At 46.5% G+C, this 72089-nt stretch overlaps 1 protein-coding gene across 1 annotated transcript; it reads right to left on the bottom strand.

Moving 5' to 3' along the window:
• Window positions 1-13616: 13616 nt before the first annotated feature.
• LOC143962517 (NACHT, LRR and PYD domains-containing protein 3-like) lies at window positions 13617-63437 on the bottom strand. The gene is made up of 7 exons (XM_077471792.1): window positions 63321-63437; window positions 24696-24763; window positions 21592-21894; window positions 18853-18891; window positions 16175-17885; window positions 14065-14208; window positions 13617-13674 (listed from the first exon to the last, which is right to left on the bottom strand). The coding sequence occupies exons 2-7, from the start codon at window positions 24730-24732 to the stop codon at window positions 13617-13619; spliced, it is 2292 nt and encodes a 763-aa protein (XP_077327918.1). The 5' UTR covers window positions 24733-24763; window positions 63321-63437.
• Window positions 63438-72089: the final 8652 nt, after the last annotated feature.

Raw genomic sequence — 72089 nt, 5'->3', positions numbered from 1 at the left:
AGGTAACTGCACCCACTTCCGGGATAGCTCTCTGCGGAAAGGGGCGTAACTTACGCCCCTTTCCGCAAGTGCCCGCCCCTTCCCGCATGCGCAGTAGGGAACCGGGAAATGAAGCCGAAAGGCTCCATTTCCTGATTCCCATACCCAAGATGGCGGCGGAAGGACCCGACAGACGACCTAGCGATCGGCTTCGGGTGCCGACATCGCGGGCGCGCTGGACAGGTAAGTGTCACTATTTTAAAAGTCAGCAGCTGCAGTATTTGTAGCTGCTGGCTTTTAAAAAAAAAAAAAACGCGGAGTCCCGGTGGACTCCCGCTTTAAGTAGCAGTTGAGGTTTAGGGTGTGGGCAATTTGAGCGCTTTGATGATGCACTAAGTGGAGGGATTGAGATTTGTGTATCCATATAGATATATCAAGAAGAGTCCATCACGACCGGGAGTCCATCACATTTTTATTGACAGGAAATGAACGGAGGGGGGTAAGAAGACATACTACGTTTCCAATGAAACTGATACGACGTTTGAAGTACAAAACAAGTTGTGAGCTACTGGTCCCTGTATGCCTGTTGCTGCAGCGACCTCAATGGGTTTTTGTTTACAACCACCATTTGCGAAGAGTTCTGTTTAAGAAGTTACTTTTTCTTGCACATACTAAGGACGCTACCTCCGCAGAAAGCAGAAAGTACGCGACACTGCAGCCTACCTTATTGAAAGTTTTACAGACGACCGGACATTCATTACTAAGAGAACACTGTACTGTTCCCATGCGATATCGCCGTGTCCAGCGGCATCCACTGGAGGGGGTCATGGGGCGATCCCGAGGAGACTGGTATCGGATTTCTATGGTTCAATTTGCCATGCATAGTGCACGTGGTGGACTCGGAGGCTCACTTTGTGCCAGGCTGGGTTGGTGGGCAGCCGTGTCGGCCTGGGTACTGTACGGTACTTTTTCTGATAATGTGACGTGATGACTTGTATCCCAGTAGTGTGGAGACTGGGCGACCCCCTCAAGCGCTCCATGGTATTCGCATCTATTAGGAAACATTTCCCAGCTATATGTGTATTGCAGGAAACTCACCTGACACCAGACACGGTGTCGTGGCTGGGATTTGCGTGGGCGGGAAGGCAGTACCATTCTACCCACAATTCATATTCACGGGGGGAGTGAGCGTAATGGTGCATTGTACCCTGGATTTTCTGTATGCTGTATGAGCTGTATGAGTCGCGCATTGACCTAGAGGGTAGATATGTATTTTTACTCTGCAGAGTGTCACGGTTAACATTTATTCTTGCAGCGGTATATATACCTCCACCGTTTGCTCTGGGGGTGCTGCGTGAACTACTGGCATTTCAATTGGCTAACCCGGGGACCCCCCTAGTGTTGGTGGGGGATCTTAATGGCATCATAGATCCATGGTTAGATAGACACCCTCCACCAGTGGGAGGGGATACAAGACCTAAACCGGCCTTAGCTAAATTTATAGAGGCAGTGGGGTGGATAGACCCCTGGAGAAAGAGGAATCCCATGGAAAAACAATTCTCGTGTTTCTCTAAGACACATATGTCCCTATCCAGGATTGATGTATGCCTGTGTTCGGCCCCGGCCTTTCAGCATGTGGAGAAGGTGGTGTACCTTACTAGGAGTATCCCGGATCACTCTCCCCTGGTGACCCACCTGAAGGTTAGGCCGGCCTCTGAGCCCCATGGAAATTAAATGCCTTTTGGTTAAATCTTTTCCCTTCTCACGAAAAAATAGAAGCAGATTTAGCTGCCTACTGGCAGAGCCACTTAGCCCACGTACACACGGTCGGAGATTTTGGCAACCAAATCCGTCGGATTTTGCCCGTCGGATTTAGTCCGACGGATTGTGTCCGAAACTGTTGCATACACACGGTCGGGCCAAGTTGTCTGATTTCGCGTTTGCCAAGAACGCGGTGACGTAAGCCGTGTACAGCGGGACTAGAAAAAGGAAGTTCAGCACCACGTCCGGCACCCTTTGGGCTCCTTCTGCTGATCTCATGTTTTAGTAGAAGTTTGGTGAAAGATGATTCGCGCTTTTCAGATTAGTGATTCAGATTGCTACTGCTCTTCAGTTTGTGCTTGTCTTTGCGTATCTGATAATCAGTGCGTGCAGTCATTAAGTATTTGCTTCTCATTGTGGACTCTATCTTGGTATAGTACGCTTTGAAAGGCATTTTTTATTGTCTGCTTGCTTCTGCTATTCAGGTCGTCCTTTCAGGCCTTGCTGTTTAGCATTGCTTTCTGGTTTCCGTTCTGACCAGCCGACCGTTTTCCAAACATGTTTCGTCTACGTACTCATCGTACAGTTTGTGCTGTGCAGGGGTTCTTACTTTGACTTTGACACAAGCCAAAGGGCTTGTGTCAAAGTCAATGTAAGAACCCCTGCACAGCACAAACTGTACGATGAGTACGTAGATGAGTACGTAGATGAAACATGTTTGGACGACCAAGAATTGGTTGCGCCAGCATCACCAGTTCTCCCACATGCCTTTGCTCCGTGAGATCCGCGAGAATAATCCTGATCATTTCTCGTTTTTCACTGTCTGCTGGCTTTGCTGTCCCCTTATATAACCAGGCAGGATATCTGCATGCGGCAAGCCATCACTCCGGAGCAGAGGCTCATCTCCACGTTGCGCTACTTGGCGACCGGGAGAAGCCTTCAGGACCTCAAGTTCTCTACAGGCATCTCCCCCCAGGCTCTGGGGATCATTATTCCAGAGACCTGTTCTGCCATCATTCAGCTCCTGCAGGACTATATTATGCTAAGTTTTATCCTTAAACATCACATTCTATGTATTTCATGATTGCTAATGTCTTGCATTTCTTTCCTCATTCCCTAATTACCATCATTGCAATATGCTCTAATTTATATGCTCTGCCCCTTTATCCTCATGCAGATTTGCCTCACTAACTTCCCCACCATGCTCTTCTTGGCCCCTAAAACTATAGTCTAGTCACTTGACAATGTCTTTTGTCAGCTCCATAGTATTGTTTTCCCCTAAACACCCCCTAAAATCTCTACAAATGTTATGTGTGTGCTTCAATTCATGCAAAGTAACCTTTTTAGTGTTTTTTTGGAGTTGTGCCAAACTCATTAGGAACCCCCCTCCCCCCAACTGCTAGCTCAGCTGATAGCAATTTTCTATCTGATGACTTGACCAAACCCAATACACACTCTAAATACCTTTTTCATGATAACATTTATGGAACAATTCACCAAAGCATGTAGTGTAAGGGCCTGCCTCAATACTTTCAAATGCTATTTTGATTTTTTAACACATTAATTTTCTTTCTATGTAATAGCAGAATGTCAAAATGTCCTTCCATTTTGTTATTATGACACTTCTTACCTGTCCGGTGGGCTGGCAATAGTGTAACTAAGGAGGGGCTTCACAAAGTATCACACATTATTTAGGCATTCAGCTCTCAATCAAGTGGAGAGGGTTACCTCTCCTAAACATCCCCCCTCATTTTTTATCAAGGGCCCATCAGATGGGGGGGATGGGGGGGTTAGGACTCTCATAAGGGGACCTTACACTTTAGGCTTTAAATACTCATTTAATGTTATACTAATTTTGGCCAAAAATGTGGGTGTCTAATCTGCATGCAATGTTGATTTGTAAAATTACTATTTTTTTTTTCTTTTGTCACTACACAGTGTCCTTCAACGCAACAGGAATGGCAGACTGTGGCCTCCCACTTTGCCATTTTTATTATAGTTGTGCCTTTTTCAGCAACAGTGCAAACCCAAGTTCAGAGTGAGATGAGGGGACAGTCTCTTCATCAGATAATCTTATTATGTTGTGGGTCTGCTACACACACACACCTTCTTTTTGTTAACTAATGTGTAGTGCATTACTGATCTAAATCATGCTCATTTTCAGCACCATGGCAGGAAAATGGCATGATTGTCCAAATTTACACCTCACTGTGGGTGCTTTTTACTAAAGGCACATCCACTATGCACTACAAGTGCACTGCGAAAGTACACCTGAAATTGCACTTGGAGTGCAAAGTGGAGTTGCCTTTAGTAAATCACACTCCTTCTCAGCACAAACTCAAATTTCACTACAAATACATTTTAAGCCCAATGAAAAAGGAAGCCACACATTGTTGAGAATTGAACTTTTTAATACAAGCACATTCATATGTGCGTTTAGTAAAGGTTTTTACAACAAACCAAGAGATTTTGGGTATCCAAAACCGAGTTTAATCATATTTATTTTTTACTTGTTTTTTGTGTAAACAGGCATGTATCAAACCGTAAAATACAGAACACAGGAACTTACAAAGTTCAACTTGGAAAAGTGAAGACAATATCACACATGAGTATGTACAAACTGGGCTGATATTGCCTTCATCACATGGGGTGTGAGCCATGGAAAATACAAATTTGCAAGATACACACAGTGTGTCAACATGTGCTATCTCCCATCATGGGAGATCAATGTACATGCTTTGGGGCTGCAACCCCTTCATTTCAGACACTTTACACAAAACATGTACATTGATCCCCCATGATGGGAGATAGCGCATGTTTACACACTCTGTGCATCTTCCAAATTTTGAATTATGCAAAATACAACATTTTGTAATTAAAAAGCAAAAATAAAACCCTATCTAGTTTTTTTTGTTTTCACACTCTCCCCAAAACATCAATGATGTTCTTCATTTTATTTTTAACATCATTGATGTTTTGTTGTACAATTTCCAAATACCTATTGCACCCCATTATCTCCCCGATCAAGATCTGGGCACTTTCACTGGTAAAATGGGAATCTTCCTCCACATCACCTAGAAAAAAAAAAAAAAAAAAAACACACCATGTAATCCAAATATGGTGATATACATTGATGAGCTTACCGGAAGCTGGGTTCTCCGACACTCACCTGGTGTGGTGACAATTTGTCCAACCTCCACAATCTCTTTCTCCCTCCTCCTCCTGCTCCTCTGTTTCTTCTTTTGGAAGTTGCCCTTCTTTGGGAGGGGTGTGGTCCCTGGTGTCCTCATGGTCCCTGGTGTCCTCATACTTGCAGAGTCTTCTCTCCCCTATGAGAATGTAAACAAAGATTAATTAGCACACAGAGGGCAGAAATAGGAATACGAAACATTGCTTGGAAGTGTTGTACAACTGTGTTTTTGGGCCGAGTTATAAGGTGAGAACATTATTGGGGCCACTTTGTTAAGCTGAATACTTCCCTGCAGAACGATGTTTCATACGAACGAACGAAACCATGACCTTGAAAGTGGCCATTTTAAAATGCACAACATGAAATCAAAGCACATGGAGCATGTATGCAAGCAAGAATAATCATATGAACACACGATAACTACTTACTTTTTTTAAGAACACACTTGATCCTTAGGTACTGCTCGTGCTCCCTCAGTTTCAGGTCTGACCAGCGTTTTCTCAGTTGATCCCCAAAATTCTTCAGAAGACTCTTCCCAACTTTGTTCATGATCTTGGCCTTTCTGATATTTGGGTTTGGGTAAGGTCCATACTTCCCATCATAGTCGGTCCTGTTCAATATGTCGACCATCTCCAACATCTCTCCAAAAGACATATTTGAGGCCTTAAATATTCTCTTCCTGGATCGGGACGTTTCAGGCTCTGGGCTTTCCTCACCCTCCTCCTCGTTAGTGGAACTATTATTGCGCACCTGCGTTCTCTCCGCCATGTGCTCTCCCCACTGCGCGGGAAGCGAAGGGGCGGGGAATAGTCTGGAAAGAATGTCAGGGGCGGGCGGAGTTTCACGCATGTGCACTGTATATAAAGCGCCACACATGTGTATCGTCCGTACCATCTGGGAGGAGAGTGTGAGTCACGGACGCGGCGAATGTCGAAACGAAGGTAACATTTTTAACTTTGTGCTTCACTAGACTGCTTGTATCTAGGCCGCTGTTGGGACAAGATTAGGAGGGATTTTAACTGCATTATTAGTATTTGAGGGTTTGTCTTGTGTTGTGTCTTGCAGACCCATTCAGCAATCCCAACTTTATGGGGCTATTCCTCGAGCTCTACATGGAGATGCCCTGCCTGTGGCAGTTCCACAACAAGTTTTATTATGACAGATCAAAGAGGAACGCAGCACTGGAGAAACTGCTTGCTTTGGTGCAGATCAGGGTCCCCATGGCAGACATGACATATTTGAATTGCAAAATTGTGGCCATGAAGCTTACATATTTCAGGGAGAGAAAGAAGCACCTGGAGTCCTTGAGAGCAGGAGATCCAGATGCTGTTTATTACCCCAGGATGGTGCTGCATTTTCTGGTAGACCAGGGGGTACCCAGGCCACCACTCTCCAGGCTTCCTCCAAGGCATCCTTCACCCCCAGCTGAGGCTTCTGATGTACAACCTGGGCCTTCCAGGCAGCACCATGTGGTGGGGCCCAGCTTGAGACAGGTATTGCATTGTTGAACATATTTCTTGTGTTATATTTAATGATGTTAACTAGATGTTCTTATTGATCAGTAAGTTGAGAAGTGGTTTACATCTCATGAGACAGTAGTGACCAAAAATGATTGGGACGGGAAAGAAAAATGCTGGTGTCAGAATGATAGTCTGTTCTATTTGGTAACAGTCAAATAGCAAAAGCCAGGAGCACAAAATGTTGTGATTGATGATAAAAAAAATAAAACTATGTCCCCTTTTCATACACAAGAAGACCTCAGTCGGGGGGAGGCGGTGGCAAGTGGCAGCCAGGAGGTCCACCAACGCCCTCCTCCTCCTGCCCCAGCTACAGGAGCCCAGCCACAGCCTGGAAGGATGCCTGGTGGGAAGTCACAAAGGAAGACCAGAGAGTGATGGCCTGGGTTGAGTCTGGTGTGCCAGAAGATGCAGCCTCTTGAAGATCACCATCCTGGGGACAGAAATGGCATCTGAATTTCCTGCTCTCTAGGACTTCAGGAGCAGACTTCTCTCCCTGAGATATGTACTCCTCAGGCCAACAATTTTTTGATATCTCATTTAGTCATGTCTGCCCTGGGGGCCAAAGGCTGCACCAAAGTTTTGAAGTTTCTCCAGTGCTGCGTTCCTATTTTTATTTTCAAGCAAACTAAATAAATTTTATTTTTGTTTGATGAAATACTTGTGTAATGTGTTTTCCTTCAAAAAGTAGAGTTTATTTGTGAGCAGGCAGGTACATTTCCAAAATACAAAGTGAACTAAAGAACAAGGGGTACCAACACTAAACAACCTCCTGTAGATTAAAAAAGAAAAAATCTAAAAAATACAATAATGTTGTTGTTGTAAGTTTACACCCAAAAAAAAAAAAAGGAGGAGAAATGAGCAGTGTCTTTAAAGGAGATTTTTAGGGAATCCCCCCCCCCCAAAAAAAAAACATTGTGTAGATGTGACGCAAAATAAAATTGTATTGCTGAAATGGTTAAAAAAGAGTAATGAAATCCGTTCGGGAGAAGTGTGTGTGACTATGAGCATCAAAAGAAGTTGGTTCTTGCAGCATTGTAAAGAACAAGAGAATGCGCTTGATGAATGATTTTTTTAACATTGCAGCGTGACGAATGTGCTATATCGCTTACGAGCAGTAGTTTTACCTGAACGAGCGCTTCCGTGTCAGAATTTGAATGCGAGCATGCATGGCACTTGGTCCGATGAAAATACTCTACACATGATCGGATTAGGTCCGTCCGGCACAGTTGGTCAGGAAATATTTCCAACATGTTGGAAAATTGGGTCGGACGGAGATTCAGACGGAATCAGTCCGATGCATACCACACACAGTCGGATTATCTGACGACACGGTCCGATAAGACGCATTCCGACAGATTATCCGACCGTGTGTATAAGGGCTTAGACCGTCCTGATTTAAATATTGCCTGGGATGCTTTTAAAGCTTACATGAGGGGACTTTTTATATCTGAGGTCAACTCCATTAAACGTAATACATCCGAGCAGAGGGAACATGCGGACAGGATGGTGAGACGGCTAGAGGGGGAGTACATTGCTAAGGCATGGGGGAGGCATGGATAGCGGCTCAGGATGTGCTTCATAGAATTGATACCTCCAGGGCTGACCGAAAAAGGTTCTTTAATAAATTAGCATTCTATGAAGAAGGGAAACAGATGGGAAGACTTCTAGCTAAAATAGCGCATGCACAACAGTCGTCCCCTTCCACTGGGGCCCTACGCAATAAATCGGGGAAAGTAGTCAACAATCCTGATTTGGTCATGCAGGTGATGGTGGATTTCTACTCGGAACTGTACCAATCTACACAGACCTACTCCGTAGAGGAGGTCCGGGAGTTCTTGCATGGGATTGAGTTACCGTGTTTGACGGAGTCCCAGGCGGGAGATCTTGAGGCCCCCATCACAGTAGAGGAGATGCATATTGCTACCAACTCCTTTCCCAACTCCAAGGCCCCGAGGGATGATGGCATTCCCATTGAAGTGTGCAAACGGTATGGGGACATTATCCTACCGCAATTACTTCATACCCTTAACTTGGCTAAAGAGGCCCGGCATCTCCCAGATTCCATGAGACGGGCCAGTATAGTGCTGCTGCTCAAGCCTGGGAAAGACCCTATGGATCCAGGCTCGTATAGGCTGATATCGCTCTTACAGAGCGATATCAAAATACTCACTAAAGTACTGGCACTGAGACTGAATAAGGTGATATTGTCCATTATTTATCCGGATCAGTCTGGGTTAATCCCGGAAAGGTCCACAGCCATTAATCTCTGTCGCTTATTTCTTAATATGCAGACCCCGGCGGACAGCATGGGGGACAGGGCTTTGCTATCCCTGGACGCCCACAAAGTGTTTGATAGCATAAAGTGGCAGTACCTATGGGCAACTCTGACTAAATTTGGATTTGGACCAGGGTTCTTATCGTAGATACAACTTTTGTATAACTCCCCATCGGCGGTCATTAGAGAGGCAGGTTGGACATCCTCCCCTTTCTCGCTACACCGGGGGACTAGACAGGGGTGCCCCCTGTCTCCCTTACTGTTTGCCTTAGCCATAGAGCCGTTGGCCACGTTGGTGCGCTCTAACCCCCTAAAAACTGGCTTTAAATACAGACAGATGCATGAAAAACTGATGTTATATGCTGATGATACCATGCTACTGCTAGTAGATACGGGTGGATCCCTGGGTGAGGGCATGCGGGTGGTTAAAACGTTTGGGGTATTCTCCGGCCTGGAAATCAATTGGTCCAAATCGAACATCATGATGTTGGATTCCACTACCCCACAGGGACCCATGGTGCAAGACATCCCGGTTTCTACTAAATTTAAATATCTTGGGATATGGGTCACACTGCAGCAGGGTGAATACATCTCACTAAATCTTTTCCCGTTATTAGGCAGTATCAAGGACAAATCCAAAGTCTGGGCAAAATTAAAAATGTCCCTAGTGGGCAGAGTAAATCTTACCAAAATTATCTTCATGCCTCAATTACTTTATATCCTGCACAATACACCTATGGTAATTCCTCTAAAGTTTTTTAGAATAATTAACTCTTTAATTAGAGCCTTTATTTGGCTGAACAAGCCCCCTAGAATTAAACTGGAACAGCTGCAGAAACCTAAAGAGTCACGTGGACTTGCCCTTCCCAACCCCTGGCTATACGATTTAGCTTCTCAGCTTCAACGCATTGCCAGGCTGATGAATACGGAGGCAGGGAGGGGGGGGGGGGGGTGACACGGTTGATCCCACAACGATCCTTCTTAAGCATAACACGGGAACTGATAAGGTGGTAACTGGACTGGAGGCCTTAATGTTCGCCAAGTCCAACAGGCTCCTCCCCACATATGCCCTAATTCAGAAAATTTGGAACAAAACTCGCCAACTGCAGGATGTACTGGGCTTTATAGTCCAATATGGAACAACCATTATTATGGGAAGTTAGTTATTTTGACCTGTGCGGACTGGAGTCACTCACCTTGTCCATATTTTTACTGCTGGAAAGCTGCTCTCCTTTACAGAGCTGCAGGAAAAATTTGGTCTACCTCAATCAATGTACTACCCTGCAGCTAAGACATGCAGTCAAGGCGCCGGCAGGGAATAATCCATGGGTAGTGTCCCCGACCCCATGATGGAACTACACAGTTTTAAGGGCTTTATATCTAGTATGTACGCTGTTACTTACTGCATTTTTACCTGGCTTCCCTACGGGGGTGATTTCGGCATGGGAGAAAGATGTTGGAGTGTTTGAGGAGGATCAGTGGGCGGAGGCCTTAAAGGCAATACAAGGTTGTTCACTGAACACGGCACAGCGGCTGTCACAACTGTTAATAATCAGGAGGGTTCACCTCATGCCAGCTAGGCTACATAGGATGGGCTTTGGGGACAGCGGCACATGCACCAGGTGTGCTAGGGAACATGGGGACTTGATTCACCTGATGTGGCGGTGCCCCAAACTACATCGATACTGGACGGAGGTCACTAAAACTATATCTGATGTATTTATGGTTAAGATCCCTATTGACCCTAAAGTGTGTGTATTGGGTATCTTGGATGGCCTCCAGCTTGAGGATGGCACGAAGACAGCCATAGGTAGATCGCTTTTTCAGGCTCGTAAACTCATCCTGCACCACTGGAAGGCTAGTGAGCCCCCGGTGCTGCGGGAATGGATAGATCAGATGGGTGCTACATTACGATTGGAGAGGTACATTTACCACAGCACAGGTGCCTGAATAATGTCATTTACTGTGGGATTCATGGTTGAATACCCCAGGGCTATCCCCCCTGGATCTGGTTATGGATAGATTGCTGGGTTAGGAAATGTGTTAGTGGGCAGTAACTGTTGACATTGTTGATATGATGATATGTGAAGTGGAGGGGGACGACCGGTTGCTACTAATAACTATTGTACAATGTCTATGTAGTGGGCGGCAGCAACTACTGGACCTCATTACATGTTTTGTTGTTATTGCATGATTGTAACTCTTTGGTACTTTCATTTTTTTGTAAGATTTTGTATTTCATTGTGGATTACATCAATAAAATAAATGGTTTTTCTGAGAAAAAAAAAAAAAGATTGATTCAATTCATTAAATATAATAAATAAGTATTTTATTCAACCTTGGGGAAGTTATACATCAATTTTTCGAATTGTGTTTTCAATATGATTTTTATATATAGAAATTTTGTTCGAGTAAGGCCCCTTTCACACTGATCCGCCCCGTGATGATCCGCTCGCTCAGCGGGGATCGCTCCGTTGTCCCCGCTGAGCCGGCAGCGGACAGGGCGGTCTCCGCACACTGTGCAGGGACCGCCCTGTCAGATCTCCACTCTCCTCTATGGGGATCGGATGAGGACGGACCGTCTGTCCGTGTTCATTCGATCCGCTCTGCAGACGGATAGAAAAATAGGATTTTCCTCCGTCTGCAGAATCGGACAATAGCGGAGGCGGACAATAGCGGGTGTCTGCGGGTGTTCATCCGCAGACACCCGCTATCCCATAGGAATGCATGTATGTCCGTATTTCATCCACAAACGGATGGATAAAATACAGACATAATGTCCGCATGTGTGAAAGGGGCCCAAGGCTCCCCCACCCCGGAATTGTTTATATTTATTCTAATAATTCTAATAATTCCAACAAATTTAATATATGATGTTATGCATAATTTGTATGTATGGAATAATTTTCCTTAGATTCATTTGTTATATAATATATACATGTTACAAAAAAAAAAGAATATAAATATTTATAATTTTGTTGCTTATATTTTCAATAGCCACTACGCAATACTCCTGGGGAAGCTCTGTGGAGTGAAACATGTTGAGAAATTAGTAGTATTGATAATTTATGTGCAAAGCTTTTGAAAGTGCAAAAATTAATTATGTTAAATCTTTGTTTTTTGTTATGTCTTTTTAATGAATTTTGTAATATTGTAATATTATATATTGTTGTAATTTTGTAATAAAAAATTGTAAATGTAATCTATGGTGAATTTTTGTTCTAATGTGCTAGACACATAACCAAACACCTAAAAAGTCCAGAGGTCTATGACCTATAGTCCCTTCTGTTTCCAAATTGTTAAATTGGGATGTGGTGTTTTTTCAGTTTTGGCTTCCCCTCCTTTTCTCGCTTTTTGTCTGTATGTCTGTCCTTCCCAGATCACTGTACAATCCATGTTATTTATAGAGCTCAGTAGCTCAAGCTGTAATTTCCCTTCATAACAGAATTACACGGAGGAGGGGGGAGGGGAGAGGGAGCAGATTGCTGAAACCCACCGGAGGGACCTCACTGGATTTTGTGTGAAAATTGAGGATGAATTGATCCGTGGTGTCTGTAGCTACAGAGGTCAGTGAGGTGTTGGTCACACGTGTGTCAGTACCATGTGATTATGTGACATTTATTCAGCATTTCTAAAGCCTGATAACCACCTTCCATGCCTTCCATGAATATTACAATGGCAGCACACAGTGCTGGTCACACAGGAGCGGTAGCGTTGTGTCGTGTTATAAATGAAGCAGCATGTCGCTGTCATGAGACATCCACGCTTGTCAGTCGCCTCCATTCATTTCATGGTGATGTCCAATAATCACTGGGCATTGGAGGACAGACAGCGGAGGCTCCGGTATCCCAGAATGCACTGGGAAATAATAGAGAAGTAGGACAGAGCAGCTCCGGTCACTTCTGGTTGTACAGAACAGCCGTGTGGTAACTCCAATAGCTTCTATGTGCCGGCAAAATCACCAACCAGCCAGAAATACTGACAGTGCCAGGCAGGAAATGTGTCACTGCACAGCCAAAAACCTCTTCCAATTATATATACTAATCAGCTGAACACAGAAGGATTCATCCACAAAATCCAACACCAAATACATAGAAAGACAACTGTGCAGCACTACAAGTGAGACTCCCTAAACCTAAACAGGATTTTTATTTCAAATGTTTAAACAATCCACACGTGTTTCAGCACAATTATACAGGAATATTACAATGTTAAAAAAAACAATATAAGTAAGATATTGTCAAAGTGCTCAATATTGCAGCATGATGAGCGAGACCACACAAACTTTAGCATACTATGTACATGCAAAAAACCTACTTTGTGGTCGGCCACTTATGATTGCTGATGTGCATTGACACCTCCCTTACAGGAGAGATATAAAGATAGCTGTGCAGTGCTAGAAGTGAGACTCCCTAAACCTAAAAGTGTAAATATTTACATATTTTAAACAAACACAAATATACATGATGAAGCCCCGCCTAGGGCGTAACGTGTAAGGTGGAGATGCCAGCACGCCTGTCAGATACACTAGGAGAGCCGCTGCTATACTGTTATGAAGGAGAGGAGGGTCGCCGGGCGCTCTGTGCATTCTTACATGGATATATTGTGATTCTATGTGAGGATATATTACATGTTATTATTAATAAACTATTAATGACCCGAGTATCCCAGCTATTGTGACACATACAGATAAAACAGATCTGGTAACAAGTCACCAAGCGGGTATTATCCTCAGACGGGGAAATCTGTCCTCCAGGGGGCAGGAGAGCGATAGTGAGTATGATGACATGGCGGCTGGTTTTCATTCTATAGAATTATTGTAATATATCCGAAATCCACATATCAGAGGAGATCATTTCCTCTACATCACTTCCCCTTTAGGCTCCTCCCACTAGAAGAACAACCCCTCCCCCGGACATTTCTCCAGCATTCTTATAGTGTATTCAGAGCTTCATAAACACAATGAAGACACATGATAAAATGTCATAGAAGTGTTACTGAGCATTGCTTCCTTCTACATAATCATCAGATGTGTGAGCGAGTCCTAAGGGGGTCTATTCCATCCTATTCCTTGCTTGTTAGGAATATGGATGGTCATTCCATATGTACAGAGCCTGGTCACTGTTCTACTATAAGGGGAACCCCAAATCCCATGGATGAGATTACAAAGAGAAAGATTCCCTCAGAGAGAGGAGAAGACATGAGAAGAGGACAGGTGATGGAAGATTCTACATGGGTGAGGATGGAGGACACCCAGAGATAGAAGGAGACACTGAGAGACGGGAACAATCACAAGACGTCACATTTCCCCATCACTGCACATCACACATTTCTCTTACCATAATACCTGAAATTTACTCTCCGGGTTCACCAGAAAGGAAAGAGAATCAGACTTCCTTTCATCTTCTGAAGAGGTGGAATCTTCTTCTTCTGCTTTGTCCTCTCCCGGACAATCTGTACTGTAAATAGTACAACCATCAAATCTAAAAGCCAATAATGAGATAATAATTATCACCAAGAATGTATGACCTCTGACACCAAGAATAACAATGTAACCCCCAACATTTCCCTTCCACATGGCTGCCTTCCCTCAGTCTCTACAGCCTCATACTGGACCTGATGAGGACTTCTCATTGGTGGCTATGAGTGGTCTTTGAAGTCACACTCCAGACAAAACTTAAAGGAGGCCCCTGATATGCATACGGGGTCTCCGGCCTTCCTACACAGGGGTCTCCATTCAGCTTCTGGAAAATCCTGGAACACCACTTTGGTTCCAGATATAAAATGCAGTCCAGACATTCCCATCTCCGCCCACTTCTGCAGACAATTGGCCCCTTCAATGTTGGGATGATGATGTCACACCCCTGACATTATTTCCCTCCCCCAGATCTCTGAACACAAAGCTTTACCTCCAAATGTTCTGTGTGATAAATGGTATAATTGGGGGCAGGGAAAGGGTTAATCCGATGTAAATGATGTGATTGTTACCAGAAGTTGTGTAGAAGGTGATATGTGGGAACCACCATTTAGCTCTGGTTCACACAGCACAACATGAAAGTCGCAGCCACTTCCAGCTTGACTTTGCTCTACAACTTCCTGGCGACCAGGTGCGACTTCAAAGCGACTTTACTGAGAAGCATTCCTATGTGACTTTGATGGATCCGTGTTTATAGCGTGTTTTGTCACATGACAAAACATGTGTCTGCTAACCGTGATTGAGGCGTCATTAACAATCAGGCTGCATTTACATCTGCATGATTCTGAATGCACATCAACGGCACAGAAATTGTGTGCTTTGCTGCATGTTTCAGAAATGAGCTGCGACTGTGCGTCACGCTTGTACTACAAAAATGACAAAGCGAGCACCATGCATGTTTCCAAAACGTGTGGCAAAGTATGTATTTTCCTGCAGGTTGCTGGGCATTCAGAAACATGCAGACCATAGGCATGCACACAGGGTGTGCCGGGTGTGCCTGGGCACATCTTAATGTGTGTCCGGAGATCTTCTGTAAGATGCTATAAGAGACTGTATAGGGCGCTGCCTGTGAGACAGTTTCCCATTGAGCAGTCAAGGAGGCATGTAAGAGCCGCTTAGTGCTTTAAACTGTAATCTAATGTCACTGCTTGCAGATAGGAGCTGTCAAAACTCAGGGCTAATGTCGGGGGTGGGCTGGACCAAACAGCTAGCCTATCAAACACACTGATGTCGAGGGGTGGGCAGGCCACTCCGTGTATGTGACTCCACCCCCTTTCTATCTCTTACATGCCTAGCTGACTGCTCAATGGGAAACTTCCCCTCTCCTAGATGAGAAACACGCAGATATGAATGCTGGATAATTGTTAATGACGCCCCAATTACAGTTATCAGACGCATGTTTTGCTGCCAAGATGCATGACGCTCCATGACTGAGAAGATTCTTGAGCTACTTTGGGGTGTTTGTTGCATGTCGGGCAGAACATTCCAGTGAATGAGCTCCCTATACACAATGTGTGATTACACATGGAAAATACACAAATAATGGGAGTGGGAATGTGCGTTTCCGCTATGCTCAGATGTGACTGGGATGTGTTGGGAGGAAGATTTTAGGCAGCAAGGATGACCAGGGAGGAGAGGGGGGGGGGGGGGGGGGTAAAGAAGCCTCAGAAGTCGCAGCAAAGTCTTAAAGAGTCAGACAAATGTGCGACTTTCTGGTGATTTTACATTGAAGTCTATGGCAGTCTGTGGGAGTCTCTATGGGAGTCACCTGACCTGCGACTTTACATGTCATCAGAATGTCGCTGGAAAATTGCTGTAGTGTGAAGCAGGGCTTAGGGCTGAAGAAAGTGTGAGTTCCCAGGACTTCTAACAAGTGTGGTAGATGGAGAACATGTCTGATAATCACAGTTATACTGTATGCAGGTTCCTGCCCATTCTATGAATTCAGTTAGGATTTCCTCACACTCACTTACCTGACCTCCTGACTCCTGTGTAGGAATGGAGATAGAAGTTTCTGGCACTCTGGACCCACAGTGAGAAATAGAAAATATAAAGTCTGAAAACTTTCTCTCTTCAAAGCCTTCAAGCAATAGTTCAGCTGCTTGTAATAATTCCTGTTCATCCACAAGTGATCAGTATCTGAGCCCCACAGGTTCAAATCTGTACAGTCAGACATGACGCTCCTAATGAAGTCCTCATCCTGAGTCTCATACAGACAGAAGAGGGTCTGAGTATGGAAAGTCTGATTGATGTCCTCCATGGCCCATTCTATCATTGCAGGTTTGGCTCGGAGTGAGATGGAGATTCCTGTGACCTCTGAGAATGTCTTCACCTGATTTTCATTTAAGAGACCAAACAGGAATTGTACAGATAATACTAAATGTGAGTAAACTGAACGGAAGACACGGAGTGATTTCCCTTTACAGATCTCCGGGAGGGAAGTACCTTCCATAGACCCAGACCCATCATCCATCCCATAATAGAGAGCAGCAAGGAACTCCTGTACACTCAGGTGGATGAAGCTGTAGCAGGTCTGGCTGCGGACGTCCCAATGAAAGATGTTCTCATTCAGAAATACAGACTCCACCTCATCCAGAGAAAGTCCATGTCTTTCTAGATCTTTCTTCTCAAATAAGATTTGTTGGTTCAGAACTCCCTGATTGGCCAGAGCACACAGCTTCTTCAGACAGGTTTGTTTCCGATGTACAGACTGCTCCTTCTTGCTGTGATGGGTTAGTAAAACCTCCAGGTAGAGAAGGTAAATTGAAGTCGTTGTACGACACTGAATTACATCCAAATCTTTTCTTATTTCTTGTCTCATTACAGTGCAGACAATCCAGCATGTGATGGGGACGGCACACATGGTGTACACAACTTCATTGGCTTTTAGTATACTGAGAACCTTGTCTGCATCTTCTTTATTTCCATAGAATTTATGGACATATTCCTCTCGATCTTCCCTTGTAAATCCCTGGATTTCCACATTGTGAGAATCATCAATGAATGTGTTAAGTTTCTCCATGGACAGTGACCTTGTGGTGATGATCAGAGAAGATTCTGGGAGAACCTGTCCCCTGAGCAAGCTTTGGAGAATTATTTCTTTGTGGGTTTCCATAGAAATGTCAAGACAACCCTCAGATTTCTCCTTCAGAGTCCACCTCAGTTCATCAAACCCATCAACTATGGTGAGAAGTTTTCTCTGACTTCCAGGATCCTTCAGAACAGACACCAGGTCATCTGAACTCAGTCTGCAGGTTCTGGATAAAAGTCCCACAAGACTTATGTTTTCAGGGATGGTGTTGATTTCTCTACAGCTCAGATAAAACACAAAATCAAACGTGTCTTGGTAGAGATCCCCAGAGGCCCAGTCCAGCATGATCTTCTTGGAGGTCATTGTTTTTCCAATCCCAGCAGGTCCTTGTAACACCACAATCTTAGGAATGAACCCACATTTATCAGGGTCAAAGAGGGCCTGGATTGTGGTTGGGGGTCTTTTCTCCATGATCTGTAGATGTCTTCTGCCTGAACTCCTTATTTCGTCTTCTTTTCCCTCTTTATTCTGGGGTCCGTTTATCATCAATAAATTGGTGAATCTTTCCTGTAGATGAACAGCCTCTCTCTTACGGGAATTATATTCTTTAATCCTCTGGATCTTCTCAGAGTCTTTGTGTTTCTTACTGATGTCTTTATGAGAGAAAAGAGAATATTTTATTCCTTATACACACATGAAATAGAATACTCCCAACTCTGTCTTATAAATACTAACTATAAACCCGAAGAATGGAACCCTAAAAGAAGATATCACATGAAATACAGGAGGACTATGGAAGCATCCAAAATATGGACACACCATCCAGACCAGAGGCATAAATAGAACCTGCAGGGCTCCAGTGCAAGAAACCATGAAGGGTACCCCCTGACTGCTGGGGCCCTTTCCACCAGTCTCAGGCCCTTTCCCCTGGTCCCTTCCCTACAAGGTTGGGGCTCTTCTCTCTGAGGCAGGAAAGAGTTGCCATCTTATCCCTTTAAACCCGAACACATAGTGATTACACAGGTTCTGTGGATGATTAAGGTGGTAATTAAACTCACTTGGTGCCTAACCTGCACTAAATTAGTGTCAGAACCTGTGTAATTCATATATGTTCGGGTTTAAAGGGATGAGGTGGCAACCCTAAGGCAGAGGCCCTTTCTGCTTGTTCCTGTCATGGGCCCTTTATAAGCCATGGTTCAGAATGCTGCGACTTATGTGACTTTCAACACAAAGTCGCATGACAAGCCAAAATACATTCATTTCAATGGGTGCTATCCTAATAAATGTGACTAAAGTCTCAGCAACAAAGAAAAAGGCAATACTTTTCTATGGCGTTGGTGTGATTTGAGTGGCATAGACTGCAATGTCAAATCACAAAATTGCAAACAAGTCACAAGTAAATTACAAGCAAGTCGCACAACTTTGGGATCACAACAGTCTGAACTGAGCCCATGTTCTGCAGTGGGCCCCCTTCCTGCCATCTTGGGCCCCTACAGTGGCAGAACTCCAGGGCCCGGTCTTAAGTGCAACCTTTGCGACCCTGGTAGTTCCACCACTGATCTGCACTACAATAAAAACAAAATGTTCATCCAGAAGAGATTTCATATGAGTCCTACTAACCTGATAATCTGTTGTCATGTGTCATCTTCTTCAGTTTGGCTGGAAATAAGATTAGGGAAGTGATTAGTCCTGACAAACCTCTGAAATGTATAAAATAATAACTAAGAGAGTTATTAGTGTAGCAGATCCTCCCAGACACCATCATCCCACCAACCCTCTGTAGATTGGAGTCTCTCCTCCTCCAGGTGATGGGGAGAGTCTTTGTCTGCCTGGTAACATCTCAGCACATTGCAGTGACATGTGACCATGGTGGGGGGACCAGAAAAGCCCCCAATTCTCTATGCAGGGATTACAGGCACACACCTAGAATCTGGAGCCTTGACTGCTCTTTCTGATGGAGGTTCAAGTGGATGCATGGGGCACAAGGCTCAGAACCCCGAGCAACAATCATGAGGGTCTCCTAGGAATACAGCTATAAATATGGAGGTTCTGTATAATAGACAAGTGGCTGTGATTGTATTGCTCTGCTCGGCATGCTGAGTGATGTCATTGTGTTATGGTGACTGACTGCCGGCATCCTGGAGAAGTTTTACTCTGCTTCCCTCTTACATTGTTCCTGAACTCTGTAGCCTTTTCCTTCATCCACAATTTTATACCCAAATGCATTTTATTCTGTAAACTCCCTCAGTAAAGATTGTTAACCCCTTAGTGACTGAGGGGAAAACAAATGTTAATGCCTGAACACAATTTTACAACTGTGACCTGTGTTAGTAAATCTGTACATATCATCCCAACTACATTGTGTATCCAGGAGGATTATACCGTATTCATTTCAGGACAAATTGAGCTTCTTTTGGTAACACTGGCACCAACACTGTTAGTTGTGGTTTGTACCCGTAGTACGGCCTAAAACGCATTGCAGACATTCTGCTTTTTTATCCTACCTAAAAAAATCTGACACTGATACTAATTTAGAAAATGTTTAACCACTTCCTGACCGGCTCACACTGATATATGTCGGCACTTTGAAGAGGGATATTGCTGTTAGGACAGCAGCTACCATAACCCCGGTATCCTCTTCTTCAGTGAGCGGTCCGGTTTCTGATAAAAGTGGTCTCTGTGGTGGATTCACCGCAAGATCACTTTTATCGGTGGTGGGAGAGGGGCCCCCCTCACACTGCTCTCCGGTGCCCTCCACCGCTTACCGGAGCCGCAGTAGCGGCGGAGGTGATCATGTCCTTTCCCGTGTGTGGTATGGACCGAGTGAGGGGAAGATCCCCACCTGTCTCCATACTATTGCAGGGCGGAAGCGACGTCAAAACTTAATTTTTGTGTAAATATGAGATGTGAGGTCTTTTTGATTCCAGATCTCATATTTAGGAGGTCCTGTCATGCTTTTTTCTATTACAAGGGATGTTTACATTCCTTGTAATAGGAATAAAAGTGACACCTTTTTTTTTTTAAAAGAACAGTGTAAAAATAAAAATAATAAAAGGTAAAATAAATAAGAAAAAATGTAAACGCGCCCCATCCCACCGAGCTCGTGTGCAGAAGCAAACGCATATGTGAGCAGTGCCCGCATATGAAAACGGTGTTCAAACCACACATGTGAGGTATTGCCGTGATCGGTAGAGCTAAATCAATAATTCTAGCCCTAGACCTCCTCTGTACCTCAATACATGCAACCTGTAGAATTTTTTAAACCTCACCTAAGGAGATTTTTAAGGGTAAAAGTTTGTCGTCATTCCACGAGCGGGCACATCTTTGAAGCGTGACATGTTGGGTATCAATTTACTCGCCGTAACATTATCTTTCACAATAAGAAAAAAAAATGGTCTAACTTTACTGTTGTCTTATTTTTGTGTTTAAAAAAAAGTGTATTTTTTCCAAAAAAAGTGTGCTTGCAAGAAAATACGAGGTGACAGAAAGTATTTCACGACCGCCATTTTATTCTCTAGGGTGTTAGAAGAATATATATAATGTCTAAGTAATTTTCTAGCAAAAAAATTGTTTTTAACTTGTAAACATCAAATCTAAGAAAGAGGCTCAGTCCTTAAGTGGTTAAAAATAAAAATACCCAAAATACACCAACCCTGACCCTAAAACTAAATCTGGCACTGACCCGGATCAAACCTCGATCTAGCTATTTTTTTCTTTATTAGAAAGAACACAATGTATGATATAATATATCCTGTATGTATACAATGTATTATATAATGGATCCTGTATGTATACAATGTATTATATAATGGATCCTGTATGTATGCAATGTATTATATATTGTGTCCTGTATATATATATATATATAATGTATTATATATTGTGTTCTGTATGTATACAATGTATTCTATAATGGATCCTGTATGTATACAATATATTATATAATATATCCTGTATGTATACAATGTATCTTTCTCTCCATTTGGAAAAGAAAGAAAACACAGGGGTGAGCTGCACAGACACACATGATTGCCAGAGGATATCACAGCGATCATGTGACAGGGAACTGGGAGTCCTGGATTCTGATCATTAGTACAATCCCTGGGATCTTGGTGGGATCCTAGTCTCTGTGTAGCGCTCCCATAGCACAAAGGGAGGTACGCAGATATGTGGCCCCCAGAATAAAGCCCCCTTTTTTTGTGGGGACCCCATAAGTGCGTACTGTCAGTGGGAAGGGGTTTATCCAGTTAGAAGCTCCTGATTGGTCACTGGCTTTCCCTGGATGACATTCCTAGTTTTTCCTCACACACATATTGATCAGGAATTGGTAGGAAATGGTCATTATAGATGGGAACTCACCATGTTGTGCTCTCCTCTCCTGAAGGTCATTTGCGGGTCCCATCAGATTGATCAGTGTAAAGACATGAATGGTGACATCCAGAGCCCCTTCTTCTCCATATTTGTTTATCAGGAGGTCCTTGGTGGTGATCCAGTCTGCATTTTCTAGTTTTCCTCGGGGGATGGGAAGTTCATCTTTATAGGAGAAATCAGACAATTTGTTCCTAAATCTCTTGAAGTCACTTCCTTTCAGATCCTCCAGAGAATATATGATAAGATCCCCGGGGGTTTGTTTCCTCTTTCCCAGGACACCAGGAGCCGACCCTGCAGAGAGGACAATCAGCGACCATAAACATTCATCCTGATTGGAGGATTTCTGACACATGACAGCAGATAAGTCTGTACTGGCAGCCAGCAATGCTATAAAGAGCATATAGAAGGGAAAGGAAATGATCCCCCAATAGGTCTATATGTACATCATCCTATGGAGGGATTGGATTCCCTGTGGTAATCTTATATGATTGCCTCCATAGTGGTAAATTACCTCTCAGATGGATTAATATTGGATGCAAACACCTAAGGGGGCTATTTAAAAAAAAAAAAAAAAAACATCACCTTTGTGAATTATCTCTATAATGTGTCTAATATGTTTATTTTCTATGATCATCAGCTCCATCTAGTGGTCATAATGCCATATCTTACTGGTTGAGGAATTTCAAGAAAATAATGTATTATGAGCTGATGATCATAGGAAGTAAATCTATTAGACAAATTACGGGGATTATTAGTGATGACTGTACAAATGATACAAACTCATAGTAATTATTTTATATACAGACCTCCTAATGTATATGCATGGATGATCATTTTAAACATCATGTTTATTGATTGTTTCATAGTAAACTAAAAGAAAAATATAAAACTTTTAAAAAACCTCCCCCCTGAATAATGAGGAGTCTAATCAGTGTGAATTAAGAACTCTGATTACCCCCAAATCTCCCAGCAGTATGTGTCATGTGACATGGGGCTGTTTTCTCCTTAGGATTATAGACAAAGGATTCCCCCGACCACTACGCAAATAGCCCAAAAAATTGGGGTCCTCCAATCATTATGGATCACTGGACCATCTCAGAAAATCATTTCCATCAATGATAAATAAAATCTGAAGACTCGGGAATGTGATGGTGGAATTGATGAAAACTCCTGAACTCTTCTAATGGGTGAAAAGCAATAATGTAGCACTAATAGTAAGAACAGTACTGATATACTGTAAAAAATACAAACAATACAACAAATGTGTGCATACTAAAAACCGTGATATAGTGACTAACACCTAAACAAGTGCAATCCAAAAAGTCAGTGAAGACTAGGAATAAAAATAAATCAGTCCCAAGTATCAATAGATCAGATACAGTGATTCATATGGTAGATAGACAGAAGAGGATCCAAAGGGCATCTGAGGACAGTGACATCAGATGAATATACAAAAGGTGGATGCTCTTACCAGAACCAAGGAACCTGCGTGTGGGCAACACCAGGTCTACCGAGCATAATCACTCATGTGGATGTGGATGTCGATTGTTGCGCTCTTTGTCACAAGTCTGATGTTTTATCTCTCCCTCCTTTTGGTTAAGCCTCTGATTTTATGCAATGTGCATTTTCTGCCGTTTGTTGTGGCGCACGTGCGCACGTGTGGTTGGTGCAGTGCGATTTGCAGGGCCCTACTGTGATGCATGGCTTGCCGTGTGCCCCTTTTGATTTCCCTTCCGGATGCAGTGGTTTAGCCAAGCCTCGTTTCTGGGGCTTGGTTTTTCCGCATTGGGCTGTGACGCACGCGCGTGGTGAGTTGCGGATGGCCACGTGCGCTCATTTGCGTCATTTCCGGGTAGGATGGTCTAGTCAAGCCTAGTTTTCGAGGCGTATGCCATTTTTCTTTATTTCTATGTTGTATAGAACCCTCTCTTTATTGGCTATATTGGGCCCTACAGGGCCACTAATGTAGTCGGTGATTGGCTAATATTCACCATATGTCCGGAGGGCCCGTTTTTGCTGGCTTTTTGCCCATTTTTGCCTGCTTTTCGGAATGCCGATTACAGTGTGATCCCATCCCCACATTCCCAGTGTTCACGGCCATTGGTTAGGAGGTTTAGTACAGGATGAGTGATTGGTTTTCTCATTGTGGGGTGAGAGCATAGTCTACCATGTGATTAACTTCTTCCTATCAACAAATTCTTTGTTACTAATTATTGATTAAGGTTTTTGATTGGTGTTACATTTTCTATAGTTTATATATATATATATATATATGGGGGAGCAGTTATATGCCCCAGTAGAAGTCCATTGGGACAAAACGCGTAGGGAATGGTTTCTATGTTCCCTATATTGCTTTTATTATTGTGATCACTATTTTTATTCCTTCTTTTATTTTTGTATGCTGGTTTTATGCCAATAAACAGCCAAACTTGTTTTTTTTTTACCTACAGTATGGGAAGTTGTTGTCCCTTTTTGTTTTACATATGATCTGCTCTGTGAGCCCTTTTTTTTGATTCATTGCTTGGAGACTACCCTTTCACCGATGGATTCCCTTGAGAGAGGATTGGAGCTGCTGAGGTTATCGCGGATAGTTCCTTCATTGGCTGAAAGACCATCTGTGACCTGCCGTATTGTTCCTGAGAGATTGAGGATTCATCGGTTTATGTATCTGTGATCTATTGATCCTTGGGGCTGATTTATTTTTATTCCTTGTCTTCACTGACTTTTTGGATTGCACTTGTTTAGGTGTTAGTCACTCTATCATGGTTTTTAGTATGCACACATTTGTTGTATTGTTTGTATTTTTTACAGTATATCAGTACTGTTCTTACTATTAGCACTACAATATTGCTTTTCCTTTGTATATGAATTTTGTCACATTTGTGTGTAGCAGCTGTTCCATTTATTCTTTTCACAGGTTAGCGCAATCATTTTTTTATTGTGTTGCACTCTTCTAATGGGTGGACTGACCAGATGTCTACAGGAAATGCCCAGACTATGGAAACATAAGATGTCTATCATCTAATTCCAATCTCTGGAGATGTGAGATGGAGGAAAACATTGGAAAGGATTGTCAGGATCAGCAGTCATACCTTGTGAGGAGGAGGATGAGGAGGAAGAGGTCGCCATGACATCAGGAGATGATCCGAGATGACATCACCTGGAAGGACCACAAAGAATAATAAACTCATTTGTAGTGCGATGAATGGAACCAATGAGGAGAATTTGTTTCCTTCTGTGGATAACAAATGGCTTACTGGTTGTTCAATTAGAAAGTATTAGACTTGGATGGATTTCTGTCATTTACAACCTATATATGTGAGGGTCAATCAGAACCTTCTACTCTGCATTCATCTAGTTGGTATATCGGGGTCACAAAATAATCCTACCCTGTTTAGGGCCACAATTTATACAGACTTGTATTATTAGGTGTCACCTCCATAAATCTGTTTCATTCATAGCCAAGACTGGTACTAATCAGCTCCAAAGTATAAGCCAGTAAGATGTCTACAGAGAGGTCAGGTGATAAAAAGGAGAAGGCCCCAAAATGGAAGCTGTGTGTGGTCAGCAGAGACCTCCATTCACTAATAATATGCTTCCAAGAGGATTCTTCAGGAAGCTCGGTATTTATTCATCATAAAAACAGGTTAAAACATAAACACATTGTGTGGCTCTTTAGTGGCCACTTTGTCGGGGAAAGGTGTACAGTACACTTTAACTACTTCCGGACCGCCCACCAATGTTATACATTGGCTGTTTGAAGAGGAATATCATTGTTATGGCAGCAGCGAGCTAGCTTCCATAACCCTGGTATCCTCTTCTTCAGTGAGTGGTCGGGTTTAAGATAAAAGTGTGTTGTGAATTTATGAAGAAATAATAAATTTTGCTCCCAAAAGAACAATTCCCCTCCCATCAGAATTAGGTGACTTATTTATATGACCCATTGAAAAGCTGGGCTGCGACAAACAAAAGTCTCAGGATGACTCAGATTGAAGCCAGAAAAACGTTTAATTCAAGGAAGGCTTGGGTAAATAAACCTATTTATCAGAGAATGAATAGATATCTTAAAGTCAACCTCAGTATGGGCTCAGATGGTCTCAAAGACAATGACTAAGGCTGGGTTCACACCATAGCGATGCGGGAACGCCGCAAATCCGCGGCGTTTTCCCGCATCGCATGCCTCCCGCCGGCAGTTCACACTGCCCTATGCGAACTGCTGGGAGTGTCAATGATATGTTAATGACACCCCCAGATCAGTCCGCATATCGCAGTGCGATCTGCACACTCGCACAGGAATCGGATCGCATGGTGTGAACACCCATGCGATCCGATTCTGCTGCGGACCAAAAAAAGGGTCCCGTGCGAGTTTGCTGCGGGAGCGATGCGAATTCAGCCATACTATCTGTATGGCTGAACTCGCATCGCTACGGAGATCGGATGTGATTTGCACTGCAATGCGGTGCGAATCACATCCGGATCTCCCCCGCAGCAGTGTGAACCCAGCCTAAGATACGAAGTGAAGGTTTAACCCAACAGGACAAATAAGACACCTCTATTAGAAAAGTAAATAATGGAATTGTCTCCAAAATGTTCAGTTTGTTTGAGACGCTGTGAAGAAACATTGAAAACCTGTGTATATTTTGCATCATGAATACACATATATTAGAAGGAGGGATATCATATTTTACTATTAGTACAAAGGAAAAATTGTGTTTAGATACCCATCATGATTATAAGACAAGCTGTGACCGTATATACGAAAATCCACATATTACATGTGTTGTCTCAAGACAATTAGGTTGAAATGGGAAATACAGGAGTCACGTCGTTCATATAAACCTCAATTTTTGGGTAATTCTAATTAATCACATCTATAAATCAATGATTGTATTACACACCAATTACTAGGGATCCCTGAACCATATAGACATATATTGACATCCCCAAAATATAGATAAATACCATTATAATAAGAAATATATATATGAAAGTGTGATTATAAGTAGAAGTGTTTTAGCAATGAATTAGTATTATGAAAAACATAATTGTGATTATAACTGTATAAGAATTTACACATGTTTTTAGATAAACAAATATTCATTGGATGTACCCGAATTATACCTGTATCCAAATAGATAATCATTTTATAAGATATATATATATATATATATATATATATATATATATATATATATATATATTTTAGTGCCCCCTTGAACTTTTGAACCTTTTGCCACATTTCAGGCTTCAAACATAAAGATATAAAATTTTTATTTTTTGTGAAGAATCACCAACAAGTGGGACACAATTGTGAAGTGGAACGAAATCTATTGGATTTTTGAAACTTTAACTAATAAAAAAAATGAAAAGTGGGGCGTGCAAAATTATTCAACCCCCTTGCGTTAATACTTTGTAGAGCCACCTTTTGCTGCGATTACAGCTGCAAGTCGCTTGGGGTGTCTCTATCAGTCTTGCACATCAAGAGACTGAAATTCTTGCCCATTTTTCCTTGCAAAACAGCTGGAGCTCAGTGAGGTTGGATGGAGAGCGTTTGTGAACAGCAGTTTTCAGCTCTTTCCACAGATTCTCGATTGGATTCAGGTCTGGACCTTGACTTGGCCATTCTAACACCTGGATACGTTTATTTGTGAACCATTCCTTTGTAGATTTTTCTGTATGTTTGGGATCATTGTCTTGTTGGAAGATAAATCTCCATCCCAGTTTCAGGTCTTTTGCAGACTCCAACAGGTTTTCATCCAGAATGGTCCTGTATTTGGCTGCATCCATCTTCCCCTCAGTTTTAACCATCTTCCCCTCAATTTTAACCATCTTCCCTGTCCCTGCTGAAGAAAAGCAGGCCCAAACCATGATGCTGCCACCACCATGTGTGACAGTGGGGATGGTGTGTTGAGGGTGATGAGCTGTGTTGCTTTTACGCCAAACATATCGTTTTGCATTATGGGCAAAAAATTGGATTTTTATATACAGCTTACCTGTAAAATCCTTTTCTTGAGAGTACATCACGGGACACAGGAGCTTCATTACATAGTGGGTTATATAGGCACCTCTGGTGATTGGACACTGGTTGACCCTAATTAAGGAGAATTCCTCCCCTATATAACCCCTCCCATCCGGGAGGCACCTCAGTTTTGTAGCAAAGCAATAAGAACCACGTAAAACCCAAGAGGGGCGGGAGCCCTGTGTCCCGTGATGTACTCTCAAGAAAAGGATTTTACAGGTAAGCTGTATATAAAAATCCCATTTTCTTGATCATACATCACGGGACACAGGAGCTTCATTACATAGTGGGATGTCCCATAGCAATGCTCAGGTTGAGGGGAGGGAGACACAGATCATAAACATAGACCGCCAGGGACCTGAGGACCTAAACTGCAGCCTGCAGTACACTGTGCCCGAAGGCGATATCCTCTTGCCCTCTGACAGCCACCTGATAGAATCTGGTGAATGTGTGGATTGATGACCAAGTCGCAGCCTTACAGATCTGAGCCAGGGAGGCCTGGTGATGCACTGCCCAAGAAGCACTGACAGCCCTAGTAGAGTGCGCTTTCACCTGAAAGAGAGGAATCTTCCCCTTTAAGCTATAGGCCTGAGAAATAACCAGTCTGATCCACCTCGAGAGAGTGGGACTTTGACGCTGCCTGACCCCTTCTAGGGCCTTCTGGCAGAATAAATAAGCAGTCAGTTTTTCTTATCTGAGCAGTTGCTTGAAGATAAAGACTGATTGCTCTAACCACATCTAAGTGTGTAAGGACTCTTCCTCTATGGACTGAGGATTTGGAAAAAAGGATGGTAGGATTATATCCTGATTCAGATGAAAACCTGAAACCACCTTAGGTAGAAAGGACCTATTGGGACGCATAACCACCCGGTCCTTATGGATAATTAAATAGGGCTCTTTACAAGAAAGAGCTGCCAATTCTGATACCCTTCTAGCCGTGGATATGGCTACTAGGAAGACTAGCTTCTTTGTCAAGAGGACTAACGAAGCAAGATGCAAAGGTTCAAATGGTTGGGCTTCTAAGGCCGAGAGAACCAAATTCAGATCCCATGGGCATACCGGAGGTCTGACTGGCGGTCTTATCCGCATAGCCCCCTGGATAAAGGCCCGTACCAGGGAATGTGATGCAAGCGGTCTTTGAAAAAAGACCGACAGGGCCGAAATCTGCACCTTGATGGTACTTATGGCCAAATTCAATTCAAGGCCTGATTGGAGAAAGGCCAAGAATCTGCTAATGACATACCTTCTGGGATGCCATCTCCTGGGTTCACACCAGGAAACATATGCCCTCCAGATTTTGTAATAGATACGCCTGGAGGCCGGCTTTCTGGCATTGACCAGAGTGGAAAGGACTGGCCCCGAAAGACCACGGCCTTTTAAAATGTGGGTCTCAGCAGCCAGACCATCAAATTCAGACTGCGTAAAGCAGGATGGTAAATGGGGCCCTGCGAGAGCAGATCTGGCCGGAGAGGGAGGGTCCATGGCCTGCCCACTGCTAGCTTCATGATTTCTGCGAACCATGATCGCCTGGGCCAAGCCGAGGCCACTAGAAGGACCGACTTCGCCTCCCTCTTGACCCTTCCCAGGAACCGTGACAGTAGCGGGTTCGGGGGGAAGGCATAGATCAGATTGTACTGATTCCAGGGAACCGTCAGAGCATCTGACCCCTGAGCAAGTGCATCTCTTGTCCTTGACACAAAGTTGTCCAGTTTCCTGTTGAATCTGGACGCAAAAAGATCCACGTCTGGAGTGCCCCACTTGTAACATATGTCTCGAAATACATCGGGGTGCAGAGCCCATTCTCCTGGGCACAACTGCTGGCGGCTGAGATAATCCGCCTGCCAATTCTCCACTCCTGGGATGAAGACTGCAGAGAGGCACGGAACATGCTCTTCTGCCCAGACAAGTATGCGATTCACCTCCTTTTGGGCCACCAGACTTCTGGTACCGCCCTGGTGATTGATATAAGCCACCGCGGTGGCATTGTCGGACTGAATCCGAACCGGGAAACCTCGCAGTCTGTGAGACCACTCTCTGAGTGCCATGTAAACTGCCCGAATCTCCAGGATATTTATGGGCAGCAGACTTTCGGTCGCAGACCATCTTCCCTGCGAGCATGTTCCCTCTAATACGGCTCCCCAGCCTGTCAGGCTGGCATCCGTTGTGACAATCTTCCATGATAGGGGAAGAAAAGTTTTGCCTTTTAGCAAATTTCTGGTTTGTAACCACCAAACAAGACTCTTGCGTGCCCGGGGGGATAAACGCATAGGAAGATCCAGAGATTGGGGCTTCCTGTTCCAAATCGCAAGGATGCATCTTTGCAGGGGCCTTGAGTGGAACTGGGCAAATGGGACAGCCTCGAATGAGGCGACCATCTTTCCCAATAGTCTCATACATAGGCGAATAGAGGGAGATCTTCTGCCCAGAACTAGGCGCACCAGATCTCCAATGGCCAAGGCCTTTGGCCTTGGAAGGAACACCCTGCCCTGAGCGGTGTCGATAATGAGACCCAGGTAATCCAACCTGGTGGTCGGTTGCAGAGACGACTTTTCTAGGTTTATAATCCAACCTAGGCGGCCCAGATGTTCTAGCGTTTTGGTGACGCTGCGACTTAGGCTCGTTGTAGTTCTCTCTACGAGAAGCAAGTCGTCCAGGTAAGCCATGACGGCTATGCCCTGAACTCTTAAAGTTGCTAAGAGAGGGTCTAGAATCTTCGTGAAGACTCGGGGGGCCGTAGCTAGGCCGAACGGCAGGGCCACAAATCGAAAATGGCGCTGCTCTACCGCGAACCTTAGAAACTTCTGGTGTGCGGGAAATATTGGCACATGGAGATATGCATCTCTGATATCTATTGATGCCATGAATTCTCCTCCCTGCAGGGAGGAAACCACAGTGCGTATAGACTGCATCCGGAAGGTCTGGATGTGTAGAAACCGGTTTAAGTCTCTCAGATCCAAGATAGGTCTGACACTTCCGTTTGGTTTTGGAACGGTGAAGAGATTCGAATAAAAACCTGAACCCTGATCTTTCGGGCTCACCTCTACTATCACACCTTGGGATAGTAACTGATCTAAGGCCAGGAGTAGCGGTTTACGCTCTATCGGATCCTTGGGGATCCTTGACCTTAGAAAACGAGAGGGTGGAATCTTCTGAAATTCTAGCCTGTAGCCCAGAGATACCGAAGAGATCACCCATTTGTCCTGAATCTCCTCCCGCCAGGCGCCTGCAAACCGCAGGAGCCTTCCCCCCACTCGGCCGAGCGGGGGCGCCCCTTCACAGGGAGGTCTTGGAGGTTTGCTTGGCAGGCTTCCGCCCCCAAGTCCTCTTCTGTGCCTGGGCTCGGCCCTGAGGCTTTCTAGCAGCGGAGGGCTGGGAAGGCCGTCGCCACTGTTTAGAGCTTGACGCTTCGGGAGAAAGAGTACGCCTGAATGAGGGACGCTTACTCTTCTTGACTGGAAGGAGTGTAGATTTACCTCCTGAAATATTTTGGACGAATTTATCTAATTCTTCTCCAAACAAACGCTCCCCTTTAAATGGGAACCCAGCCAAATGCTTCTTGCATGACATCTCAGCGGCCCAATTTTTTAGCCATAGAGCCCTACGCATGTGTACCAACATGAGGGACAAACGTGATGCTTGTTGGACAGAATCCAAAATCGCATCAATTATGAAACATAGGATGTGAGGCATCTCTGCATATTTCTCTACTTCCTCGCTGGGGAGGAGTTCAAACATTTGTTTGACCTGTTCCTTAAGGAACTGGCACAACCCCACGGCTGCGACTGTAGGTTGCACCACAGCGCCGGCCATGGAAAAGGAGGCTTTTAACAAGGTTTCCAGCCTTTTGTCAGCTGGATCCTTAAATACCTGCGCATTATCCAAAGGACAAGTTAGGTTTTTATTCACACAAGAGATAGCCGCATCAACAGATGGGGCCCCCCATTTCTTGGTGAAACTTTCCTCCACGGGATAATTCATAGAAAACCTCTTGGGAGGAGTAAACAGTTTATCGGGATGTCCCCAGTCCTCATACATCAAGTCAGCCATTAAAGGATGAATTGGGAAGGAACAAGCAGTCTGTGGGGCTTTCCTGACTCCCAGGGAAGAGACAGAGGATGTAGCGACTTCAGCAGCCGGCATTCTGAACGTGGTACGCACCAATTCAGTGTAATACTGCACCTGCTTTCTGAGTGCCTGGGAGGAGGGGACTAACTCCTCATCCTCTGACTGATCCGACTGCTCATGATCCCTTTCTAAAGATAGGGATCTCTCCTCATTTTCAGAGCAACTGTCTGAGAGAGGGATTTCAGCAGAGGGAGGGGATCTACCCCTTTTTCTGCTATCTTTTAGGGAAGCAGAAATAAAATTCATTATCCTCCCTTCAAAACTCTCCAATGAAGCCCTAAGGGAGTCCTCAGTGACATAGACCGGGGCTGCGACATTAGGAGAGGCTGCAAAGCCTGAAAGGGGCACTGACTCGTCTTGAGATGCAGGCTCCACTCTTGCAGAGGGGGATGGTAATCTGCATGCACTTTTGGAACCCCTGGACCTAGGCGGTGATTTGCCAGTGCTTTTGTTACCTGCCCCTGAAACCCTCTTACGAGGAGACATAGTACTGAGCTACAAAGCAGAGTTACTAGTGTAAAATGCAATCACTTTGTTGTGCTTAAAGTCTCACAATAAATCAATATAAGCTTAACTGCACAATATGATGCCGAGTAGGTGTCTTAAGGTTCGCCTGGATCCAATCCCACGGATGCTTACAGCCCACAGCTCCTGTGTCTCACCTTACAGTCCCCTGATGCTCTGGGCTTTTAAAACGGCCGTTTTGGCGCCTGCACTGCAGCACTGAGCACCTGATTGTGCACAGCTGGCAACCACACCCCCCCCCCTTCCCCATTAGGCCGGGAGCGCGCCCGGTGCACGAGGACTGCGGGATCCGGGGGGGGGGGAGGAGAACCCAAAAGGAGTGACATGGGACCCCCTGATCTGCGTGGGACCCCTTTTTTACCTTTATTGTGGCAGGGACTGCAAGGAGACGTGAGTAGCTGGGAGAACCAGGCATTTCACTGAGCGTGTTTGTATTGAAAGGCATGTAAGTATGCATCAGGCTGCTCTTACTCCCTCAAGTGGTGGAAACCAGGTAAGACATACAACTACTCATAATGAAGAAATCCATTCATATATTAAATATATAGGATGACTTCCCATACCTGATCCCCGCCGCAGGAATTGCTGTGTTCAGACCAATTCCAGCCTTCACCCATCACGGCGGGTATTGTTAGCCAACCTTCAGGCGTATCTGGGGTTCTTACGAAAAGATCCTCCTACCTGGGCCTTGTAAAAAACTCTGCCAGAAACTTACGGGCGCCCTGAGTAAACAGTACCCCAAGTCTGGTTGTCCCAGAGTCCAGTCTTCCAATGGAGAGGACTTACAGGCAAAACCTTGTGTCTTCGGCAGACGAGGCCCGGGTACCATACCATCTTGGGAGTCAAATATCGGCCCGAGGTATGGATCCGGTTTGTTGTAGCCCTTCGGCCCTCGCCGGGACCCGCATAGAGCTAAGTTTTACGTGACCATCGACCAGACACTGGCGAAAAAACTGAGGTGCCTCCCGGATGGGAGGGGTTATACAGGGGAGGAATTCTCCTTAATTAGGGTCAACCAGTGTCCAATCACCAGAGGTGCCTATATAACCCACTATGTAATGAAGCTCCTGTGTCCCGTGATGTATGATCAAGAAAGTTTGATTTTGGTTTCATCTGACCAGAACACCTTCTTCCACATGTTTGGTGTGTCTCCCAGGTGGCTTGTGGCAAACTTTAGATGAGACTTTTTATGGATATCTTTGAGAAAGGGCTTTCTTCTTGCCACTCTTCCATAAAGGCCAGATTTGTACAGTGTATGACTGATTGTTGTCCTATGGACAGACTCTCCCACCTCAGCTGTAGTTCTCTGCAGTTCATCCAGAGTGATCATGGGCTGCATCTCTGATCAGTCTTCTCCTTGTCTGAGCTGAAAGTTTAGAGGGACGGCCAGGTCTTGGTAGATTTGTAGTGGTCTGATACTCCTTCCATTTCAAAATGATCACTTGCACAGTGCTCCTTGGGATGTTTAAAGCTTGGGAAATCTTTTTGTATCCAAATCCGGCTTTAAACTTCTCCACAACAGTATTACGGACCTGCCTGGTGAGTTCCTTGGTCTTCATGATGCTCTCTGCGCTTTCAACAGAACCCTGAGACTATCACAGAGCAGGTGCATTTATACAGAGACTTGATTACACACAGGTGGATTCTATTTATCACCATCAGTCATTTAGGACAACATTGGATCATTCAGAGATCCTCGCTGAACTTCTGGAGTGAGTTTGCTGCACTGAAAGTAAAGGGGCCGATTAATTTTACACGCACCACTTTTCAGTTTTTTATTTGCTAAAAAAGTTTAGATTTCGTTCCACTTCACAATTGTGTCCCACTTGTTGGTGATTTTTCACAAAAAATTAAAATTTTATATCTTTATGTTTGATGCCTGAAATGTGGCAAAAGGTTGAAAAGTTCAAGGGGGCCGAATACTTTCGCAAGGCACTGTGTATATATATATATATATATATATATATATATATATATATATATATATATATATATATATATATATATATATATATATATATATATATATATATATATATATAGACAGAGAGAGAGAGAGGGGGAGAGAGAGAGAGAGATCACTCAACATGTGTCTGTCATAGATAGACCAGTTTTTATAGATATACATCCTGCCACGCTCTCCACCACTTACTTGAGCTGTTGGCAGTGGCGGAGGCGATCAGGTCCTTCTTCTGACTTGACATGGAGACTAGTGAGGGCAAGATGGCCCCCTATCTCCATATCATTGCAGGGCGGAAGCGACGCCAAAACGTCACTTCTGCCCATAGCTATTAAGGGGCCTTTTTTTTTTTTTTTAAATGACATTTTTTTTATTGCATTTTACTGTAAATATGAGATCTCAGGTCTTTTTGACCCTCAGATCTCATATTTAAGGGGTCCTGCCATGTTTTTTTTTTCCCCATTACATTCCTTGTAATAGGAAAAAAAATTACACCATTTTTTTTTAAAAAGGTGTTGAAATGGGAAATACAGGAGTCACATCATTGTTCATATAAACCTCCATTTTTGGGTAATTCTAATTAATCACATCTATAAATCAATGATTGTATTACGCACCAATTACTAGGGATCCCTGAACCATATAGACATATATTCACATCCCCAAAATATAGATAAATACCATTATAATAAGAAAATATATATGAAAGTGTGTATAACATCGGTATAAAGAGGATTTATTTTTATATTAGATATTTATTAAAACCTTTTACAAGTCCAGCAAACAAAATACAAAAGAGTCCGGTAACAAAGTGTGGCATAAGAAGAAAGTCATGTAGGAGAAGGAAGAAGGAAAGCGTTCAGAACACGTCTCTTGTGTATCACTTCCATATTCACAAACCTCAATGAGAAGAAGATTATAAATGAAGGAATTACAGACAAACATGTTGTGATATATACTTAGCAGATTATCAGTAAGGGAAGTAATCAGGGTAACAAAGGAAAGAACATATCAAAGATTAACAGAGTAAGTAGTGAAATAAAAGAAAGTATAGAACAATAGAAGATTACACGGTATCCAATATTGACATGTAAAGGCGTAGAATGTCATAACAAATATATTATATTATTACAATTTGTTATTATTTCACCGATTGCTCCGGTTTTCCATTGTTTGTCAAACCATATATTTTTCTAATTGTAATAGACTGGAGCTTTTACAAGACTAATGCCACGTACAAATGATTGGCCTTTCCGGCAAACTACTACTTCCCGACGGACTTTTGGAGGAGTACCGATGGACTTTCAGAATGAACACACATGACTAAGTCCGGTCGAAAGTCCGTTCGTTTTGAACGTGATGATGGAAACAGAACAAATAGCCAATAGCTTTCCTTGCATCGTATTTGGTCCGTCGGACCAGCACACAGACAACCATTTTCCCTAGTTTTAGTCCGTCGGACTTGAGTCCGTCAGATAGATTTGAAACATGTTCTATTTCTAGGTCCGTCGGACTTCCCCCCCCAAAACGATCGGACTAGCCCACACACGATCGGATTGTGTGATGGACTAATCCAGTCGGACCTAGTTTACCGGAAAATCTGATCATGTGTACGCGGCATAAGGCTCAGGTCACATCTATGTGGTTGAGCTTGATGCAGTTTTCCGTTGCATTTTGCATTTCTGAACATGTGTTTTTGATGCATTTTTTATGTGTTTTTTGTTTGCATTTTGGCTGTTAAGGAGCAGGTGGGTGCCACGTCCTTAACAACCGATGACTCATCAGCTGTCAGCAGATTTCCCTGCTGACAGCTGAATGTAAACAAGACAATGACAGCATTAAAAAAAAACAAAAAAAAAAAACACACAACGGCGTGTTCCCCAATCCATACCAGACCCTTATCCAAGCATGCAGCCCAGCAGGTCAGGAAAGAGGAGGGACAAAGCGAGCAGGACCAGAAGGATTTGCCCCCTTAATAACAAGGCCATTATTTACGATACGGCACTGCGTTAATTGAACTGACAATTGCGTGAGCATATTCACACATACAGATGTTGGTGGAAGACCATTGACTGCAGAAACCTTTCCGTGGACACAGCAGATCTGTTTGCTCTTTTAAGGATGTTCGTTCATGCCTCCCCAAGAGACTCACCACTTCATGTTGACTGCATTAATGTTCCTATTAGGCAGATCTGCATACATGGGAACCATAGCATAACCATACAAAAATTATGGCCCATCGAGCCATGATAGTGTATGACTCATATCATTGGTAGCGGTGGGAATGTGCACATGATCGTATTCAGAGCCTTGTAGTTAGTGTTCAAATAGGGGGCTGGCCGCATGTCTCTCAACATGACCATCTGCAGACGTCATTACTGGAATTCTATTTGAATATATACATGTGTGTGATTGATTCTTTTGAAAGCATACACAAGTGTTTGGCTGATTCTGAAGCCGCCATCTTCCTTTGTTATTCATGTTTACAGTATAAATAAAGCAGTAGATCATTTTATTGCAGGATTCTGCTAAGCTCAATGTGATACCAGCGTCTGTCTGTGTTACTTGGAGATATTCAAGCACACTTTTCCAGGCATTATATAAAGGGAGCTGTATTTGTGCTTTTAAGCGCAAATAAATTATTTGCTTATAGAAGCTTAAAATTTCAAGGACAAGATCCCCATTCTGCCCTTCCTCACTGTGACCGCAGGTTGCCGGAGGACATCAAGTCCACCCAACCCACGGGCAGGCCGTAACAGCGCCTGCACGAGCCGATGAACAATGATGGCGGTTCACACAGGAGAGCCAACCTGCCACAGTGCAACTGCAGCGGGCAGTCTTTAAGTAGTTAAAACGAAACAAAAAGTCCCCCAGTGTAGATCCAGCATCAATCACACCATACGCTGCCACCACCATCCAATTCCTAAATACTTAAGGTGCAGGACCACCAAATGACATGACAGGGTGGCCTTATCCAATTTGTGACATCAACCCAGCATGACCCATTCGATGGGGCCCCAAACTTGACTATTATCCAAAATCTGGAAGTCAAAAACAAAACCTCCCCAGACGTTACTGTGGTCACTTGACTAAACTCCGTACTGAACTCAAAGGGTTGATGGTCCAGCAGCATGATAAATACCTTCCATCCCTAAAGATCCGCTATCTTGCACAAAACAACAAATCAGGGAAACTCCTGGCTACTAGGTACAAGACACGGGGCCCAATCCACTAAGCGATATGTTATCGCATTTGAGTATGCTGCAATATATCTCACAACGATAAAAATTCACAAAGATACTCTCATTATAAACTTGCATGCATTATATATTTTAAAATAATGCATGAAATCATGCGGTAAGTTACCACAAGCATGTTGGGGCGAACGGTTCACCTTTTCCTGAACACCTGAATTTGCAGGGTTTTCACCAAGTGTTATCCCTGCCAAGCACTCTTCAATTTACTGAGCGCTGTACAATGCAATCTGTGGGCAAAGCTTTGCTCAATCTGGGTGCAATGTAAGCTGGTTGTTAAGGAGAGGGACCAGGAAGCTGGCCGCTGCGTCCTTAACAACCGATGAGTCAGCTCTCTATGGTTTTCCCCCGCTGACAGCTGAAAAAAAACAGCCATCAATAGAAAAAAATAAAATAAAAGTGTACCAGGCCCTTATTTAGGCATGTAGCCTAGCAGGTCAGGAAAGGCAGGGGAGAGCAAGCAGACCCCCTTCTGAACCATACCAGGCCTCAACATGGGGGGGTGATTTGGGGAAGATGGGGCTCTGCCCGCCCACCCCAAAGCTCCTTGTCCCCATGTTGATGGGGACAAGGGTCTCTTCCCCACAACCGTGGGCTGTGGTGGTGGGGGACTGCAGGTTGTGAGGGTCCCTGGCAACATTACCTGGTGGCCCCACCCCTTGTGATGTAACTTGCCCAGCATGCACCAGTCCATGGCACCAGAAGGGGCGTGTCAGGGCTGGGCTCAGCCCTTCCTTCTCTGAGCTGGCTGCTCAGCTGTCGGCTAATTGCCAGCTCCTTTCTCTCCATAGTGACTCAGCTGTTGATGATTTGCTCATTAGTCCTGGCTACTTAAAGCCATCCAGCTAACTTTATCTCTGCCTTCACCTTTAGTCACATTTCAGAGACTCTCCTGCGTTCCTGTTGAAGACTTGCTCGGCTGATGTCCCTTCTGTCTCCTGATCCTGCTTGCTGTACTACTACGTTGATCTCTGGCTCTCTGACATTGGCATTGGCTGACTACCCCATCTGGTTAATGAACTCTGGCTATGTGTTGACTACGCTTACTCTACGCCTTTTTATTAGTATTAAACAAGTGTGATTAACTGTAATTCTGTCTCAGTCTGATTCATGGTTTCTGACAGTAGGCGAAGGCCATGAATTCAGAAGATGCAATCAGTCCACTTGTTGGTAATATTTTTTCCAGATTGGATGACCAGGATCATTGCATGGATCAGTTTGCCATGGCGTTACAAACGCTCCTGAATCGCACGGCTCACCTGGAATCTTCCACTATGGCTGCTCCGGTACAACCTGTGTTGCAGGACGTCCCTGCTGCTGCTCCAGTCTCTGTGCAGGAACTTGCCTCGAGTATTAACTTTATAAGAGGCATGTCTGGTTTCTCTCCACTTCCCCAAAGATTTGGCGGCGATCCAGTTCAATGCAGAGGGTTTCTCAACCAGGTTGAGATATCTACATTGAGATGCTTCCCCAGGCATTTCCCACAGACAGAAGCAAAGTAGGTTTCATGATATCTTTGCTTTGTGAAAAAGCCCTGGCAAACCCTCTATGGAAGACGCAAAAACCTGTGGTCCTGAGTTACCCAGAATTTGTGGCTTCCTTCAAAAGGATATTTGACATTCCCGCATGCTCCGCTTCTTCTGCTAAGAGCCTCATGTCCATCAAACAGAGTATGAGAACTGCGCCATTGAATTCCGTACTCTGGCAGCAGAGGTTGCTTGGAACTAGAGGTCGACCGATATGGGTTTTTCTCTGGCCGATGCCGATATTTAGAAATCATGGCGGCTGATAGCCGATATATGATGCCGATTTTTTTGGGCCGATATGTTAGGCCGATTTTATTTTATTTATTTATTTTTTTCCTTTTTTATTTATTTTTTTTTTTTTTAATCCCCCTTGATCTAACACACCTTTCCCACTGGGGTGTTTTTCAGGCGCTTTTGGGCTAAAAATAGCACCTGTAAAGTGCCTGCAAAATGGCTCCCCTGCAGTCTGTGTCAAAGACAGAGTGCTTTCACATGGAGGCGATGCGCTGGCAGGATCTTAAAAAAAAGTCCTGCAAGCAGCACGTTTGGAGTGGTGTATACCGCTCCTCCACCACTCCTGCCCATTGATATGAATGGGCACCACTGCCGAAGCGCATGCAATGCGATTTGGCAGCAGTGCTTCATGGGCGCATTTAACCTCTTCCTTGGCCGCTAGCTGGGTTAGATGTGCCCCACTAGCAGCCAAATAGCACCGCTTAAATGATGGTAAAGAGCCGCTAAAACTTGCGTTTTACCATCAACGCCTGCCCGCTCCAGTATGAAAGCAGTCTTCATAAGTGATACAGAAAATTTCTTACATTTAAACATTTATTAAACAAAACAAACCTCCAATCAGTTTACTTGTATGTATGATTTAGATTAAAAAAAAAAAAAACTATATATTAAATAAAAACAGGTAGTCAAAACTTTTGGACAAAAAAAAAAAAAAATGGGCTAACTTTACTGTTTTTATTTTATTTTTTAAATAGTGTATTTTTTTCCCCAAAAAATTCATTTGAAAGACCTCTGTGCAAATGCAGTGTGACATAAAATATTGCAACAACCGCTATTTTATTCCCTAGGATCTCTGCTAAAAAAATATATATAATTTTTAGGGGGGTCTAAGTGATTTTCTGGCAGAAAATACAGGATTTTTACTTGTAAGCAACAAGTGTCAGAAAAGATTTAGTCTTTAAATGGTTAAACTGAGAACTTCTACACACTGAGATAAGTTCATTCATTCATAAGTGTAAACATTGTATCATTTTGTTCTTTTCTTGGCAGCCCAGAGAGGAGGAAGACGTTTCTATGGCAACTTACACTGACTTCTATTACAGAAGTCATTTCAAAGTCCCGCTGCAGTTCTATATCGGCTTTTTACCAGCACAATCGGCCGATGCCGATTTAAAAAACGGCAAATATCGGCCGATATATCGGCCGGGCGATATATCGGTCGACCTCTACTTGGAACAATGAGGCCCTTGTGGCTGCCTTCTCTCGTGGTCTCTCGGATAACATCAAGGATGAGATAGCAGCCTGAGATATACCCACTGAGCTGGAGAGGTCGATCACATTTGCCATCCTCATTGACTCCAGACTCAGAGAAAGACTCATTTAAGGAGCGCTGGCGCAAGCCTCCTGTACATTTGTCTCCGAGCTTTGCAGTTCCACTTTTGCCTCCCTCACCTCCCATGCCTTCTGGTACCGAGTTGGTCTGTGAAGATGAACCCATTCACTTGGGCATCAAGCATCTGTCTGTGGATGAGAGAGCCCCTAGGAGGAGGGAGAGATTGTGCCTTTATTGTGGCCAGGCTGGTCACTATTTGAAATATTGTCCTACCCGTCCAGGGAACGCCCAAACCTTGAGGTCCTGTCACGGACAGAACATAGGTGGCATTTTGTCTCCAGTTTCCCAGAAAGATAAGCCCCTGGGGTTTAGGCTGAGTCATCCATCGACATACAGGCTCTAATAGACTCTGTGCCTGCAGGCCTGTTTATTGATGCTGCCTTTGTATCAAACCACTCGATTCCGCTGCAGCTGCGTGACATTCCACTTGCCATTGAGGGTCTTGACGGGAGACCTCTACACCATGAGATAATCCAATTCCAAGTTATTTTCCAAGTTTCCACTGGTTATTGGTTATCCTTGGTTACAGAGGCACAACCCTACTTTTGATTGGCTCTGTGCTGATGTTCTCTCCTGGTCATCACAATGCAGTAAGTCATGCTTCCAGAAGGTAGCCAAGGTCCTGTGCACCTCTTCACTCTTCTCCCTGCCGCAGGAGTAATGCAATTTTAGCAATGTCTTTGACAAAGGTCAAGCCGGTACTTTGCCTCCACACCAGTCGTATGATTGAGCAATTGACCTTCAACCTGGTGCCATACCCCCTCGTGGTTTACTCTTTGTTGGTCTTGGAGGATAAGGCCATGGAGGAGTATGTTGCAGACACACTTTCTCAAGCTTTCATCCGCAAATCCTCATCTCCTGATGGTGCTGGTTTATTTTTTGTGAAGAAGAATGGTGAACTGAGACCTTGTATCGATTATAGGGATATCAATTGTTTCATGATTAAGAATGCCTATCCCATCATTCTGTTGATTATGGAGTTATTTGACCACCTCAAGGGAGCAACGGTTTTCACGAAGCTTGATTTGAGAGGGGCATACAATCTGGTCAGGATTAAGGAGGGCGACGAGTTGAAAACTGTTTAATACCAGATCAGGTCATTATGACTATCTCGTAATACCTTTTGGCCTTTGTAATACTCTGGCAGTTTTCCAGGAGTTCATTAACGATGTCCTCCAAGATTTGTTGCAGTTATATGTGGTGGTTTATCCAGCTGATGAGTCCATAGTGGACCAGGACGTAGCTCCCGTCCTCTCCAGATACAGAAAGCTCCCCACTGACTATGGCGCCCTCTCCCACATCCACTGAATCTCTGCTGGGGAGATCGTTACCAGGGCTCCCCACAACCCCTATGCATGATCCTTTTTCAGGCTGGGAAGACTGTGTCAATGCTCCAGCCCCCACTGTCTTCCCATCTATGATAGCTGCCTTCTCACAGATGCTGTCCAGGGGTCTAGCACAGAATGCAGCCCATATCACCTCATGCATTCATGCGGAATTGCAGCAGCTGGGGCTGAGGATAAATGTCATAGAAAAAAAGGCTGATCAGTCTGTTGCTAGAATAAATCAAAATTCAGCCAGGATCCAAGACATACAGGACCAACTGAAAACTACCTTTTCAAAGATCGATGACCTGGAGAACAGGTCCAGATGGTACAATTTCAGGATACAGGGACTCCCTGAATCCGTGAAAGACATCAAGCAAGCAGTCAAGGCCCTCGTCACGGGCCTCATCCCAGACATTGCTGACAGCCACCTGGAAATGGACAGAGCTCATAGGGCATTACAGCCCCCCCGCTCCGACGGACGTCCCAGGGACATTATAGTCAAACCTCATTTTTATTTGGTGAAGGAGGTGATGAGGAAATCAAGAGGTTCTTCGGCTCTCACTTTACTGGGTCATGCGGTCCAGATATTTGCTGACCTCTCACCCTACACAATGCAAAAAAGAAGAAGATCGCTTAAACCACTACTCCAAGTCCTACAACAGAAGGAGATAGCGTACAGATGGTTGTTCCCTCTCTGCCTGAATTTTTCCTATCGCAATAAAGGATATGGCTTCTCATACTTTGTGAAGGGCAAATGCCTACTTCTTCACCTTGGCCTACTCTCGCAGGAACATCTTCCCTCTCCACCCAACAAGGGACCCTCCTCGTCATCATAAGGACCACCTCCTGTTAGCCCCCTGCATCCCAACTGGTTGTTGTAACACTACAAGAGGTCTAAGAACGCATTGCTGACATGACTGACTGGTCTGTCCACTTCCATAACCCAGGGCCCTGGCTTAGGGTTTCCCTTCTCCCTCGATCCAGGCTTTATCCCATACCCCTTGGAGATCCGCTCTTCCCTGGTGCACACCTCCTTAGAGTCTTAGTGGTCTCTCCTCCCTTATATTGGGCGGCAGAACGACAAGATAGATGCCTCTTCTGGGAGTAGGTCGGGGCAGTGGGGTCAAGTCAAGTAGCCCAGGAGTGAGACTTTAATTGTTCCTAGTTTCAGAGTTGCTTCTTGAATTAATTATATCTGTTTCTCCCATATTATATGCCATTCTCTCCAAAAACGTATGCAGAGCCTTGTAGTGTTCCCATCAAGATGTCGCTTGCCTCTGGCCACACATATTCTATTCAGCTCCTTCTCCATATCGGGCACTCTCAAGCTGGACCATAAGGTCGGGAGGGGGGGATCCCAAGGTGGGCTTTGAAGCAATTTATTTTCCCCATTCGGGACCGGTCTCTCCCAGGGTCTCCCGTTGACTACAGGCGATGCTTCGGGGGAACAGCCTGGGGTGGAGAGTCACGGTGTGGGATTTTGAATCACATATTACTCATTTCAAGGGTGTTTTGTTTATTTTGTAATGTCACTGTTTATTACTAGCGAAAGGACCGTGGTAGGTCAAGTGCACCTCTACTATTCTCAGAGGGCATATAGTTTGCCTCTCTGGGAGGAATAGGAGACTTGGACTCTGAGTGCTCCTGATCTTTCAGGTTATGAGGAGGGTGCTGGCAGGTCCGTATCCACCCCGGGGGGGGGGGGGGTGGAGAGGACCTGGGGGCCCCATGTTACCGTGCTTTTTCAGCCAATACCAATTGCTGAAATCCTTACGCTTAATCATTTTTCTTTTTCTTCTCTTTCTTTCCTTCTTCCTTTTCTACTTCCTTCGTTCTGCCTTCCAGGTGGACCCGGAATTTCCAAACTATCCAATCCAGGGCCAGGGCGTTGGTTCATCCTCTGGAATGGTCACTCCTTTCGGTATCATCAATGAGAGAAGGTAGGATCTATACCGGGCTTGAGATACTCTCCCCTTTGATCCATGGTTGACATACAACCCCCATCCACCATTTTCAAAAATTATCACTTACAACACGCAGGGTCTCATTTCCCTGATCAAACGCAGAAAAATATTCCAAATGTATCATGACATGAAGGCTGACATTCTCTTTTTACAAGAGACACACTTCCCTGCCACCTATAGACCCTCCTTTTTACACCAGCACTACTCACAATTCTTTTTGGCCTCCTCAGATAACAAGACTAAGGGCGTAGCCATTTGCTTCTCCAAACACATCAAATTATCCCAGACAAAGGTAGTCACAGATCCCCTAGGTCGATCCATCTTAGTTTTGGGCACCATAGATGGGGAAACCTATACCTTCATATCGTAGTACGCCCCCAACAAGGGCCAACAACCATTTTTTGACTCACTGCTTGGCAGACTTCCACTTACCAGACCAGTGAGTCCGCTTGGGCAGAGGGTGGTCTCCCGTACGTGTCGGGCTCACAACCCCTGGTAGAGTAGACAGGTGGCTGAGAGTACGGAGTGGTATGAGAGCCTATGAGGAGGGTCCAGGAGCTGGAAGTTGGATGAACCCCAAAGCAGCAGGTGCATAGGCTGAAACACAGGCAATTGGGTGCGGAGCAGAAGCTGAGCAGGCGGGTCCAGGTACAAGCAGGATTCGGCAATAGGCGGGCAGCAACAGTACAATAAAGGCTGACATTCTCTTCTTACAAGAGACACACTTCCCTGCCACCTTTAGACCCTCCTTTTTACACCAGCACTAGCCACAATTATTTTTGGCCTCCTCAGATAACAAGACTAAGGGCGTAGCCATTTGCTTCATCAAACACATCAAATTATCCCAGACAAAGGTAGTCACAGATCCCCGAGGTCGATCCATCCTAGTTTTGGGCGCCATAGATGGGGAAACCTATACCTTCATATCGTAGTACGCCCCCAACAACGGCCAACAACCATTTTTTGACTCACTGCTTGTCAGACTTCCACTTAGCAGACCGGTGAGTCCGCTTGGGCAGAGGGTAGTCTCCCGTACGTGTCCGACTCACAACCCCTGGTAGAGTAGACAGGTGGCTGAGAGTACGGAGTGGTATGAGAGCCTATGAGGAGGGCCCAGGAGCTGGAAGTTGGATGAACCCCCGAAGCAGCAGGTGCATAGGCTGAAACACAGGCAATTGGGTGCGGAGCAGGAGCTGAGCTGGCGGGTCCAGGTACAAGCAGGATTCGGCAATAGGCGGGCAGCAACAGTACAATAGGATCAGGCAGGAGCGAGGTCAGAACAGGGCGAGGTCAGGGGCAGATGAAGATCAGGGGTATCCAAAGAGCAAGCCGGGTCGTCAGGAGATCGGAGATACAGGAATGTAGATACAGGCAATGGAGCAAGAAACGGAGGAGCTGATGATCAGGCAGCACTTGAATGGAGTATGCGTCAGACCTAAATAGGCCGATTGGCGCCAAACACTGCGCACGGCAACATTCACAAGTGTGCGCATAAGGGAACACACCCTCACGCCAGCGCGCACACCAGTGCCACCAGGAGCACACACAACAGCGCTCACCTTCGCCAACAGGAGCGCGCGCGGGCGCACAACGGCACGCACCACAGCACGCACAGGAACATGTGCGCGAGCGTGCACCGTCGCACATCGACGCACACCAGCACAGCCAGCACCACGACCAATTAGGTAACCTCTCTGACACTGCTACACACTCTTCAAGGACATTTCAAGGGCACAGTGTCAGGTCACCTAGAGCCCAGGTGACAGATGCACCCCGTAGGGTTAGGGGTGCACCGCAAGGTTGTGGACCCTACGGCTGACTGCTGCAGACGGGGGACAAATCCCACTGGGGTTAGAGCGTGAGATTCCCTGGGGCGCGGAGTCTAAGAGCCAGCAGGTGTTCACCAGAGCCTCGAGTGGTGAGGATGGACTTGGCTGCAACTGGCTCCAGGTCGCGACCCCCAGCTCACACCCACAGTAGGCAACAGGAGGATAGGGATGATGAGGGACAAGCCAAGGTCGGGGCCGCAAGCAGGCAAGAATAGTTGGGTACACGCCAAAAGGTCAGGGTCACAGGCAAACAGGGATAGTCAAAACACGCCAAAGTCGGTAACGGAAAACAGTAGCAGAACACACGGCAGGAAACAGGAAGCTAACACACAAAGGTTGATCAGCAGGATAGGCTAGCAGTGCAAAGGTTAATATAGAGTTGTCTGATAGGAGCTAGGGTGGAGCCATGCCAGAGGAAGGATATAAAAGCAGTCAGGTGAAGCTCAGCTGGTCTCTAGAAATGAACACATGCAGACGGGTAAGCAGACGAACTCTATTGCATAACCATGACAGTACCCCCCCTCTTACGAGGCCTCCCCCTTCCCCGCCTGGGACCAGGTTTAGAGGGGAACTTCAAATGAAACTTCCTCAACAGACGAGGTGCAAAGACCTCGGAAGCCGAAATCCACGACCTCTCCTCAGGACCAAAACCTTTCCAGTGCACGATGTACTGGAGAATGCCTCTACAGAGTCGGGAATCCAAAATTTGGCTAACCTCGTACTCCTGATCATCCTCAGAGACCGGTGCTACGGTAGAGAGAGGACGGGAGAACTTATTGAGGACTAAAGGCTTTAGAAGGGCAACATGGAAGGAGTTAGAGATTTTGAGGCTTTTGGGAATCTGGAGCTTGAAACAAACCGGATTCAGTTTAGAAATTATGGTGTATGGACCAATGAATCTTGGGGCAAATTTAAGGGAAGGAACCCAGAGCTTGATGTTCCTGGTGGAGAGCCAGTCTCCTGGCTGAAGAGAAGGTGGCTTACGCCTGAGACGGTCAGCAAAACTCTTGAATTTGTTGGCAGCTTTCTGGAGGAAATCATGAACGTCAGCCCACATGGAATTGAATGATTCCTGAACAGTAGCCAAAGCTGGAGTGTCAGAAGAACAAGTCATAGGAAGAGGAAGCTGAGGATGTCTTCCATAAAACAGTGACAAAGGGTGATTTCTGAGAACTGACGTTAACATGATTATTGTGGGAGAACTCAGCCCACGGTAATAGTGATGCCCAATCATCATGATGGGCAGAGACCAAGGTACGGAGAAAGACCTCCAACTCCTGATTAACTCTCTCAGTCTGGCCATTGGATTGGGGATGATAAGAAGAGGTAAAATCCAAGGTAATGTCGAGGGATTTGCAAAAGGCTCTCCAAAAACGAGAAGTAAATTGCACACCCCTGTCCGAGACGACATGAGAAGGAACACCATGAAGGCGGAAAATCTCTCGTACAAAAATGGGAACCAAGGCAGAGGCAGAAGGAAGACCAGGAAGAGGAACAAAATGAGCCATCTTGGAGAACCGATCGATTACTACCTAAATGGCCGTATTATTCTCCGATAGTGGAAGATCAGTGATAAAATCCATGGCGATATGGGACCAGGGCTCCTTAGGAATGGGCAAGGGCATGAGAAGACCAGCAGGGGCTTGAGTGGAAGATTTAGACTGAGCACAGACGTGACAAGCCTTAACATAGTCGTTAACATCCAAGCGGAGATTAGGCCACCAGTAGTGACGACTGATAAGCAGGAAGGATCGGAGGAACCCAGCATGACCTGCCACCTTGGAATCATGTCCCCAACGAAGGATCTTAGTTCTTAGCTCCGTGGGAACAAAGGTCTTACCAGGAGGAATTTTTGATTCCAGGGTGGTAGAATGGGCAACAATGCAAGAGGTAGGAATGATCGGCTCAGGATCAGGGTTGGACTCCTCGTCCAAAGTGTCAAATGACCTAGAGAGCGCATCAGCTCGACCGTTGCAGGAACTAGGTTTGTACGTAATCGTGAATTTAAAACGAGAAAAGAAGAGACTCCACCTGGCCTGTCTGGGGTTCAGACGTTTAGCATTCTGTAGGTACTGTAGATTCTTATGATCAGTAAAGATCGTTATGGAGTGAGGGGAACCTTCCAAGAGATGATGCCACTCCTCCAACGCCAATTTAATTGCGAGAAGTTCCCGATCACCAATGGCATAATTTCTCTCTGCCTGAGAAAATTTTTTGGAGAAGAACGCACATGGTTGACGTTTCTTCTCAAAGTCCTGAAGAAGCACAGCTCTCACCCCCATCGAAGAAGCGTCTACTTCAATAAAAAATGGGTACTCAGGATTTGGTCTCCTCAAGAGGGGTCCAGAGACAAAGGCCTGTTTCAGATCGTGAAACGCAGAGACAGCCTCGGAAGGCCATTCTTTGGCATTCGCACCCTTCTTGGTCAAAGCGATAATAGGCGCAGCAATGGAAGAGTAATTCCTTATGAACTGCCTATAATAATTTGTGAAGCCAAGAAAGCGCTGTGTGGCCTTGAGGCTAGCGGGAAGGGGCCAGTTGGTAATGGCTGAGACCTTTCCGGGATCCATGTGAAGACCCACACTAGAAACTAGACATGTGCATTCGTTTTCGTCCGAATGCATTTTCGTCCGAATTTCAGCTATTTTCGTTTTCGTTTTGACAAACGATAACGAAAGCACAAAATCCGAAAAACGAAAGATCCGACATAAATAAATGCTTTATTTTCATTTTCATTGTTACAACAGTTCGATATAGAATAGGAGATTCGACATGACTCTGACAATAACAATCTGTCTATAGAACCTGTGGTCGAATGTGCCTAACCTTACCTCTATTAGTCCAAGATTATATAGAGAAAATATTCGACAGAGAAAAAAGATTTGACAGAGAGAAAAGATTCTGCAAGTTACTGTCCTAAAAAGTGTTTGGGGACCCGGGTCCTGCCCCAGGGGACATGTATCAATGCAAAAAAAAGTTTTAAAAACGGCCGTTTTTTCGGGAGCAGTGATTTTAATAATGATTAAAGTGAAACAATAAAAGTGTAATATTCCTTTAAATTTCGTAGGGGGGGTTGTCTATAGTATGCCTGTGAAGGGGCGCATGTTTCCCGTGCTTAGAACTGTCCCTGCACAAAGTGTCATTTATGCAGGAAAAAAAGTCCTTTAAAATCACTCGTGGCTATAATGAATTGTCGGCTCCGTAATACAGAGAACACTCATTGAAAGTCATTGATAAAAAAATAAATAAATAAATCAAAAAGCGTGGGGGTCCCCCAAATTCAATTACCAGGCCCTTCAGGTCTGGTATGTATATTAAGGGGAACCCTGCCTCAAATTTAAGAAAAAATTTGACGTGGGGTTCCCCCTAAAAATCCATACCAGACCCTTTATCCGAGCACGCAACCTGACAGGCCGCAGGAAAAGAGGGGGGGACGAGAGAGCGGCCTCCCCTCCCTCCTGAACCGTACCAGGCCACATACCCTCAACATTGGGAGGATGCTTTGGGGGTCTGTGACCCCTCAAAGCACCTTGTCCCCATGTTGATGAGGACAAGGGCCTCATCTCCACAACCCTGGCCGGTGGTTGTGGAGGTCTGTGGGCGGGGGGCTTATCAGAATCTGGAAGCCCCCTTTAACAAGGGGACCCCCAGATCCCGCCCCCCCCCCTGTTTGAAATGGTAAGGGGGTACAAAAGTACCCCTACCATTTCACAAAGAAAGTGTAAAAAATGGTTAAATAAAACAAACACACTTTTGAAAAATTCCTTTATTAAAAATAAAAAAATAAAAAAAAGATTCCAGCGGCGGTAATCCACTCTTGCTATCCAGCGACGGACGGTCATCTCTCCAGCGATGTCTCATGTCATCCAGCGCAGCGAATATACATCCTTCTCCTGTCTCCGTGAAGGAGACACTACAGACATTCCGGCGGCCTGACGTTTCTTATATACGGTGGGCGGGGCCATCCGTCACCTGACCCCGCCCCCCTCTGACGCAAGGGGAAACCCGGGGTTCCCCGTGACGTATGGGTGACCCCGCACCCCTCTGATGTAACACAGGCAGGTTTCCGTTACATCAGAGGGGGGCCCGCCCACCGTATATAAGAAACGTCAGGCCGCCGGAATGTCTGTAGTGTCTCCTTCACGGAGACAGGAGAAGGATGTATATTCGCTGCGCTGGATGACATGAGACATCGCTGGAGAGATGACCGTCCGTCGCTGGATAGCAAGAGTGGATTACCGCCGCTGGAATCTTTTTTTTTATTTTTTTATTTTTAATAAAGGAATTTTTCAAAAGTGTGTTTGTTTTATTTAACCATTTTTTACACTTTCTTTGTGAAATGGTAGGGGTACTTTTGTACCCCCTTACCATTTCAAACAGGGGGGGGGGCCGGGATCTGGGGGTCCCCTTGTTAAAGGGGGCTTCCAGATTCTGATAAGCCCCCCGCCCACAGACCTCCACAACCACCGGCCAGGGTTGTGGAGATGAGGCCCTTGTCCTCATCAACATGGGGACAAGGTGCTTTGAGGGGTCACAGACCCCCAAAGCATCCTCCCAATGTTGAGGGTATGTGGCCTGGTACGGTTCAGGAGGGAGGGGGGGCTGCTCTCTCGTCCCCCCCTCTTTTCCTGCGGCCTGCCAGGTTGCGTGCTCGGATAAAGGGTCTGGTATGGATTTTTAGGGGGAACCCCACGTCAATTTTTTTCTTAAATTTGAGGCAGGGTTCCCCTTAATATCCATACCAGACCTGAAGGGCCTGGTAATTGAATTTGGGGGACCCCCACGCTTTTTTATTTATTTATTTATTTATTTTTTTATCAATGACTTTCAATGAGTGTTCTCTGTATTACGGGAGCCGACAATTCATAATAGCTGCGAGTGATTTTAAAGGACTTTTTTTCCTGCATAAATGACACTTTGTGCAGGGACAGTTCTAAGCACGCGAAACATGCGCCCCTTCACAGGCATACTATAGACAACCCCCCCTACGAAATTTAAAGGAATATTACACTTTTATTGTTTCACTTTAATCATTATTAAAATGACTGCTCCCGAAAAAACGGCCGTTTTTAAAACTTGTTTTTGCATTGATACATGTCCCCTGGGGCAGGACCCGGGTCCCCAAACACTTTTTAGGACAGTAACTTGCATATTAGCCTTTAAAATTAGCACTTTAGATTTTGAACGTTGGAGTCCCATAGACTTTAATAGGGTTCTAAAGTATGCTATATATACTAGCTCCGTCGAATCTTCTTTATACATTCGACAGACACCATAAGCCTTCAGAGACAGATTCGACCGTAATTCATGTGGATTTTCGGACGAATGCAATTTTTGAACGAAAAACGAAATAAATAAAAACGAATTTCGGGAGTAACTAAATAAATTAAGTTTTCGGACGAAAACGAAATTCCGAAACAAAATATTTTTCTCTGCACATGTCTACTAGAAACCAAACATCCCAGAAACAGGACCTCGGAACATTCAAAAGGAACATTTCTCCATCTTGGCATAGAGATTGTTCTCTCTAAGGCGCTGAAGTACGGTGCGTACATGGTTTCTGTGAGCAGGCAGATTATCGGAAAAGATGAGAATATCATCCAGATAGATGACAACAAACTGGTACAGTAGATCCCTAATATTTCATTGACAAAGTTCTGGAACACAGCTGGAGCATTACACAAACCAAAAGGCATAACCAAGTACTCGTAATGCCCGTCCCTAGTGTTAAATGCGGTCTTCCATTCGTCACCTTACCGTATTCGAATGAGATTGTATGCACCTCTGAGATCCAACTTAGTGAAAATGGAAGCCCCCTTCAACCTGTCAAATAGCTCAGATATTAGAGGTAAGGGGTAACAATTTTTAATAGTCGCAGCGTTTAAACCTCTATAGTCGATGCAGGGTCTGAGGGTACCATCCTTTTTGGCAACGAAAAAGAACCCTGCTCCTGCAGGCGATGAGGATTTCCGGATGAAACCTCTCTCCAGATTCTCAGCGACATACTCAGACATGGCCTGGGTCTCTGGAATGGACAAAGGGTAGGTACGACCCCTGGGCAGGGTTGCTCCAGGGACAAGGTCAATAGCACAGTCAAAAGATCTGTGAGGGGGAAGCACCTCAGCAGACTTCTTGCAGAACACATCCCAGAAATCACTGTATGCCGCGGGAAGATCGGACGATACAGATGTGGTAGCAATGGGAAGTTTCCTCTTGGGGGTCACCTTGGGAAGACAAGACGAGAAACACGAAGGACCCCAGGCCAGGATCTGCCCAGATACCCAGTCCACATGTGCCGAGTGGAGCTGTAGCCAAGGAAGGCCCAATACAATGGGGGTAGAGGCCTTGGGTAGGATTAGGAAGGAGATCCACTCCTGGTGGAGTATCCCTACCGACATCCTAATAGGTAGCATCTGGAAATGGATAGGGCCCCCTGGGAGCAGAGTGCCATCAATTGCCGAGACTACTAGTGGAGTAGCGAGGGGAGAAAGGGTAAGCTTCATAGAAGAAGCAGTTCTCCAGTCCATAAAATTGCCGGCAGCCCCGGAGTCCAGATATGCTAGGACCGATTGGGAAGAAGTGCGTACATGGAGGAACACCGGAAGAAGAAGACGAGAAGGTGATGTTTCTGGGTCCAATACTCCACCTTCCAAATGTATTAGACCCGAGCGTTTCCCGGACGGAGCGAGCAGAAGTCACGAAAATGACCCTTGCCCCCACAATAAAGACACAAGCCCAGAGTTCTGCGTCTAGCACGTTCTTCGGGGGTTAGTCTGGTCCAGCCCAGCTCCATGTGTTCCTCAGCAGATGGAGGATGCTCCACAGGGCAACGGGGAAAAAGCTCAGGCTGACTAGAACCTGGGAGGTGCTGGAGTCTTTTTTTTAAAGGACCTCTCCTGGAAACGAATGTCAATCTGATTACATAAGGAAATTACATCGTCCAGACCGGCGGGAATAGCTCTTCCTGCTAATTCGTCCTTCACTCGGTCAGAGAGGCCATGTAAAAAGGTTGCGACCTCATTGTTCCAGCTCAATTACGCCATAAGGATACGGAACTGAAGTGCATATTGGCCCACTGAACAAGATTCTTGGCGAAGGCATAAAAGGGCACTAGCCGCAGAAGAAACCCGAGCTGGCTCCTCGAAGATGTTACGAAAGAGCTTCAAGAAGTTGGACAGGCTGGAAACCACTGGATCATTTTTCTCCCACAGGGGAGCAGCCCAGGCTAAAGCTTCACCGGAGAGGAGGGAAATTATATAGGCTACCTTTGCCCGATCGGACAGAAAGTTTTGAGGCTGGAGCTCAAAATGAATGGTGCATTGGCTGAGGAAGCCCCTGCAGGCCTTGGAGTCCCTAGAGAAACGGGACGGAGCTGGCAGTAATAATGAGTGCGTGGATGCGACTGGTGCGATAGGTGCAGTCGCAGACTGTACTTGAGGCTGCAGGTTCGGGGTTCCCAAGGAAGCCTGTAGCTGCTCAAAGCGGGAAGCCAGATCCTGAAGGAATCGCATCACCTGAGTCTGATTAGATTCCTGGGTCTCGAGTCTCCGCACTATGCCCTGCAATGGATCGACTGCAGGGAGCGGCACGTCAGCCGGGTCCATGGCTGATCAAACTGTCAGGACACCTAGAGCCCAGGTGACAGATGCACCCCGTAGGGTTAGGGGTGCACCGCAAGGTTGTGGACCCTACAGCTGACTGCTGCAGACGGGGGACAAATCCCACTGGGGTTAGAGCGTGAGATTCCCTGGGGCGCGGAGTCTAAGAGCCAGCAGGTGTTCACCAGAGCCTCGAGTGGTGAGGATGGACTTGGCTGCAACTGGCTCCAGGTCACGACCCCCAGGGTCCCCCAGCTCACACCCACAGTAGGCAACAGGAGGATAGGGATGATGAGGGACAAGCCAAGGTCGGGGCCGCAAGCAGACAAGAATAGTCGGGTACACGCCAAAAGGTCAGGGTCACAGGCAAACAGGGATAGTCAAAACACGCCAAAGTCGGTAACGGAAAACAGTAGCAGAGCACATGGCAGGAAACAGGAAGCTAACACACAAAGGTTGATCAGCAGGATAGGCTAGCAGTGCAAAGGTTAATATAGAGTTGTCTGATAGGAGCTAGGGTGGAGCCATGCCAGAGGAAGGATATAAAAGCAGTCAGGTGAAGCTCGGCTGGTCTCTAGAAATGAACACATGCAGACGGGAAGCAGACGAACTCTATTGCATAACCATGACACACAGTCTTCATGGGAGGGGACTCCAATGTGGCATTCGATTTCTCCATAGACAAAACAGCATAAGGGAAATCTGGACCCAAACACCCCTAGAAACAGAGCAAAAAAAAAAAAAGAATAGCCCACCTACTGCATGAGGCAGGTTTGGTGGATGTATGGAGCAAGCTCAATCCACAAAAAATGATACCCACTTCTCGGCTCCCCACAACTCCTATGCCAGGATAGCCCACATTTTCATGCAATCCAAATCAGTACCGTTGACCTTTTCATCCAAAATGAAGGATACCCTCCTCTCAGACCAGTCTATCGTAACTCTAGTCATGAGTCGGTCCTCTGGCTACTCAGGCCCTTCCAGGTGGCACCTCAACGAGGCCCTTCAGAGTGACCCGATTCAGTGTACACTGATAGAAGAGTACATAAAAGAGTACTTTAACGAAAAAAACAACAATGAAGTGTCCCCTGCCACTCTGTGGGCCACCCACAAAACGGTCCTCAGATGGAAGCTCATCCAGCTTTCCTCTAAAATCAACAAGGAACATCAGGCAGACCTACAGAAAGGGACCAAGGAATACCAATCTCTAGCTAAGACCCACAAGTGCAACCCCACGCCAGCAACTTTAGCACAGCTGGATACAGCCTGAGCTCAACTCAACCTATCACCCACGACAGCAGCTGAAAAGCACCTCAGATGGTCTGGGGCAAAATTTTACTCCCAACATGACAAAATTGGATCCAGACTTGCTACTAAACTGACTCCCAAAAATCACACGCTAGCCTTTCCAAAAATTAGATCCCCAACCGGGGACCTGACCCAAAACCCTACCAAAATTATGGACTTTTTCTTGAAGTTCTACTCTAAACAATATAAACGTGACCCTCTGCCAGGGCCGGACTGGGAATAAAATCCAGCCCTGGAAAAAATTTCATACCAGCCCCACAGCATTATTATACCAGCGCAACAGTATAACGTCAGTATTTTCTTGTTTATAAAAGGGAAAACCATACACAAGGTAAGGGGGGGGTGGGTTACTGATATAAGGGGGAAACCCTTTATATCAGTGCCATTATTGTATTCACTCCCCCCCTTACATCAGTGACCCCCCCCTTCAGACTGGCCCGGTGGTGCTGTCACTGACAACCTCTCAAGTGCACCGTGCAGGGCTCAGTCATTTGGCTCCAGCTTGGTTGGCACTGGTTTTATCCTACAGTCTCCTCTCCACAGTCCACACAAGTCTGACTTCTTCCATGACCCCCATCCTGGCGGCGCTCCCACTCTTGACTCCTCTCCAGACTCCCTCAGAGACTACAGACATGATACAGGAGATAGTCAGAGACTGCAGACATAATACGGGAGATGGTCAGAGACTGCAGACATGATACAAGAGCTCAATGCAGCCTCATCTGTGCCCATCAATGCAGCCTCACTGGGCTCATCAAATGCAGTCTCACTGGGCCCATGAATGCGGCCTCACTGTGCCCACCATTGCAGCCTCACTGTGCCTACCAGTGCAGCCTCACTGTGCACATCATTGCAGCCTCACTGCGCCCATCAAATGCAGCCTCACTGCGCCCACCATTGCAGCCTCACTGTGCCCACAACTGCAGCCTCACTGTGCCCATTAAATGCAGCTTTACTGTGCCCATGAATGCAGCCTCACTGTGCCCATCATTTCAGCCTCTCCTGTGCCCCATGTCCCAGTCTGCAGTCCCTGTCTGTGGGAAGGTGTGCTGTTGATGCTCGGTACGGTACCTTGCATGCCAGCAGGATATCCATGACGGCCAGCAGCAGGCAGGGTCTGTTCTCGTTTTAAATGGGGACGGCGCTCCTTCCAGAGGATCTGTTTGCTATGAGATGGAGTGGTCCCTGGCCACCTGCACCTTCAGCCGTCCTCATTTTCCGGCCCCAGTCAGCCTGTCCTCTGGTCCTGGGGAAGTGGAGAGCACTGGGTGGGAGCTGGAGAGAAGGGGGAGCAGAGAGTACTGGTGGGGCTGGAGAGCACATGAGTGGGGGCAAAGAGCAGCGGAAGTGAAGATCACAGGGGTGGGGAGTGCTGGGGGGGAATACTGTTGGGGGCCAAAAAGAACAGGGGTGGAGAGCATGGGAGACTTAGAGCACTGGGGGGGCTAAGAGTGTGGAGTGGTGAAAAGCACTGGGGGGAGCTTGATAGTACTGGGGGGCAGAAAAACAGGGCTGGGGAGCACTGGGGGGTGCAAAGAGCAGGGGGGAGCTTGAGAGCACCAATGGGGGCCAGAAAGAACAGGGGTGGAAAGCATGAGGGACTGGAGAGCACTATGGGGGATGGAGAGCACTGGTGAACAACATGGACAACAACCTTCTCGACCCCCTACAGTCTGGCTTCCGCCAACATTCTACTGAAACTGCCCTACTAAAACTCACCAATGACCTACTAACTGCTAAAACCAACGACCACTACTGCATACTCATACTTTTAGTCTTCTCTGCTGCCTTTGACACAGTTGACCACCTGCTCCTCCTCAGAAAATGACACTCCCTTTGCCTCTGCGATTCTGCATTATCCTGGTTTTCCTCCTACCTATCTCAGCGCACTTTCAGTGTCACTTACAACTCCATCTCCTCTGCTCCCCTTCCTCTTTCTGTTGGGGTACCCCAAGGTTCTGTCCTTGGGCCCCTCCTAGTCTCGCTCTATACCTCTTCCATGGGCCAGTTGATAAGCTCCCATGGTTTCCAATACCACCTCTATGCCGATGACACCCAGATCTATCTCTCCACTCAACTCACCCCCTCAATCTCCTCACACATCTCCAACTTATTGAATGACATATCAGTATGGATATCACAACACTTCCTCAAACTCAATCTTTCTAAAACTGAGCTTGTTATATTTCCACCTTCACGATTCCCCCCGTAACTTCACCATTAAAGTGGAAGTAAACTCCCCTATCGTTGCCAAGGAAGCTGCCATCTTTGCCTCTATTTAATCTTTAACTGCTATGGTGCTGCACATGTGATTTGTTATGACACCAGCCATTGGATGGTTTGATAGTTTGGCTGAGAGCACAGCCAATGTGCAGTTAGCATTCCCGGCATGCCTTTTCTTTTAACTGTTTAAATTGATGAGTTTACTTCCACTTTAATATCAAACAACACAACCATTGGTCCCTCCACACATGCCAGGGTCCTGGGTGTAATCCTGGACTCTGACCTCTCCTTCAGCCCCCATATCCAATCACTGGCTAAATCCTAGCACCTTCACTTCGCAACATCTCCAGAATTCCACCCTTCCTGACTAATGACACCACAAAACAACTCGTTCACTCCTTGATTATTTCCCGCCTTGAATACTGCAACTCTCTCCTTAATGGCCTACCCTTAAGCAGGCTATCCCCCCTTCAGTCTATTATGAATGCTGCTGCTAGACTAATACACCTCACTAATCGTTCCATGACTGCTGCCCCTCTCTGCCAATCCCTTCACTGGCTTCCCCTATTCCACCGTGTAAAATTCAAAATGCTAACCATAACATACAAAGCCATCCACAACATCACCCCCATCTACATCACCAACCTCATCTGCAGATATCGCCCAAATCGTCCCCTCCGCTCCTCTCAGGACCTCCTGCTTTCTAGCTCCCTTGTTACCTCCTCTCATGCTCGCCTTCAAGACTTCTCCAGAGCTTCTCTCATCCTCTGTAACTCCCTGCTCCAGTTTGTCCGATCAGCCCCTACCCTGTCCACCTTTAGGAGTTCCCAGAAAACTCATTTATTCAGGGAAGCCTATCCCACACCCACCTAACTGTCCCCGAGCCACCCCCATCAAATCATTCTCTGCAGCTATTACCTTTTGTACCACCACCCCCTCCCTACAGAATGTAAGCTCTACGAGCAGGGCCCTCCTGTACCTTTTGTATTGTACTGTAATTGTGTTGTCCCCCCTATACATTGTAAAGCTCTGCGTAAACTGTTAGCGCTATATAAATTGTGAATAATAATAATGGGGTACTGGAGAACACTATGGGGAATGGAGAGCACTGGTGGATTTGGAGAGCACATGGGTGGTGGAAAAATGCTGGGGGAGCAAAGAGCACAGGGGTGGGGAGCGGAGAGTGCTGGGGGGGGGGGACTTGAGAGCAATGGTGGGGCCAAAAAGGACAGAGGTGGAGAGCACGGGATGCTGAGAGCACTGGGGGGGGCTAAGAGTGTGGGGTGGCGAAGAGCACTGGGGGGAGCTTGAGAGCACTGGGGGGGGATCTTGAGAGTACTGGGGGGGAAGAAAAACAGGGCTGGAGAGCACTGGGGGGTACAAAGAGCAGGGGGTAGTGGAGAGCAATGGGGGGAGATTGAGAGCACCAGTGGGGGCCAGAAAGAACAGGGGTGGAAAGCAGGGGGACTGGAGAGCACTATGGGGGCGGAGAGCACTGGCAGGGTTGGAGAGCACATGGGTGGGGGAAAAATGCAGGGGGAGGGGAGAGTACAGGGGTGGAGAGCGGAGAGTGTTGGGGGGAACTTGAGAGAGGACTGGAGGGGGAGCCAAAAATAACAGGGGTGGAGAGCACGGGGCAGAGAGCACTGGGGGGCTTGAGAGCAATGGGTGGAGCTTGAGATCGCCGGGGGGGGCAAACAGGGGTGAGGAGCATGGAGGGCTGGAAAGCACTGTGGGGGCTGGAGACTACTGCCGGGGGGCTGGAGAACACTGTGGTGGGGGGACTGCAGAGCACTGTGGTGGGGGGGCTGTAGAGCACTGTGGTGGGGGGGCTGTAGAGCACTGTGGTGGAGGCTGGAGAGTGATGGAGAGAGCTGGAGAGCACTGGGGGGAGAAAGAACAAGGGGGAGAGCATTGGGATGGTGGCTAGAGAAGGATGGGGAGAGCTGGAGGGGGGGTGGGCAGAAAGAACAGAGGTTGAGAAAACTGTGGGGGACTAGAGAGTGTGGTGGGGGAGGAGAGCACTGGGGGGGCAGTAAAAGAAGTCCGATTGGATAGGAGGAGAAGCAGGGCATATAGAGGAGATGATCATTCTATATTACTCCATGCAGCCTTTCAATGCTTGTTTCTCCTCCTCTCTCTCCTGCAAGCATTCAGCGGCTGCATGGAGGAATATAGATGTCTCGTCTCCTCTATATGCCCTGCTTCTCCTCCTATCCAGGCACACAGGGTGGCATCTCTTACTGTGTATCATAGCGCTGGCTGGCTCGGTATTTGGCGGTCGCGCTGTAATACGGTCCCGCCCCCTAGACAGGCTTGTGTGATAGACGGAACACTGATTCTCTCTACTATCACACGAGCCGGTCTAAGGGGGTGGGGCCATGTTACAGTGTGGCTGCCGAACACAGAGACAGCCAGCGCCATGATACACAGGAGCAGGAGAGAAGAGCAGTGCAGGCGCGAAGCAGTCCCAGGGCAGGCGGCCTACCGGGAAATCGCCCGGTGTCCCGGTAGGCCAGTGTGGCACTGCCCTCCGCCCTCTCCTACACCCAAGACTAACTTCCTCCATTTCCTCCTTGTCCCATCAATAGCCCGAGGCCACAGGGAACGCCTAGAGGACCCCTTTACCTCTGAAGAGGTTTTAGGTACCATCAAATCCCTTAAACTGGGCTCCTCTCCTGGGCCAGACGGTTTCTCCACAGGATATTACAAAAAAATTTGGCCAATGTCTAGCACCTTACCTGACGCGGTTCTTCAACAGGGATGGCGCCCCCTTAGACAGAGACCTTAACTCTGCCTATATCTCTGTCATCCCCAAACCAGTGAAAGATGTCGGCAACTATCGCCCGATCTCGCTCATCAATAACGATCTGAGGATAATGACTAAGATATTGGCTAATAGATTGGCAAGTTTCATTGCAACATACATACACAGAGATCAGGTGGGTTTCATCCCTGGGAGACAGGGCCCAGACCAAATTAGGAGAGCTGTTGATGTTATATCTTTGATTAACTCCCACTGGGATGGTGGTCCACCTCAGAAGGGGTATGTCCTTTCAATAGACCTCTATAAGGCATTTGACTCATTAGCCTGGACATACATTTGAGTTGCTGGAGAAATGGGGTTTTGTGTTCCGCTAGTGTTCCGCTAGTGTTCCCTACAGAACTACTCAGAAAGGGTTGCAGGTAACACATGGTGAAACCCCATGGGATGGTACCTTGAAAGTGAAGATCCCATCCTCAAAGACCTAAAGGAACTGACCCCACTGTAATATGGGGACCACTAAATAAATTGTCACCGGCAGAGTGGTGATTGGTGACAGAGAGCTGTTGGCGATCATTTTAGCACTGAAAGAATGGAGACATCCCCTTGAAGGTACCACTGTGCCGGTGTTCTGGCATATTCAGTCCGGCCATCATATAGTGTCCGCCCCGTACCGCGCATGCAGTACGGAGCAGAAGAAGCTTCGGAAAATCTCTGAAGATGAATGGCGCCTGCGCCGTGAATCGAGGTGGTAGCCCCACCATCCAAGCGGACATAGGGCTGGGAAAATTAGGAGGGCCCCTCGCGGCTTCGCTTCACTCGCCACTCTTCGGGCACGGCCTCGCTGCGCTCAGCTCTTTTCTATTCCAACTCTATGTCCACTTGGATGGTGGGGCTAGAACCTGGACTCACGGCGCAGGCGCTGTTCATCTTCGGCCATTTTCAGAATCTGTGTGTGCTATGTACTGCGCATGCGCAGTACACAGCGGACACTATCCGATGGGGGACTGCATATGATAGGACACCGGTTCTCATTCTTGTGGAACATAAGAATCTCACATTCTTGTCTGAGGCTAAACGCCTCTCTCCCAGAAGGGAGCAATGGGCTATTTTCTTGTTGAGTTTTAATTACATTGTCTCATTCTTACCTGGTACTAAGAATGTAAGGGCTGACGCCTTGTCACAACAGTTTTCCTCCACTTCCAAGATGGTTCTGGTTCCTGTGATTCCTCCTGATCGTATTCTGTTGATGGTTAGCACTACTTCTCCTTTGGGTGACAAAATTCTTGCTACTCAGGTCAATGCCCCTCCTGAGAAACCTTGTGATCGCTGCTCTGTTCCGAGAGTCTTCATACTGCTGTGCTCCAGACTTACCATTCTCCCAAGGCTGTTGGCCACCCTGGGAAGAATCAACTCTTGTCATTTCCCAACAATTCGGGTGGCCTATTTTATGTGCTGATGTAACCGCCTTTGTGGCTGCCTGTTCCATGTGTGCTCAGAGTAAGACTCCACGACACCTTCCAGTGGGCCTCCTACAACCCATACCCAATGGAGAGAGGCCCTGGACCCACCTGTCTATGGATTTCATTGTGGAGTTACCCAACTCTCAGGGCAACACAGTTATCCTTATGGTGGTTGACCAGTCCTTGAAAATTTTGCACTGTATTCCACTCAAGAAGCTGCCCACTTCTAAGGAACTGGCTTCTATTTTTGCTCGGGAGATCTTCCGCTTACATGAGCTACCCAAGGTGATGGTTTCAGACAGGGGTAGTCAGTTTGTGTCCCAGTTCTGGTGAGCCTTTTATGCACAGTTGGGTATTCAGCTTGCTTTCTCCTCTGCATATCACCTGCAGTCTAATGGGGCCGCAGAACGAGCCAATCAGTCCTTGGAGCATTTCCCACGTTGCTATATTTCTGACAATCATAACAACTGGTCAGACCTATTACCGTGGGCAGAGTTTGCTCACAATAGTGTGTTGAATTCAGCTTCCCGTTTGTCCCCATTTATGGCAAACTATGGTTTCCAACCTTCCATGTTGCTTGCCTTGTTTGTTCTGCAGAGTATTCCTGCATTAGAGGAGAATCTCCGTGGCCTTTGTTCCACTTGGGCACAAGTCCAGGAGGCTTTGTGACATGCTAATGATAGGTACAGACTCCATGCTGACCGCAGACGCCTGCCTGCGCCTTCCTACCAGGTGGGGGACAGAGTCTGTCTGTCGTCTCGCAACCTCTGACTTTGTGTTCCTTCTTTGAAGTTCACACCTTGGTTTATTGGGCCTTTCTGTATCCTTCGCAGGATTAACCCAGTGGCTTACACGTTGGACCTTCCTCCTAGTTTGCTCATCTCTAATGTGTTTCATGTCTCCTTATTGAAACCCCTATGGCTGCAACCGCTTTACACCCTCGGTGCCACGTCCTCACCCTATACAGAACCATGAGGATTATGAAGTACAATTCATTGTTGACTCCCATAGGTTCCGTGGGCGCATACAGTACCTGGTGCATTGAAAGGGGTACGGTCTGGTGGAACGTTCTTGGGTCTCATCCTCGGATGTACATGCCCCTGTCCTCCTCCATGATTTCCAAAGACATTTTCCCCTCAAGCCTGGTGGTCCTCGGAGGGGGAGGGGGTCATTGAGGAGGGGGTACTGCCAGGCCTGGGCTCAGCCCTTCCTTCTCTGAGCTGGCTGCTCAAATGTCGGCTAATTGCCAGCTCCTTTCTCTCCACAGTGACTCAGCTGTTGATCTGCTCATCAGTCCTGGCTACTTAAAGCCGTCCAGCTCACTTCATCTCTGCCTTCGCCTTTGGTCACATCTCAGAGACTTTCTCCTGCGTTCCTGTTGAAGACTTGCTCGGCTGACGTCCCTTCTGGCTCGTGATCCTGTTGGCTGTACTACTACGTTGATCTCTGGCTCTCTGACATTGGCAGACTACCCGATCTGGCTACTTAACTCTGGCTATGTATTGACTACGCTTACATTTTTATTATTATTATTAAACAAGTGTGTTTAACTGTACTTCTGTCTCGGTCTGATTCATGGTTTCTGACAGGGCGGTGCCACTGGGTGATGTAGCCAGGTGACCCCACCCCTTCCTATATAAGAAATGTCAAAGTGTAGAGCATGCATTTGGCGAGAGGCCATCCTAGGAGGTGGAACATTTTAGCTTTTTTTGATTTTATTGATTGTTTTCGGGTCGACAGGCGGCGCGATTGACAAGGGATTTACATTGAGGGACACTTTTTTATATTTTATTTTTTAATAAATTGTCAAAAACCTGTCTCTTGTGTTTATTGCTTTTTGACACTTTTTTGGTGAATGGGTAGGGGTAAGATATGGGGGGGGGGCCCTTCCAGATTCCATTAAGCCCCCAACCACAGACCCCTACATTTGTGGGGAAGAGACCCTTGTTTCCATTGGGGAAGCCAGTGTGGGGTGTCTAAGGAAGCCACGTGGGTTGTGGGGTATATAGGGAACCCATGTGGGTTGTGGGGTATATAGGGAAGTCATGTGGGTTATCTAGGGAAGTAGAGTAAGGGGGGTGAAGCTCAGCTACTACATTTTCTCAGCAAGTTAAAAGGCGGACTTCTCCTTTACATAATAAATAGAAGTCTCTTCTGATGTAGTTTATGCCCTGCCCATCCCAATGTTCCCGTCTCTCTCTTACCTTCTCTATGGAAATGTTGGATTCTGTAGATCTCTTCTCCACATCTCAGGAAATGTCTCTAAGACCCGACTTCCTGGATCATTGTATTTCATCTTCCACCATCGCAGAAGTTCTAATTTCTATGACACTTCTCTATTTAAACACACTTTCCTACTTCCTCATTTATGAGAGGGGTGTGGCTGCAGAGTGGAGCTCCACCAATGACAGGAAGCATGTGACCTCCACTCCTTTTTTTTTATGGAACATTATTGTGAATCTCTGCAGATGGAGCTCCACTGTCACAGGAAACATGTGGCCTCCACATCCGGTGGAGCTCCAGTGACTGCAGTCTGCAGAGTTATAAAATAAAAGAAGAGATTTTTGGGAGGTTTTCTGTTCTCTGTCCTTAAATTAACTTTATAAACTGGATTTGTTTATAAAAGTGATTGTCTAATATTTACCAATTTCTATTTCTGGTGATGATGGAAGTTGATGTTGGAAGAAGAATACAATCCATGTCTCTAATCACAATCTCATTGTCCTTGTTTGCTCCACCTTCATCCCAACTATCAGGACCAAGACTGAGACACACATCCATCTCCACACACACAATGTTTTATGGTTCAATGGAATGTCGGCATTAAACCTCCATCTTCCTGAAAATCATATATATGTTCTGGTGGAAATATCATCCACTTACTGACCACCTGACCGCATTGTACTGAGGATGGGGGGCGCTGTACTGAGGATGGGGGGCACTGTACTGAGGATGGGGGGCGCTGTACTGAAGATGGAGGGGGGCGCTGTACTGAAGATGGGGGGGGGGCGCTGTACTGAAGATGGGGGGGCGCTGTACTGAAGATGGGGGGGGCGCTGTACTGAAGACTGGGGGCGCTGTACTGAAGACTGGGGGGGGCGCTGTACTGAGGACGGGGGGCGCTGTACTGAAGACGGGGGGCGCTGTACTGAGGACCGGGGGCGCTGTACTGAGGACGGGGGGCGCTGTACTGAGGACGGGGGGCGCTGTACTGAGGACAGGGGGCACTGTACTGAGGATGTGGGAGCTGTACTGAGGACGGCAGGCTCTGTATTGAAGACGGAGGGTACTGTACTGAGGACAGGGGAGCTGTACTAAGGACGGGGGAGCTGTACTGAAGACGGTGGGTGCTGTACTGAAGACGGGGGAGCTGTACTGAAGATGGGGGAGCTGTACTGGGGAAGGGGACGCTGTACCGAGGATGGGAGGCTCTGTACTGAGGACGGAGGGTGCTGTACTGACTGGAGGCTCTGTACTGAGGACGGAGGGTGCTGTACTGACTGGAGGCTCTGTACTGAGGCCGGAGGGGGCGCTGTACCGAGGACGGGAGGCTCTGTACTGAGGACGGAGGGTGCTGTACTGACAGGAGGCTCTGTACTGAGGACGGGGGGCGCTATACTGAGGACGGGGCGCTGTACTGAGGACGGAGGGCTCTGTACTGAGGACGCTGTACTGAGGACTGGGGGTGCTGTACTGAGGACTGGGGGCGCTGTACTGAGGACTGGGGCGCTAGACTGAGCACGGGGGCGCTAGACTGAGCACGGGGGCGCTGGACTGAGCACGGGGGCGCTGGACTGAGCACGGGGGTGCTGGACTGAGCACGGGGGCGCTGGACTGAGCACGGGGGCGATTTAGGCAAAGTTTTTATATAGGTTGTTAATGTGGGCTATTGGCGCTACCTCAAATGATTATAATTGAACTGTTAAAGATTAAATCTTACATTCAGTTAATGACCCTCACCACTTCACAAACCTAAATTAAATTTATGATGTTCGTGCAACACCTTCCCTATTGCATATATATATGTGCTGGTGACACCAATAGTGTGCACCTGCCCGTATATGCAATAGCCTCTACAAGTGGATGAAAAAATATATATAAAGAGAGCCTTAAATCAAGGGTTGTAAAAAATAGAAGAAAAAAAAAAATATAGAACCCAGTGTAAAGTGCTTTGTAAATAAATGTGATTAGTTCCACTACAATATAAAGGTATTCCCCTCAAAAATGCTAAACATTGCAAGGTTCCAAAAGACAGCATTAATTATCCATATTATTAGTACATATACGCAGGGGCGTAACTATAGGGGGTGCAGCAGTTGCGACATGCCCATGCAGCCCCCTCTACATATGGCCAGCAGCAGCATAGGCAGCTAGGGGTACCAGTGCACCATGCGCACGGGTGGCTGGAGGTGGAGGTGACTAGCAGAGCTCCATGCTCGACTATCGCACTGGCTGCTCTTTAGTTGTGCATTCCCCGTCTGACCTGTGTCCTCTGCCGGCTCCTCAGAGTACCCCTCTCCTGCTCCATGCATTGCCACTCAGTCCAATGTCTGTTCTCCTCAGCCAGAGTTTCTTTCTGGGAGATATGCTGATCGCCCGTCCAGCACACTGGATGGAGCCCAGGCCAACATGGATGAGTGCACGGCCTACAGCTTGGTCATGGTGAGTGAGAGGACCCCATCCCCCACACACCATTACCTACCCCCTCCATCTCCCCCTGGGGACAGGGACCCCCATCTCCCCTGGGGACAGGGACCCATTCTCACCTGGGGGCAGTAACTTCATCTGCCCTGGAGAAAAGGACCTCATCTCTTCTGGGGGCGGGGACCCCATCCTGCCTAGGGACAGTCCCCCAATGGGGCACCTATAAAAAAAAAAAACTACTGATACCAGTGGTGGAACTACAGGGCTCACAAAGGTCATACCTGTGACCACGCCCTGGAGTTCCGCCGCCGGACTCAGAGGGAAGGGCCCTGGCTGGGGTTCAGGGGGGCCCTTCATGGTTTCTTGCATCGGGGCCCTGAAGGTTCTAGTTACGCCACTGCATATACGTATTACCCCTATGGTTCTCAATAAATGGTAATGCAGTGCAAAAACCTATGTGAACATATCACAACAAATACCAACTAGTGTAAAGTGTATAAATCATCAACCCACAAATCCGTGATTCCTATACAAACATCAGCAGAGAAATATATACGAAAAGAAGGAGTTTTTTAACCCCTTTTTTTGTTTTTGTGGAAACGTGAAAAAATGATATTTCCTGACAGACTCCATGGCAGCCTACGTGTGGGTTTAGTCCCGCCTCCATTACCCTATAGGACGATACTCCCATAAATCTTTGCTCCCTGCCACAGGCCGTGTTCTTTTTTTGTCCTCCTCCATAGGACTTAACATGTGTCTTTTTACCCTGAAGACTTACTTTTTTCTACGTTACGGACTGGCCGTGCGACTTGGAAGTCGCAAATTTCCAATAAGCTCTAGCTACTAGCGGAGTATGGAAAAGGGGCATATGGAAGAGGCGCTGAAGAGGTGTATGCCTAGTCACTGACAGGTGAAACCGCGTTTGAGTCATGAACCTTGCTACTAGCAGGTGACTGTTCGCCCCCAACGTCCCCCCCCCCTCCTCCTGAAGTCCGGCGTGTGTGGGGACCTATCTCGGCTGGTGTCCGTCTTCTGGAGTGGTGAGCCGTTTTCTTTCCATGGCAGCCTGTATTTGTTTGTTGTTGCTTTCTTTTTTAGGTTTGCAGTGTCCCTTCGTTTTCATTTCCCCCATACAGCGCCGTGCGGTGTATCTGGCTGTTTGGGCGGCTGGTTTCCGTGCGTTCCAGCCGCCCAGTTACTTCCTTGTTTCGCCGCTCGGTCGTTCTGCGCATGCGCGAGACCGGAGCGAGGATGAGGCTTGGTTCGCGCATGCGCGATGCGGGCTTCGCGCATGCGCACTAGCGTTTTAGTGACGAAAATCGTGACGTCACTTTGGCGGCGAATTTAAAAACAGAAAACAGCTGGTAGTATGCCTGGGATGTTTGTAAGCCTGCAACATCATTCCTGAGCTCTGTTTCTTCAGTGTTGACGTATGTGTCTTTATGGGATCAGTTTTTCCTCTGCCTCCTTAGCTGTTTTTTCTGTGTTTAAATTAGGCTGTTTCTTTCTCCAGCCCTATGGATCCTGGGGATGCCTCACCGCCTGCTAGTGGCCAGCCCTCTCGGAGAAGGTACTTCTTTTGGGGTTACCTACCGGGGGGGGGGGGGAAGCAGTGGAACATTAGGGAATGTTCCACTAACACTGCTGGTTTGTTCTACAGCCCTTCTAGGTCTACTCAACGACGAAGTTCTCACCGAGGAAGTGACTCGTCTAAGTCCCACCGCCGGCATTCCTCTTCCAGGTCCAGACGACATGATTCTCCTGCGAGAACCAGTCTCCGTAGCCGGGAATCTTCCCGCCCTTCATCAGCTCACCCAAGTCACGTAGCTGAAGGTGTATGCTGGGGGTGCAAGACGCAGGTTCCTGCTGACAAGTCCCTTTGTGATGCCTGTTATATCAAAGCGACGGGTGAAAGGAGTGACTCTGACCAACAGCTAAGGTCTATGGTGGAAAGATTGGTTAAGGACAGTCTTAAGAAGTTTGAAGCCCCCAGTTGTCTCCCATAGAGTCTCCAAGGTCTCCAGGGAGGGATGCTCAGGCCCAGGACACTTGGGATTCCTCGCTGTCTAGCCATCCATCTGCTGTCCTTTCAGAGAGTGAATCTGAAGAGGAAGAGTCTGGTTCAGGTTTTGACTTTGCCCTGCTCCCTCCCTTGGTCAAAGCCATTAAGGAAACACTGAGCTGGGAAGAGCCGGTAGTGGCCCCGGCAAAACAAAGAAAATTTTTCAAACAATTGAAGAAAGAGCGTATTAGCTTCCCCTTCCTCTCAGAACTGGGAGAAGTGATTTCAGATGAGTGGAGCAAGGTAGAGAAAAAGAATTCTCTTCTATCTAAAATTCAGAGACTTTATCCTTTCAAGGAAGAAGAAGTTAAGAATTTGGAGTCTCCTCCTCTAGTGGACGCAGCAGTAATGCGATTGGGCAGACATGTTACCCTTCCCCTGGAAGACACAGTCTCTTTTAAGGACGCTTTGGATAGAAGAATTGATTCTGACCTAAAGCGGATCTACTTTACGGCCGGGATGGCCTGCAAGCCAGCTTTGGCCGTAGCGGCTCTGTCTAGAGCAATGGAAGTTTGGTCCAATAATGTTGACGATTCACTCAGGAATGTTTCTGAAGATCTGGCCAGGAGTTCTCCCATTCAGGAATTGAGACTGGCTTCAGCTTTCCTGGGAGAGGCCTCGATCGACATTATCCATCTGGTGGCTCGAGTTATGCTCTCCTCTGTAACTGCCAAGCGTGCCCTTTGGCTCCGTCCTTGGTTAGCCGATCCCGCTTCTAAGCAGGTTTGGTGCCGTATTCCTTTGGATGGTTCTTCCCTTTTTGGCAATAAGCTGGATAGTGCCATAACTCGAGCCACTGGAGGTAAGTCGGGGTTCCTTCCCCAGGATAGACGCCTGCAGGGTCAAAGAAGATTGTTCCCTAGGAAGCAGGTTCAAGATCGTGCTAGGGAGGCGCGCACTTACAGGCCTGGACGAGAATTTTCTAGATCTTGGAGGTCCAGACAGACATCTCTCAAGAAGTCTGCGAAAGGCAGTTCAATGGGGGAAAAGGAGCCGACTAAGTCCTTTTGAGATCAAGCCCGTCCAGGCGGTCCGGGTAGGAGCACGTTTGTTCCACTTTCGACCCGTTTGGGCGGCCTTGATCCAGGATTTTTGGACCGTCAAGACGGTTTCTTCCGGACACACGTGGACATTCAGCAGTGTACCCAAACTCAAGTTTGTTCCCACATCCATTCCAAAGTCAGAAGAAAAAAGACAAATTCTTCTAGCTTACATAAAATCTTTGTTGGATCAAGGCGCCGCTATTCCTGTTCCAGATGTCCAGCGCGGCAGGTGAATGTATTCACCTCTTTTCCTGGTCCAGAAGAAGAACGGTACTTGGAGACCCGTAATAGACCTGATGCGTCTAAATCGTTACATAAAAAAGGAGAAGTTCAAAATGGAAACGCTGTCCACGATCCAACAATCAGTGCAGCCAGGGGACTGGCTTGTCTCAATAGACCTCAAAGACGCCTATTTTCACGTCCCAGTGGCCGCAGAGTTCCAACAGTTTCTCCGTTTTTCCATTGGCCAGTTCCATTTACAGTTTACTTGCCTTCCTTTCGGTCTGTCAACCTCTCCTCGCACTTTCTCGAAAGTCCTTCTGGCAGTCGTAGCCTTGTTGAGAATCAGAAAGATCCGGATTCATCATTATCTAGACGATCTGCTTCTTCTCGCTCAGGACAAGGATTGTCTCTTGAGCCACAGGGATCAAGTCATCGCAACCCTCAAAGAATTCGGTTGGCTCCTGAATTTAGAGAAGAGCCAGTTGGTTCCTACGCAGTCTCTCGTGTTCCTCGGTGCCCTGTTCAACACAGCAAGAGGTACCGTCTCTCTTCCCGAGGAGAAAATTGCAGTAATACGAGACAGGATCCACCTAGCTCTCTCCTCTTCTCGTCTCAGTGCTCTTCATTGCCTAAAGATCATAGGCACCATGGTGTCTACTATACCCATGGTGAAGTGGACACAATGGAGGATGCGCCCCTTTCAGGTGGGGTTTCTCCGTCAATGGTCGGGAGAAAAGGCCCAGTCCATCGAAGTTACTCAGACCATGAGAGGTTCCCTCCTTTGGTGGCTTCGTCGGGAGAATCTACTGAATTGTCACTCTCTTCTGCCAATCAAAATGGATCTCAGTAACATCAGATGCCAGCAACAAAGGCTGGGGGGCACATTGTCTTTCGGAAGTGGCCCAGGGCGTTTGGGACTTTCCCTCTCGGGGAATAGTGTCGAATGTGTTGGAACTACGAGCAGCCTTCCTAGCGCTGTTGGCGTTTCCATATCTGATAGTGGGTGCATCCGTAGTCCTCAGGCTGGACAATACGGTCGCATACGTGAGGAAGCAAGGGGGCACCAGAAGTTGGTCTTTGCTGAAGGAAGTGGAGCCAATAATGGGCTCAGAGGAACCTGTCCAACCTAACAGCAGCCTATGTACCCGGAGTCCTCAATGTCCAGGCGGACTTTCTATCACGAGTCCACTTGGACAACAACGAATGGACCCTTCACGAAGAGGTGTTTCAGTGGATTCTATCCCTGGGGATGTCTCTAGAAGTGGACCTTTTCGCCTCAACAAGAAGCTAACAAAGTTCTATTCGAGGTTCAAGGATCCGCAGGCCTACGGGATAGATGCCCTAACAGAGCAGTGGCGATTCCACAAGGCATATGCCTTTCCCCCAACGCCAATCATCTTCCAATTCCTGAAGAGACTCAGATGGGAAGGAGTAGAAGTACTGGCAATAATCCCGTATTGGCCCAACAGGCCCTGGTTTCCTCTCCTATCCCTCCTCAGCTTTCGGGACCCGGTTCCTCTTCCGTCCAGACGGGACCTTCTCTCCCAAGGGTCAGTTCTCCATCCATGTCCGGCTCAGCTCCGGTTGAAGGTCTGGTTCTTGAGAGGGGAAGGCTGGAAGCTCTAGGGTGTCCTAAGGAAGCCATTCCTACTCTCCTAAGTGCAAGGAGAAGAAGCACTAATAAGGTGTATGAACGAATCTGGGCCAAGTTTGTTTATTATGTGTCCTCCAGAACCAGTTCCTATGTTTCTCCCACAGTTCAAGATGTGTTGGGGTTCCTGCAATCTGGCTTGGACTTACCTTTATCAGTTAGCTCCCTTCGGGTTCAAGTTTCAGCTATTTCCGCTTTTACAGGGGTTCAGTGGGCCAGCCACGCCCTCATTCAGCAGTTTTTCAAGGGTGCAGTAAGATTGAGACCCCAAAGGAAACCCAGATTCCCCAAATGGGATCTTCCTCTAGTTCTGGACTTCTTTTCTCTGCTCAGTATGGATCTCTCCATCCGAGAACTTACCTTGAAAACCGCGTTCCTGGTGGCGGTCACCTCAGCGAAACGAGTTTCGGAGATTCAAGCTCTGGGAGCCAAGGAGCCTTTTCTAACCTTTTTTCCGGATAGAGTGGTCCTAGTTCCAATGTTAGGGTCAAACCCTAAGGTCACTTCAGTCTTTCATAATAATCAGGAAATCTCTCTACCCTTATTCAGATCCTCGGATTCCTCAGAAATTCATCCTCTTGAGGTTGGAAGCTCTTTAAAGCTCTACTTGGAAGCTACAGCTCCGTTCCGGCAGTCGGACTTCCTGTTCGTTCTGTTCTGTGGTAAGAACAAGGGCACTAGAGCATCAGTCAGGGCAATTGCAGCATGGATAGTTCAAGCAATCCAGTGGGCATACAGAGATAAGGGCTTGGCTCCTCCTCAGGCGGTGACGGCACATTCGACCAGAAGTCTTTCTACCTCGGGGGCGGCTTCACGCCATGTGGCCCCTGACGTGATATGCAGGGCAGCCTCGTGGTCTTCCATTCACACCTTTATGTCTCATTATTGTGTTGAGCCAGCGGCCTTACCCTCAGTTGATTTTGGTGTTAAAGTTTTGTCAGTTGACGGTGTCAAATAAATCTTTGTTAAGCAGCATTTTTGCCCACCCGGGTGTGTCTTGGCGAGTTATTTCCCACACGTAGGCTGCCATGGAGTCTGTCAGGAAAACTGAAAATTTATGTCAAATACTTACCGTAATTTTCCTTTCCTGATGGACTCCATGGCAGCAGGAGTTCCCTCCCAAATGGCTGGAGTAGGATAGTTACCGAACACGGCCTGTGGCAGGGAGCAAAGATTTATGGGAGTATCGTCCTATAGGGTAATGGAGGCGGGACTAAACCCACACGTAGGCTGCCATGGAGTCCATCAGGAAAGGAAAATTACGGTAAGTATTTAAAAAAAATTTTACGTTATATGTGCAAATTATATGTACACCATATACAAGTAGTGGAAATTATACTGAGAGTTATAT

Source organism: Lithobates pipiens, unplaced genomic scaffold (genome assembly GCF_037356315.1).
Source record: "Lithobates pipiens isolate NorthernLeopardFrog02 unplaced genomic scaffold, aLitPip1_a1.2 Scaffold_8, whole genome shotgun sequence".
NCBI lineage: Eukaryota > Metazoa > Chordata > Amphibia > Anura > Ranidae > Lithobates > Lithobates pipiens.
The sequence above is the reverse complement of the archived record's forward strand: the minus strand, read 5'-3'. Positions and strand labels throughout refer to the sequence as shown.

Bases quoted from the DNA above. Each gene is read 5' to 3' on its own strand.
- LOC143962517 (XM_077471792.1), bottom strand. From the start codon at position 24,732: ATGGCGACCTCTTCCTCCTCATCCTCCTCCTCACAAG. The intron at 21,895-24,695 runs GTATGACTGCTG...TCCTCTCTGCAG, and splicing joins CTCATCCTCCTCCTCACAAG to GGTCGGCTCCTGGTGTCCTG. The intron at 13,675-14,064 runs GTAAGAGAAATG...GTGTTTATGAAG, and splicing joins AGTAAATTTCAGGTATTATG to CTCTGAATACACTATAAGAA.